The sequence below is a fragment of the Engraulis encrasicolus genome, chromosome 16 (assembly GCF_034702125.1).
Source record: "Engraulis encrasicolus isolate BLACKSEA-1 chromosome 16, IST_EnEncr_1.0, whole genome shotgun sequence".
Lineage (NCBI taxonomy): Eukaryota > Metazoa > Chordata > Actinopteri > Clupeiformes > Engraulidae > Engraulis > Engraulis encrasicolus.
The window spans coordinates 23,953,808-24,025,896 of record NC_085872.1 but is presented as its reverse complement, the minus strand read 5'-3'; the positions used below and the strand labels follow the sequence as shown (position 1 = coordinate 24,025,896).

Genomic DNA, 72,089 nt, shown 5'->3' with positions numbered 1-72,089 from the left:
GTGTGTGTGTGTGCGTGTGTGATCACCTCTATATAATTATGCCAGTGGAAGGTTAAACCACTAATGAAACCACCAGTGCACTGACATTTTCTGTTGTAATAATGAGCCGTAGATAGGGAGGTCACATTGCTCATGTTTTATTTCAGTATAGTTTTGGAATCTTACATCATCTTAAATATTTGCACTATACAGGAGGATTTATCGCAATTTATTAGTTTCAGCCTATTTTTGGTAAGAGGTACTGAAGGGCTGTTATGTGTTTTTAGGGCTTTATGTTGCTGCTAAAACAAGACCATGGGCAGTTATACAATGAACAGTCATTGTCTCAAGTCATGTGTAATCATGACACAAAACAGTTCTTCACATTGGTATACTAGCCCTTTGCCAATGTTTGTGATGTTGTCAGTCATGCTTGACATGGTCACCTCACATGTCGGAGTGCAAACCTGTCAATATGTATCAGTCAGAAGTCTACAGGAAAGGGTATGAAGCACACCAATAACAATGTTGAAAACACTATTTTCGCTGAATAAATGTATAATTGAAAAAAAAAAAAGAAAACGCAATTTTCACTTCATCCCGTTGTTGACTCAAATCATAGAGCTGTGCTGTTTCTCTTGCAGATATACATATACAAACCGGGGAGCTTAAGAGCTTCCAACCTGTCAAAAATCCTGGGACTAGGCTATAATAAACAACAGTGTGTGATGACAGTGGGAGTGATAAAGAATTAATGGGGAGCCAAGGCAAGGTGCCAAAGACTATCACAGACTGGAAACAGCCTGAGTGAAAATGTGTGAAAAGGGAAACAGGGACGACGGCGGTGGTGGTGCTGGTGCTGGTGGTGGGTGGTGTAGGTGGGTGCGTGGGTGGGTGGGTGGATGGTGGGGGGTATAGGGGGTTCAGCAGCAGAGGTATAGGCCAGAAAGCAAACACAATGCAAAAAGCCTCCTCTCCAGAGTCTGTAATGGCAAGCGCTGCGCTAGTTACCGGTGCTAATGGCATCCCATGGTGACAGTAATGAGTCGTGACGGCCCATCGCTGGGAAAGGCAGCAATTACAAGAACTATGAACTGAGTTGCCCGCTAACCCCTTTAAGATAATCTCTGAACTCTTTGCCAGACTTTCTCTCTCTCTCTCTTCTTTTTGGTTCCAAAGTCTCTGCCCCTCTCTCAGCAGGTATCTGTTTGACAACAAAGTGATGTGTGCAAGCTCAATCTTAACCTCGTTCAAAATGCCAGAGAAGAGCACTTCCCGTGTTAAACTGTCCCCTTTGTTTATACTGCATTCCATGTAGCCTACAAGGTGCACCTCTGAATTGCTGCTCCACAATGGTTAAACCTCAAACAGTATAGGGTCCAGGATACATCTCTGAATTACTACACCACAAACGACTGCACTAAAAATAGGGGTACTCCTTTTCAACATGTGGGAGGTCCTAGATGAAAAAAAAAAGTCTGGCCCATGGAAGCATGGCCTGCAAAGAGGAACAGCTCTCTGTAGGTTTTAGCTGTTAAGGCGTATTCATCTGTCTGATGTTCCACAGCCGTGTGAACTGGCCAGTTTTAATTCATTTGACACGCCAGACCCTTTGTAATTTATTGCAAACATGTCACTGAGGGAGAGAACATTTGGCTCCATTCGCAGCCAATGTGTGACTCCAAAGGGAAAATGGTTCGAGCCTTTTCAAATGTTCTTTTTCTCTACTAGTTTTCAGAAATTAAAAAGCTACAATCACACAATGCTACATTTCAAATTGTGTTTTAAAGCGATATTGTAAAATGTGCTTTAAAGGAACATTTTCTGATAAGGGCTGAAATAAATGGGAAGTGATGCATTTTGTCGTCATGTTTTTTTTTCTTCTTTTTTTGCTGCAAGCCATTCGGATGAGGAAGATGGAACAACAGCAGGCTACAAAACATTAGATTAACTTATTTAAATAAATGTGGAATTGTAGGGTTCAACACAAAAGAACCTCCAGCATTAGCCGCATCAAATATCACACTGTGATTTATGTATGTATGCATGGCTGTGGTAAACACAAACTATACAAAAAGTAAACGATAAACAAATAAAACAAATCAGGGGTAATAGTTGATGTTATCATTTGGGATAGATATTTTGTGCTGATGACAGCACGCAAGGTGGGAGACCGCATTATAGAAGGTGCATTAACTCTAGACAGACACTATGTAGTAGGCCTAGCGATGAAAGAAAAGCAATTATAGATGCAACATCGATTAATACATTATTGTTTGCTGAGTATTTGTGTTTGTGGGATGCACTTACAGGCTCTTTTCAAAGACATAGCTTTCACTCATTATTATTGGCCATTAACTACAATATAGCTATAGTTTTAATGTCAAACTTTGCTGTCAAGGTCTCTGTCATGTATTGTTTATTATTTATCTTTTCACTTTTTCCATTGAATTTTATTCCAGAAACTCTCATCTGTTGGTCCTTTAATTATCATTCCCACGATAAATCCACCATCACATTCCAGATGTTTCCTGCTAAGAGGGATGACAATATGAACCCCGACAGATAAGAAAGTGATGAGTCAAGTTTTCCAAAACGTTGCCGCACTACCTTAGATTATTTCGCACACACACTCACAGACACACACACAAACACACACACACACACACACACGCACACGCACGCACACACACGCACGCACGCACGCACGCACGCACGCACGCACGCACGCACGCACGCACGCACGCACGCACGCACAACACACACACACACACACACACACACACACACACACACACACACACACACACACACACACACACACACACACACACACACACACACAGATGAGTGTGCTATGTGTGGATGCGCCCTGTGATAACATTGCCCTGGTTGCAGATGGATGTGTGCCTGTCAGCCAATGTCCCCAGGGAAGGGGAGAGGCTACATAATCCATGATGGGTCTCTGTGTGTTTTCCTTTGAAGTGGAAAAGGTAGAAGTTTGAGCAGAAACTGGACTGATGGGTCCATTACCAGCCTATGACTGGAGCAGCATGTTAGCAATCTGAGATTTTCGTATGGGAGCTTGTCAAATGGGATGGGGGGATGGGGTGGTGGGGGGCGGTGGGCTGTTGGACACTTGAGACACAAGATCTGTTCTTGGATGGAAATGGAATGGCCCCCCTCTGAATACGGTTGGCTTGCTTCAACTGGAACATCCGTATATGAGTGTGTGTTTCGTGACTTTTGTGTGTGTGTGTGTGTGTGTGTGTGTGTGTGTGTGTGTGTGTGTGTGTGTGTGTGTGTGTGTGTGTGTGTGTGTGTGTGTGTGTGTGTGTGTGTGTGTGTGCGTGTGTGCGTGTGTGCTTGCGTGTGTGCGTGCGTGCGTGCGTGTGTGTGTGTGTGCGTGTGTGTGTGTGTGTGTGTGTGTGTGTGTGTGTGTGTGTGTGTGTGTGTGTGTGTGTGTGTGTGTGTGTGTGTCTGTGTGTGTGTGAACAGATCATACTTGAGGTGGGATGGTGAATGACTAGAAGCATCTGTTCTGGAAAAAGGAGAGGCGGCCGTTATTTAGCAAGGCTGGCCACGAGGGAGCTGATTGCTGATTTTTGGTAAGAGGTGTGTGTGTCTGTGTGTCTGCGTGTGTACATGTGTGTACTCATGTGCTCATGTCACACACACACACACACACACACACACACACACACACACACACACACACACACACACACACACACACACACACACACACACACACACACGTGTACACACAGTACGCACACACACACAGGATGCAATTTGTATCCCACTTCTGATAAATATGACCTCCGTTGGGGCACGAGGAACATCCTCCTTCATAGCGATAAATGGAACAGCTGATACCACTGACAATCTAGCCACACGAAAACACATATAGTACCAGAGGAGGCAAGGCTACAATGGACTACACGGTCTACTAGGGAAGCTACACTTTGTGTGCCGTTCCCAGTCAACAGGCAAAGTCGAGGTCCAGGTTTACTGATGTTTTATTATTTGTGCACCAACTCACTCATACGACAAGGCGTTGAAACACCCTTGAAACACCATAGAACTAAAAAGACAAACAAAAATCACAGGACTAAATCATATGCTCTCAAACACAAAAACAATAAGACATAAACAAAATCAAAATGACAAAAGACAAGACAAAAGACAAGTTAATACAGTTACTGTTACTAAATGTCTCCAACTGCACAGCACTGCCCTACAAAGGCAAAGTGCAGTAACTTTTCTGTCAAAATTGAGTTTGGAATAAAAATGGTCTTCATTACGCCTCCTTTATCTTTGTACAAAGCCTTATCATGGTCCAAATGTGTTCCGTTTGAGAGATAATGCTATGTGAAATTTGCTGTAATATAATCTAATACCAAGGTTTTGAAGGCATTTTGTCTCAGCTGCAATGTTGGCGTACAGTAGTTACTCCATTTTGCCTTTGTAGGGCAGAGTATTACTGTAAACATTGTAACATTTCAGTATGGCAACTTAGCTGACACAGACCGATACTGTAGCCTAGATGTAACGGGAATGAGCTCAATAATATACATGCTCGTCGTAGTATATTGTCATATTTTACCAGACCCACATACCAGAGGCGGTTCTTAATTTAAGCACTTGAAGCTCGGTTTACCAATATAAAAGCGACAAACGCGACATCCGAATTTAAACCCTTCATCCTGTTGACGTGATTCAGCTGTCTGTGTTGTCTGCTACTGGCGGTTCTTATAAAACTGGTTAAACAGCGACACCACAGTGGCTATCGAGAAACACTGTTTAACAGCGATGGTGAAACACGTTACTACAGCAAATGAAGCACAAATTCTAAATGACTTGGAGTCAATGGCAGAGAATCTGTTTTTTAATTGGCTTTCCGCCGATGCCCCGCCACGTTTTGAAGCACATTTTGATTGTGCTCATACCAATAGCGCCCCGGAAAATATGATTGACAGATGAGTTGATGAATCATAACTCGATCTGACACCTTACGTTTACATTGGATTCAGGAAGTAGAGCTCAGGCAGACGTGATGTTTACACTTCTATTTACTCTCAATGTGTTTACATGTTTTACTGAAGCCAGTTGCTTTTATGATAATCTCGAAGACTGACAACACATTTGAACTGCAATCAAAGTTTTCAAGAAACGTTTGTGTTTTGGATGTGGACAAATCATGGAGTAGAACATATCAAGAAGAAACGAATGAATAATATGCAGATAGCATGAACCACACACCATCAGTTAGGCTAGTTGAGGAGAATAGCTAAACGGCAGCACAATATGCTTTTCTTGATTAGCTATGATATCACATGGATTACAAACGGGAACGTGGATAATAATTTCGAAAACGTGTGGATTAAGTGAAAGTTTGGGATTTCTGCGGTCAAGACAGCATTTTAAGGTAAGGTTATTTGTCCGCTGTAACATGTTTGGTTGTTGATGAAGCTTGCGGCTCAGGAACGGGTTCACTCGCTCATCCATACATGAGTTCACTTCACAATTGTTCAGAAGGGCTGGTGTCTGTTTTTCCCGTAGCCTGTTTTCAAGTTAACGGCAGGCCTACACAAGTTTTTAGCAGCTCTCGTGTAGGCTACAGTGAGTGTACCCTGGTCGCAACGGCATGCTGGTGGCCACTCTTGACTTCATTTCTATTAGTTCTACATAGTAAGAATAAGAACCCTTTCTGGAATGATGACCGTCAGTGATGTGTTTTTCTGTTCAATGCATTGCTGTAAGATGCAACGCGAACATTTGGATTGTATTTTCAAGTCGTGGAGTGAAGGATGTCAAATGCAACGTGGTAGAATGACTTAGTAGCCTAGGGAGCTGTCTGAAGAGGTCAAAATTCACAATTTAGGAGCGTTTTTATTTTTTTAAAAATCTCATCTGGGGGAGACCCCACTAGCTTGGCTTGGTTACAGAATTTGTGCTTACCAACATCATACCCCCCAAAACCGCCACTGCCACATACATAATAACGAGTCTAACACTTGAAAATGTTGACACAAAAGTGATGATGTTGTGGTGGAGATCAATGTTCATACTGTAGACAGGACCATTTCCAGGCTCACAGTGAAGAGAACTCTCTGATGTAGACCAGCTTATTACAGTGTAACACCTCAACTGAAACACACGTGGTGGGACTGTGTATTGGTACCGTGCGCTTTACCAAATAGGGAGAGGATTCTTGTGAAATTTAGCATATCACTTTTTACTGTAATGTATGACATTATTTTTTTTCCTGGAATATGCTGTTTCACACTCTAGACCAGTCTCGGATGAAATGTTTTCATTTGAGTGTATGTACAGTATGTATGTATGTATGTAGGCCTATTTATGTATGTATGTATGTATGTATGTATGTATGTATGTACAGTATATGTGCATGTATGCATGTATGCATGTATGCATGCATGTATGTATGTATGTATGTATGTATGTATGTATGTATGTATGTATGTATGTATGTATGTATGTATGTATGTATGTATGTATGTATGTATGTATTTATGAAAGTATGTATTTATGTAAGTATGTAGGCAATGTACTGCATGTTTTATAGTATATGCACCATATGTGTATGTATTTATGTGTGTTTGTGTGTATGTGTGTATTTATTTCTGCAGGCTACGTGAGTATGTAGATAATGTACTGCATGTTTTATATATGCACCTGTGTATATGTACCAGAGAAAAAACAACAGAGGAGAGGAGTCAGCGCGGACACCAGGTACAAATTGTGATTGTTGTGCTTGAAGAGTGGTGCCAACCTTTTCCATAATCAGACGTGAAATAACAGAAGCATTTTTATGTGATGAAAACAACATCTGTCTGTCAAAAACCGGAGATACCAAAAAGATGCACAGGCACGAGGCAAGAGAACGACCGTCTGTCTGCACAAGGAGCCATTACCAGAGGGAGCTCCCTCGACTTATTAATGCAAACATCTCAGCTCAATTGGCTTTTTAAATGTCACTGTCAATTTCACGAAGAAATGAGCCCTGGAATTCATTTTCTCCCTCGGCCTGGGTAAAACCGGGCTCTTGTTTGCTTACTGCCTTAGTCTTTATCCTCTCATATAAGGGTACTGTGCCACAGTCCCATCGACAGGAGGGGGACAAACGGGTATGTTGTCCCAGGCCCAGAGAGACAGGGGCCCCCAGAATCGGGTCCCCATTAAATTGTATGTATTAGATAGGGGGCCCTTTCAGATGAATTTGTCCTGGGCCCAGAAAAAGCTGTCAGCGGCCCTGCTGTGCCATACACTCAGGGGGACAGCGTGTGGCGCGCATGCGTGGGCTGTTTAAGTTTAGTTAAGTTGGGTCTGTTTAGTTAGGATCAGACTGAGATCAGAAACAGATTGTCTGGAGGCTCTTTCTCTCTCTTTCACTTATGTGAGTCTGCATTTACACCTGTCACAGCCTAAGCCACAATCTTTTTCAGGGATTTTTGCTCTAAATAAAGCAACGCCACACACCACCACAATTCAGTGTTTACCCTGGGAGCCTGGACGTCTGCTATTTACACTTGTTCCAAGAAAGAGAGAGAGAGAGAGAGAGAGAGAGAGAGAGAGAGAGAGAGAGAGAGAGAGAGGGAGAGAGAGAGAGAAAGAGAAAGAGAGAGTGAGATAGAGAAAGAGAAAGAGAAAGAGAGAGAGAGAGAGAGAGAGAGAGAGAGAGAGAGAGAGAGAGAGAGAGAGAGAGAGAGAGAGGAGGAGGAGGAGGATAGTAACATAAAAATAAGGTCAGAGGTTCATGCGGGCCATTCGTGTCAGTCAGACCTGCAGCGTCGTAGGTGAATCACCACCACATTGATGGACATGAGACGTGGTAAAATGGTGCAGTATGTGATAGGTCATTCTTTCACTCACAATGTCCTTTTGGCTTACCGCTTCTTTCTCTCTTTATTCTCTATTTTTTGTTGCCGCATGAATGAAGTGTTGCAATGGAATGATAAAATTGACTGAAACAAGGGCCTCCTGAGAATGTAAGCGCCAGTGTTATGGCTACTCCTTTTCCTGGTTATTCTTCACTGGAAAAAAGGGAAAACTGTGTTGGGACTTCAAAGGCTTCACTTTAAAGGTACACTGTGTGAGATGTTTAGTTGTTTATTTCCAGAATTCATGCTACCCATTCACTATTGCTACCTTTTTCATGAATGCTTACCAGGGGCGTCATTAGGTTTTGCAAACATCCGGGGCTGTAGCCCAGATATTACAGCAAAAAAATAATTTAAAAAAATGGTGCAGACTTTTTGAAAAGTAAGGTCAAATTGGGCCATTCTAGGGGTACACAAAGGGGAACATTTACTTTCGACACCATAGTCTTAATGGGCCGTTTTCCCATCTTTGCATTTGGCAGTGTAGGCTACTTTCATTATATATATTATATATACATATTTTATTTATGTCAGTCCAGAGAGATTCGGGGCTGATCCCCGGAGATGCGGGGCGGTAAGCCCCAAATGCCCAGGTCTCTCAATGTGCCTGATACCACCACCATTAAATTAAGTATTCATTATGAGTGGAAAAATTGCACTTTTCATACATTAAAAGGGGGATCTTCTCCATGGTCCGACATTTTGAATTTCCAGAAATAGCCATTTTTAGCTGCAAAAATGACTGTACTTGGGCCATACTAGAAAATATTAGTTTATCACTTAATAAACTTTCATGAAAAGATTGCCAAATTTGGCAATAGGCAGCCCAGTTTCAATGAGCAGCAAAGTTGCTGTACCTTTTTTGGCCATTTCCTGCACAGTGTCCCTTTAAGCATTTTGTCTTCACACGTCGTCCAGTGGTTGAATTATGTTACGTATGAGCAAATACCAACTGATACAGATTCACTATACAGAACGTACACTTGCAGGACTGTGTCCACCTATGAAGGACTCTGTGCACCTCGTAGGGAAGCTCAAATGTCGTAGGGAAGCTCAAATTACACTTTGTATAATGACATTAAAAGGCATTGTATTTGTATTTGTATTGTGTAGAGCATATTCTTAGGATGTTTCTCTTTTCAATACAACAGTATGCTCACAGATTGTTGTTCTACTGTTTCCTGATATGCTCACCGACTGCAGTAAAATAAATGTAGTCTGGGAACAAATACACTCTACAAGATGTTATAAATGACTCAAGTGTTGAATAAACGCTTATTGTTTTCACTGTGGTCTTGGACGAATCAAATTGTTTCCCCCGCATAGCTCCAGGAGGATAACACCATATTCACCAGTTATGTATATACACCTATTTCTCAGGCTCATCTTGTTGTGGGGAGGAATAATAGATGAAAGTTATGCTAGACGTGACTGATTAATAATAATTTCAGACTTAAACATAAAGTCATTTTTAAATATCAACATTATATTATGTATGTAAATGTCATTGTGATTTTCATTCCAATGTGGATAATTATTTACATTTATTTAATGACTATTCTGGTGTAAATAGATTTAATACAGATTATTTTATTTATTTAACTGACTAGTATGTCAGTTAATCAACAACAACAATTAATTGACCATTTAATGACAATGTGGATAATATAGGTATCATAAGGCACTTACTTAGATATATGCCTATCAATTACATTCGGCTAGACTGCCTAAAGTTGTTATTGATCCAAGGATGCATAAAGTGGGCATTACAGCTGGTATTAAATTTCAAGTATGGTCCAATAGTCGATACAAAGAGAATTTACCGTTCTCTCAATTTTAATGTGTTTCCCTCTGTCCACACATACAGTGCATGCACTCCCACAGACAGACAGACAGACAGACAGACAGGAAGACAGACACACACACAGACAGACAGACAGAAAGACAGACATGCACACACACACACACACACACACACACACACACACGCACATGCACACTGAGACTTCTCTGTGATGGGAATTATGACCCTCTTAATACGTTGTGGGTGACAACAAGTCAATACAGGGACAGCTCTGTTGGCGGGCCAGGGAATCAAAATGAAATGACGTGAAGATAACTCGAAGTGGTAAGGGGTGGTGTTTATTGTGGTAATGTCAGACATTGTGTTGTGCGGTGGGTTTATCAGGCACAATGCGTTCCCTCTGGAAAGAGGAGCTACACAATCACTGAGTACTGACAGTTCAATTTCACACTTCATTATTGGGTTGCAGAGTCCTTTGAGTCCCTCAAAGAACTGCTATTGTTTTGTTTGGAGACTTCAGATGCTGCTCATTTTTTCCCTTAGATTGGTTCAGGACATAGTATTCTTTTCTGCTCGAGCGAAAAGTATATTCCAAAAATAGCATAGGTGGTGTGTTTTATTATATCTTATCATAACGGGTGAAAAAGAGACGTGGCATCACAAACTCTACACCCACTTAGTGCTTTAACACTTGCCAAACTTGCAGAGGTTCCAGAGACGAGTGCAAATTGATTAGGAAACACAGACAGCTTAAAGATGAAGCTCAGTGCCTTTCGTTGCCTTTTTGACAATGATAATAAACTCTTGAATCTCAGTGCCCTGCGTCTGACCATCACGTTGGTGAGCTGCTATTATAGCCCAAGGCTGACAGATTAGCTGATGTAGCAGTCACAAACTCTCACACACAATGTGCCAGTGCATTCTGATATACTGTATGAGAGTAGGCATACATCTAGCAATTTGCCTGTTAGCAGTGGTGTAGTCTACTTTTTATGGTGGGTATACTGTATATTTGAGCATTTTTTGAAGTGGGTATACTGTATATATTTGTGCTATTCAAAACAATGGATCAATCAATTTTAAGTGGGTATACTGAAATCCCTTAAATTTAGAAGTGGGTATACTCCATATACCCGCGTTCTACGTAGACTACACCACTGCCTGTTAGCAAAATCAGCTAGAGCATACAAAAAACATGGCATTTATTGTCAGTTTATTGATTGTTTACAAAGGCATCAGTATTTCATTTCCAAATGACCTATCTTCCTTAATCCCCCCCCCCCCCCCCAACCCGGGAAAAAAAACAGCAAACAAACAAACATAGATGCACTGTAGGCTTTCACTTTGTGACTAATATAACATATTGATTTTAAAATTAACATCAGTCAGGCTCCTATCCTGACAACCAGTCTCCCTGGAGACATGTGTAATTAAAGAGGACTTTCATCAGCCCTTCCATTTGAAGTCCCATGAAAGTCAGAGGGTCGCTGCTGCTGCTCTTGATGACTGGCCAACTGAAACATTAAGGACTGCTAATCCAGGATGGTGGTGGTGGTGGGTGGAATAAATAACTGTTTTCAAACGGCAACAACAAAAACAACAAGAGACACTATTCACTTAAACTGAATTCTAGATATTGTCTGTCTAGAATTAGAATTGGTTTAGTCATATAAATGCACAAGCAGAGAGAAACTATAGGCTACTTCTGTATTTATGGCCCGTGCCACAAATATCAGCCCTGTTTTTTGTTTTGTCTTTACCCTCCTTTTTGCTCCTCTTCAAACAACCCTGAACAACAATGCCTGTGAAGTAATCTTGAGTTGCATTGGGGCCGTAATCCAGACCTCACTGAGCACCCAGATACTGTTTCAATCAGACACTGTTTATGAGACCCCATTGTCCTGTCATTGGTCCCAGATAAGTGAAACAATCCTAATCACCCCGACAGGACGAACACGCGCAATCGACCCTGTGTAATCAGCTGCTGATACCAGCAGGTATCTTAACAGGCCATGAGGCCTCCTGCCACCCATATCAGGGCACGCAGGCACAGAAGCACCAACTGACTGTTTGTTTGCAACTCCACAATGCTGCGCAATATCTGGATATCTAGGTAGATATATACTATATAGGCCTATATAAAACAATGTTTGAGGTTAACTTTTCACTCAAAGAGACTACTATAGGATGATTCAACAAAAAGTTACTGTTTACTTTTATACCTTGAACACATTTTCATTGCTTGTTCCTTCTTTCCCTCTTGTTTTGTCGTGACCACCTCCTCTTTCACCACTGAGGAAATGTTTTTGTGTCCTTTTGCCACCTCTGTGCTACTTCCAGTTGTTAGCTGTTGCCTCGCGTCGCCGAATTCAAAGCCTATGCCACCACAGGTCAGCCTGGTTTTTAGCGGATGCGAATATCAAACTTTAGCTGCAGCAAAACAATTGCAGCTGCTGGCAGAGACTGCAGGTGGGAAGGTGCCTTGTCCTGCTGTCCAAGTGGAGTGTCGGTGGAAGTGGAGGATAAATGCTGGCAACATTGCCTAGCCATCCCTGTGGACGACTGCCACCGTGCCTTGTACCAGAGCTGCTTGGCGTGTGCGCGTGTGCGCGTGTGTGTGTCTGTGTGTGTGTGTGTGTGTGTGTGTGTGTGTGTGAGAGTGTGTGTGTGTGTGTGTGAGAGTGTGTGTGTGTGTGTGTGTGTGTGTGTGTGTGTGTGTGTGTGTGTGCGAGCGTGCATGTGTGTGAGCGTGCGTGCGTGTGCGGATGGGCGGGCTTGCGGACGGGCGTGTGTGTGTGTGTGTGTGTGTGTGTGTGTGTGTGTGTGTGTGTGTGTGTGTGTGTGTGTGTGTGTGTGTGTGTGTGTGTGTGTGTGTGTGTGTGTGCATGTGAAGAAGCTTACAACTTGCAAACAAGGAGAGCTGGCAATAAGTTAATAGGGTGAACAATGGGGGAAAGGGAGAGACAGAAACAGAATTATGGCTTAAACGTTCTGAAAGATTGTTCTGAAGAGTTAAAATTACCTAAGATTGTACTATGAATGACTAGTTAATTGTTGAAAGTAACAATTTTATGCATAAACAGTGTGACACAAACTGCCTAGAACTACTGTACCTCTCATCAGTCTTGCCTGTATCGTCAGTCAGTGACAATAACCAAATAGGGTGTGATTGTTATTGTCAAGCCACAAAGTGCTTGTCATAACTAATAAATATGCTTATGTGGTTGCATGGATACCGTAATTAGTTACCTAGGCACCTCATAAGTACCATAATTAAAAAGATATGTGAGGGACTAAACATAGTTGTGATCTTTCACAGAACCTTTTTATAGTTGTTTTCCTGGGTGAAGGCTTTGCGCCTTCGTGGACGTGCTTGAAGGTATATAAAGAAGTTTTAATCCCAAAAAAGACAAACCACTAGCACTACCTACATTCCGAAATACTTAGTCCTCACACAGCGTCTGGGGGGAGCAGGGATATTGAAGCTGCCGAGAGTTTCACACTAGGGGGATTGCAGGGTCGAGTGCTCTTGTGACCAAAGGTTGCAGCAAAGTTAATTACTGTGGACTGAATGATTATTGTCTCCCTCTCAGGAGATTTTCCTGGCTTGGAAAATAAGACTGTGACTCATGAATTCTTGCCATTTCCTGCTGCCTCTCGTTCTTAAACACAGTAATCTCTTGTGACTCTTGCTTGCTCCAATTAAAGGCACTATCGATTTTGTAGCTAAATTCCTACCTGTCCATCACTCTAATATCACTATTTACATCTGCGTTACGCACAGAGCAACACAGCTGTCCTGTAGCAGCATAACGTGTTATGGGTGGCGAGCAGGGCCGGCCCAAGACATACGCAAGCTATGTGATGGCTTAGGGCCCCCACGCCACCAGCCCCCCCCCCCCCCCCCCCCCACCCCTCCATGAGCAGCAAAGTTCCAGAAAGAAATTAACTCTCCACCATTTTCCCTAATCATATATGTCCGTCTCATATACCACTTACACAGTGGAAACAGAGGCCATTATATATTGGGGGACACCTGAATGATGGTGGGTACAATGACATTTTTCCACTTTTAATTGTAAAACCCCACCAAAAAAACGCTGAATATACTGTAGTAGTGTTGGTATGGGGGCCCCCGGATGTAATTTAGCTTAGGGCCCCCTGTAGACTTGGGCCGACCCTGGTGGCGAGATGAGGGGATTCTAATGGCACACACCGCTCCACTGCATCTTTGCATGTCTCAAGGTATCAAGGAAGATGCCTTGTGTCCCATCCTTGTGTCAAAACAGCATTGGTTCTCTGCAACATGAATACCAGAAAGCAGTTGCATATCCCCATTACAGGCGGAATTTAGCGCATATTTTTTCCAAACCTATACTATTTAATTTGATGCTGGTTTTAGCTACCCTCGAGATTGAGCAGCCTGTAAAAAAATAAATTCTTGAAGACTTGAAGACCCTGAACCGTGCAAGTGTGAAAAGTGATTTTCGAGAGTGACATGACACAAACACGCTTATTTGCATTTAGGAAAATGTATCATGCAAGTCTTTGAAAAAAGTGTTTGGCAACTGTGAAGTGTGGCCCATGTCGATGTCACAGCACAATTTGGCTTTTAATAGGAGCAGAGGCTTAAGAAAAGCATTACATCTTGCCTTCCTCTTGAAATTGTCACTCCGTAATCCCTTGGCAAAGGGTAATACTGCTAGATTATAGGGCCAAACCCGGACTTTTAAATTGACTTCAGAAGGTTCACAGAACAACCTTTCTGACCTCTCACTATTTATTCCAAAGTGCAAGTCTGTGACTTGCAACTTGCACGCCTGTCCTTTTTTATTTCCCGATGAAACATATACATTATTAAGCAGGGGCCGCCACGTTCAGGCTGGAGACGGCGCGCGAACAGAGGAGCTGAAACTTGTTGATGATTAGAGCAGCAGAACACTCAGGGATTTAATAAGAGAGAACAGGCTGAGTCCATCTGGGCCAACGGAGGGGGGTTGATTAATCCCTGTCTCTCTGCAGAATGAGCCATGTTAAGAATGGACATACTGTATGAAAAAAAGATATCACCGCGGCTTGACAGTTGGCTGAAGAGCTACTGGTTATGTTGTTAAAGCACCCCCCCCCCCCCCCCCCCCACCCCCCCGCCATACACACACACACACACCACCACCACCCCACCTACCTCTACGCTTACACCGTAGACATGTCTTAAGATGACGAAACTTTCGACTGTGTAGTAGAACATCGACACACTAATCACACTCTATATCTGAGTTACTCGCGGCAGATGACTCAGACAAATCATGTCAGCACATTCTTTGAAGCGTTGAATTCCCATTATATGCTTCCACGCGGAGCAGGCCTTATAAATCAAACTACAGGGCATATGCATCATAGCCTGTTTGGTGTTGGGGGGAAGTTGGCGCTCTATGCTGTAAACATCTCTTGAGTGTTTGATGGCTTGAGGGTAAAGGGATGACACAGTTAAAGCCTCCTCCCGCAGATGTATTCTTCAGTCTAAGCCTCATAAAACCATTGAACCATAAACATCTCACCATCCCAAATCCTGAATTTGAGTTAAAAAAAATTGAATATGTTTCTCTTTTTTTGTCACGGTTTAATAGCTTTTTTTTCATTACACCTACTTAACGACTGAACATCCCATGTTAATAACGTTGATATACTAGTATAAAATCTTGGCTGTTAGTGACTGCACTGACACACTAGAGCTAATTTGGACCTTTTTTTTTCGCCTATAGCTCGAGAGACCCCTCCCTCAGCTGTAGGATTGCTGCCAGTGAACTCAGGCCCCTCCTCTGCATCGTCTTTCAGAAGATACGACATGACAAAGTCTGCTTGGATGCATGTCTAATACGTTTTTCCCCCGGTGCAATGATGTGGCTCGGGGCCCTTCGGAAAACAGCTCTCTTGTTAGGAGTGGAGATGTCATTCTGTCTCTGTAGCCAGGTCATTCTCAACAATTCTCCACACTCAGCAAGATCGTCCGGCTCCCTCAACCCTGTTGCACTGACAGGGTGTAGTGTCCTCCAAGAGTGTGTGTGTGTGTTTGTGTGTGTGTGTGTGTGTGTGTGTGTGTGTGTGTGTGTGTGTGTGTGTGTGTGTGTGTGTGTGTGTGTGTGAGAGAGAGAGAGAGAGAGAGAGAGAGAGAGAGAGAGAGAGAGAGAGAGAGAGAGAGAGAGAGAACCAAAGCAAATCACAGAGGATGGAAAGAAAGCACGAGAGAGAAAGACAGTGAAGACTCTTTTACTGCCCTCACTGTCAATAGAAATGGTTGCAGCAGCATGCAAATAAGCCACAGTTAGGCACGCCTACTTTCAATGCAGGACACAATGACGCTATTTAAGGGAAGAAAAACAATGTGTTTACAGCATGTTGACTCTGCACACACACTCATAAATCAACATGATGAGCGTGGCTGTGATTAAACGCAAAGAGCATCCACTGGAGTTCACGCGACGCGCCGCGGCACACACAATCACATCAAGCTGCTCAAACACAGAGCTCCGGCGAGATCCGGACTGCTTATTGTTTCTCCTCGCTGACTGTGCTCCTTGACTTTGTCTTGGGTGGTAGAAAGCATAAGCCTCGGCCAATATGCTGTTACTGATTTAAAGCGGATTATCGTTTGCTGTCCTAAGCTTTTTGGCGAATCCTCTAAAATATTCACATTGGCAGACCTGGATTAGCAGAAGAAAGAAGCCATTTTTTGAACAAAAACACCGAAATGGTTTATCGTCGTATAGCAACTCGAATGTTTCTATTATAAACCTGCTGCTATTATTTCCGTAAGAGCTGCTATACACACAGATGAACGTCAGGGCTATCGTGCTTATTTCATTTGAATGGTTATAGTAGTGGGTGTGCGTTTAGTGGACTTGTATGCCCTTGTGGGTGTTCCACACTGTAGGAGCAAGCATTGCCCTTTTGTAGTTGGATATGTCCATGATGTGAACTGTGCCCCTGCCCCCTTGACATCTCCCTTTTACAATACACCACAACACAACACAACACAACACAACACAACACAACACCACACCACACCACACCACACCACACCACACCACACCACACCACACCACACCACAACACAACACCGCACAACACAACACAACACAACACAACAACACACCACACCACACCACACCACACCACACCACAACACAACACAACACAACACCGCACAACACCGCACAACACAACACCGCACAACACAACACAACACAACACAACACAACACCACACCACAACTCACCACACCACAACACAACACTGCACAACACAACACTGCACCGCACATCAACACAACACAGCACAACACAGCACAACACAACACAACACAACACAACACAACACAACACAACACCAAAACACACCGCAACTCACCACAACACAACACAACACAACACAACACAACACAACACAACACAACACAACACAACACAACACAACACCAAAACACACTGCAACTCACTGCAACCCACACAACACAACACAACACAACACAACACAACACAACACAACACCGAAACACAACACAACACAACACAACACCGAAACACACTGCACCGCAACACAACACAACACAACACACCACAACACCAAAACACAACACAACAAACCACACCACAACACAACACAACACAACACATCCCCAAAACACACCACAACACAACACACCACAACACACCAAAACACACTGCAACACAACACAACACAACACAACACAACACAACACAACACAACACAACACAACACAACACAACACCAAAACACACTGCACCGCAACACAACACAACACAACACAACACAACACAACACAACACAACACAACACAACACAACACAACACAACACAACACAACACAACACAGCACCGCACAACACACCGCAACACAGCACAACACAACGCAACGCAACACAACATAACACAGCACAACACAACACAACACCGCACAACACAACACAACACCGCACAACACAACACCGCACAACACAACACAACACAACACAACACAACACAACACAACACAACACAAAAACACACTGCACCGCAACACAACACAACACAACACAGCACAACACAACACCGCACAACACAACACAACACAACACAACACCGCACAACACAACACCGCACAACACAACACAACACAACACAACACAACACCACACCACACCACACCACACCACACCACACCCCACCCCACAGGATGTTTATTGTTTCCATCACTTTGCTGCTGTAATCCATTTAGAGACAAGGGCTTAGATAAGCTTATAAAAAAACAGAAATAAAATGGAAATAGAAGGGGTATGCAAAAAATATTGTGTTTTTGTCACAATCACGGTTTAATCTTTCTTCCCTTTATTGCTTTCTACATCAGCCTCTGACTTTGACGGCTGACGACTACTGAGCCTAATGGGCATGTGAAACATTTTCCAGCTGGTCAATTATATGTGTCTAAACCGCTGGGAGACTATTTTCCCCCACATCCACATCCACAGCAACATTGTCCGAATCGGTGTGTGTGTGTGTGTGTGTGTGTGTGTGTGTGTGTGTGTGTGTGTGTGTGTGTGTGTGTGTGTGTGTGTGTGTGTGTGTGTGTGTGTGTGTGTTTAGACATTGTCAGAATTGGTGTGTGTGTGTGTGTGTGTGTGTGTGTGTGTGTGCGTGCGAGTGTGTGTGTGTGTGTGTTTAGACATCGTCAGAATTGGTGTGTGTGTGTTTGTGCGTGCGTGCGTGCGTGCGTGCGTGCGTCCGTGCGTGCGTGCGTGCGTGTGTGTGTGTGTGTGTGTGTGTGTGTGTTTTGCACATATTTTTTTTCACTTTTTAGCTTAGATCTTCATGCTGAGCTGGGCGGGTATTTCTGCCATATCAGCAGCCAAGCGAGATGTGCATCACCCATGTCACACAACACAACAGCATTTAGGTCATGTTGGACTTGAACACGACACATTCACTGTGTGTGGCGGTCAACTGTCTTTCTGTCATTCGACACATGCCATCGACAAACACCTTTGTCAACACAGGTGTGTGCCGTCCACTGAGAGCTGTTGTGGAGGAGCGCACTATAGGCTTGGCTGCATTTGAAACGTAGCCTATATACCAGAGATTCTTTAAGTATATAGAGATATGCCAATGTAATAGGTTGCTATGGGCACCTAACATGACCAGGTTCCGGTCTGCCTAAAGGAGCGTGTCATAATGCTCCTAGCATTGAATAGTACAGTTCTTAGGTCTGCCTAAAGGGGGATTCCCCCCCCTCCCCCTTGCAATAATAGAACCTGGAAACAATGGGCCAATGGAATCTCTCTCTCTCTATACTCTCTGTATATATACCGTTGCCGATACATTTACTTTGATCACAAATGTGTGACCACTAGATGCCAACTACCCAAGATTGGCAATGACCAAGATATTCTTGCAACATTTGCAACTGGATCTTGATCGCGTAGAGTTTTTGAGCCTCTGGCGAAGTAGATAATTTAGACTCACTGGCTCATGATGCTGATTTGACCCAATGACTCATTCTGTCAGCCTGCTATTAGTCCCTGCGAAAGTTTTGCCGCACATTCAACAGCACGGCACCCTACTACTAGTCCGTCATTACATGTCAGTTAATGGCCAGCTCATTTGGGGCCCTTACGTACTGCTAAGCGGTTAAAAAAAACTGTCAACAGAGTGGAATGTTAATTTGGTTGATGGAATTTGAGGCAGAGTCGGCAGGGGGTAGGGGGTGATGATGTGCTTTTTTCCCCCAGTCAAAGATTAACAAAATTAGACTGGGAGACCACTCGATGACTTCCCCCAAAATGTCTTTACAGTACAGTAAGGACCACTGATGGGACTGAGAGTCAGTTGATGATGGGGTACCACTGTCATTGTAGATCACATGGGATGACCACAGGTGAACCTTCCATCCATCATCTATGGATAACTACGGGGAGACTCTTGGAGACCTCGAGACGATCCTCCACTCAGCATGACAACTAACAGCTTCATTAAATATGACCTGATTGGGAAATGTTTCAGAAACATGGGTGGAGATTCAATTGGGGGAAAAAATAATTTGAAATGATAAATTACCACTGATTTGAAAGCTAAAAAAATACTGGCTAAAGCAAAGAGCCATGCCTGGCTAACAACAACAAATAGTTTAGTGGCAGCCTCACGGGCAATATATTTTGCCCATGATAAACCAGGGTGATGGTGGCAGAAAATAATTAAACTCTATAACGACCTCCCATCCCTCTAAACGTGACTACATCTTGTTAATTCCCCAAATGACATCCTTTGGTTACAGGGAGAGACGAATGGCAGCCAATCAGAGTCACTGTCCGTGCGACTTCAGAAGCCTTCAATGAAGAGTGATGCCGTGGGAGGGGAGAGGTAGACGGCAACTCGCTCGTAGTCAGTATTTGCGCAACATTCAACGGATACACATCTATGCCGGGACTTTCTGCTGTTATCCCTCACAAGTGTGGTGAGTGTCCATTTGGTAACTTTTGGACAGTGTGTAATATGACTCATTTAGAGATTTTTGGGATTTAGGGATCGTTTTTTTTTATTATTATGGTCGGACACATTTTACTCGTCGCCATGGATTAAAATGATGTAAACTATTGAAATGCTGAACACTTTGTCAATAACTGAATGAAAACGAACAGACAATTGCAATATGTCGTGACTTTTCTGAGAGGAAGTTTATGCCAGGTAAGTTAGCGTCTTCCATTAATTTATGTTCCAAGTTTTGCTGAGTTTGGGTGAGTGATAGAAAATCTATATTTTACATGCCGTTAGCTGTCTTTTAAGTAACCAACCAGACATTTTCAGCATATTATTTGGTCAGGTAAATGAAAATGAACCATGATTATAATCGCTGTCTATATAGGCTATATTGAAGAAATCCATGTTTCGCTGATTTAGGCTATTAGTTTGATTCACGCATGCGTTTGTGAGTGCCTGCCACCACCCCAAAATCTACCTGTCCTTCTCAGAGACAGTTGATGGGTAGTCACGGCTGTAACCGTTTTCTACAAACCTGGGCATTAGCATGTTTGGTCTTTGTTGTAATTTTCAGTAGATGAAAATGAATGGAATATCAGGCAAGGACGCTTAACTTTTGAATCAATGATACTTGCGTTCCATTTTTGTCATCGTTGAAAAAGACAAAAACAGCGCTTTTGTAAGACTATCAATATAGTATTTAAAAGTAGGCATGTATGTTATACTTGTTCATATTATTACATTTGGTCGAAACAAAATATTATGTGCGCTATATGCATCCAACAGTCCCCGCGCGGTGGACTTGTTTTGGAAACGCTGTCATTGTTAAAGTTCCCTTTCTACCTTTGTATTTGGTCGATTCATTAGCACAATGAAGCTCAGAGTGGATGTAGGTGAGGACACTGAGTAGACTATGTTAACGAACTTTGTTTGGTAATTAGTTCAGTGGACTCTAACACCTAAGCAACAATGGTCTGTGGAATGGTATGTTAGCACAGCAAGAGAAGGCATGGAGATTACTGTGATAACTGGATGGACACCGTCAGGTCTTATTTGAGGAATGTTTGGGTGGCCACTGGGGTATTTAGTGCCATTACTAGGGGTATCAGTAGATAGGCAGGCAGGATGCCTATGTCTTAGATAATTCAGCCAATGATTATCTCAAGTAACATACCTAACAACATCAGTAATGATATTCAGATTGACTGGCTTGGAAGGCAGGAGTTGGTGCCAAATAGGGAATCTAAAAGGCAGCCAGGTAATTTCAGTAGAAACTAGCCTAATGAGCGATATAGTGGTAGCATAATGAGTAACATAATGGACCCTGTCTGTGTTTTCTGTTTTGTTAGGTAGGGCTACATTAGGCCTTCATTTTAACATTTGGAAATGAAAAAGGCACTCAGTGGTTTCTCCAATCCAGACGGCCCACTTGGACACATCAGGAATGTTAATGGTGGCCCAGATTTATTCAGTAACCAGCTGACTGGGGTCAGATAAATGTGACTTTCTCTGCTTCTTAATTACGATGACCCTCAACTCCCTTGGTCAATCCATTGTGTAACCTTTGACATGGGCTTCAACTCCTGTTGCGTCTGAGTTATGTCCTCAGCGAGAGGATACGAACCTCATGATTTCAGTCATTTCAAGGGTATTTCCAGGTGTTTTACTCTGTCCAGGCCTTAGACCATAGTCACTTAACAGTACAATATACATGACATAAACATATATGTTGAGCATATTGTGAGGAGTTTATTTCACTCAATTAATTGGAGTGAAAGTCCCAATTTCCAGCAAATCCTTTAAGCAAGAGTTTATCTTATCCTTACAGTAACTTTTGTACAGGTATTATGTGTAGTTAGGCTGCGTAGCTCCAGCTTTCAGTTACTTTTGGCAGTGCTCTGAGCTGAGCTCATGTAATCTTTTTCAGTGGCATATCAGATGTTTATATGCACATTAGGGCTGTAACGAAATCGTAACAAATCGAGAAATCTTGATACTCAGAATCATGATACTGTATCAAGATGTAAGGAGGCAGTATCGTGATATCCCCTTTCAGTTTTGTTACTTTTCAGTTCAGAACCACATGATATGATGTGATAATGCTTCAAATCATCATCGGTATTCTTTTTAAAGTTTTTTATTTATTATTTTTTATTTATTTTTAGTAGTCTCTTGTAACCTATTGTGCCTATAAACTAGTTTTCATAGATTTCAAAAATTGTGTATCTAACCGTAGGTCACAAATCGTGATACGAGCCGAATCATGAGTTGAGTGTATGGTTACAGCCCTACTATATACATGCAGTACACTGTGACTGTACTTTTCTTTATGCGTGTGGCGACTATGGGAATACCATTTCTGCCCTTCAAATGCCTAGAAAGACTATCTGGAGTAACTGCTGATTTATATTTAAAAAAATACAGATCAACTTGTTTTAGTAGGTTTAGTATATGCAGTCATTTTTATAACCCAGGGCAAATTCATGGGTGTATTTTTTATGTTTGCTTTTTCCAATTTCCATAATCACTTTCCTTTTAGCATGTCCATAGTTCATTCATCTTGTGATATTAAAGGCCTGTCAAAGGGGTAGTTGGCAGTCCTTCATGTGTATTACATGGCTGGGTCTGGATAATGAGATGGACTTCAACAGCAGAACTGAAGCACTCCTTGGCATCGTCTTCAGACTGGAGTGCGTTGAACTGGTGTTTCGTCTAATTTAATAAGATCCCTAGGTCAAACTTGGGCCTTCGGGGCTGTTTCTGTGTAGGTGTTTTGTTGAGAGAGAAAAAAAGTCAAATGCCATGACCATAGAGAATTGTTTGCCAAGATGTCTACATGGTTCAACAGAGCACCTTATATCCGTCCTTTTGCAAATGCGGGCTTCACAAGGTGGAATGCAAACTAAGAACAGGATAAGTGGAGGGCTGGTCAGGGGCAGGCCTCTGGGTGGATAGTACTTGCCAGAGGATGGTCACATGTGTGGGATAGACATACTTGGAAAAGAAAGGAAGGAGAGAGAAAGACTGCCGTTCTTCTGTAAGCATCTCTGCCTTGGCCTTGTTGGCCTGTTGACATTGGAGTGTGCCGCGAAATCCAGTCTCTCTTTTTCTTTGCAATGTACTGAATAGAGGACGGGGGTGATTATTTCCATATTTCTCTTGCATTTGTCAGTGTCGATGAATGTCAGGAGCAGGCATTTCCTACTTTGCACATAGCAAAGATTAAATCAGAGGAGCAGTTAACAAAAGGAAATCAAATGTCAGATTGTGTTATGACTGCTATCCAGATGGTGCAGTTTGACCTTTCAAAGTAAAAACATCACTATCTTGATGTAGCGGTGCTCTATTTGGGCTTTAAGAAAACATGTCTAAGGGCATGAAATCTGATGGGTTCTGACACTTTGAGGGTTTCTCAGCTTAAGTAGAAACATTCAAATCCTGACCACGAATCATGGAGCTTAAGTATACGAGAGGCCCATCAGTCCAAGGCATGTCAAGATTACCGAGCTAAGGAGCCCAAATATGCAAGTGGCAATATTTCTGGAGACAACTTAATGGCACTGTCAAACTGTCCAGTTGGTTCCAGACATGTATGAATACGTAAGCTATTAGCAGTGATACGAGGTCAGTTTCTCCCAGGCAGCTTCAGCAACTCTGGGGTGCATTTCTCAAAAGAGAAGTTGTTAGCCTGTTAGCAACTTTGGTAGTTGCCAATGGGAAAATGCATTGACAACAACAAAGTAGCTAATGTAGTAAGCAACTTAGGTTTTGAGAAATGCACCCCTGTTTGGCTTAAAGCCGTGTCGATGTCTCGTTTACATGTTTGCTGAGGTGGTATGGCAAAGCAACAACAAACACAAACACACACAAACGCAAACATACACCTGCGCAAACACACACACACACACACACACACACACACACACACACACACACACACACACACACACACACACACACACACACACACACACACACACTGAGCCAACTAGCCAGACACATGGGCATTTGCATTGCAATAGATGACTGCATTCCAAGAGTGCATTACAATGTAGAGGGGAGGGCAGTGACCTGTAGGCTCCCGCTGTGCTCTTTGCTCAGCCGCCATAAAGCTGCAGTTCTCAGGGCTCCCCCTCCGCCTCCCTATCGCTTCACGAGAGGATGGCACAAACAAACACACCATGACAGCAGACAAAGGGTTAAAGAGGAAGCTGTCTCCCCTCATTCCCTACAAGATGCAAACACACACACACGCGCGCGCACACACACTGACATGCACGTGCACACTCACAGACAACACACACTGACATGCACGTGTGCACACACACACACACACACACAGACACACACGGACACACACACACACACACACACACACACACACACACACACACACACACACACACACACACACAGTCACAGTCATCCTGTGAGCTGGCATATTGTGAGTCCAAGTGTGGTATCCCCTGCAAGCAGTGCTACATAGTAAGGATTGAGAGGATTAGTGTGTCTGTCCATTGATTTAAGTAATGGTTGGCTTCTTGAATGAATGCTCATTTCAGGAGTGATAACAGAATGCATGGGGGTAAAAAAAACATTTGTGGCGTTGTTATTTATCTCAGCCATTGCACTGTCGAGATCGCAACTTCCTAAAGTGGAGCTGCAGTCACAAGAAGACAGTTTCCAAAACCACACACTGGCCTCAGCTATTATATAATTAAGAGGTACCATCTGCCGTGGGCACCAACTTCCTGACATTGTGTCGATTCACAGCACCCCGTCAATTCAGAAATGGCAGGGAGAGAGGGTGCTACATGTGGCGTGAGAGAGGGAGAGAGAGATCGAGAGAGGAAGAGGGAGAGGATGAGGCAAGGCGAGGAAGAGAGAGAGAGAGAGAGAGAGTAGCAAATGAAGAAGTGGAAGACGAGGAAGCCATAACATGTTGCTGAGGAGATTACCGTGGCACTGATGTGGGGGTGGGGTGGGCTGTCGTGCAATACGCTTGGGATTATGCCTCATATGGTGTGACAGTCTCCCACAGAAGCCAAGCCATCATGCTAAACATGTTGAGGAGGAGACCAGGGTTTGCTTTTAAATTGCCTACGTATAGACCAGGGCTTCACACTGACACCTGCCATCCGGCCAAATGCTGGTAAAACTTGGCTGTGGCTGCCTGGTAACAATTTCAGTGTCACTTGCCAATTTGGCAGGTAGCTCATTCTATGATATGACATATCATAATAGCGTATATTCTGCACTTTGCCCCTTGTGTATCAATTGTTTGTATTTAAGTTCAAGAAAAAGCTCAGTTACTCAGTTTCTATTTCCTTGTTTTATTTCCATGTTTAAACACATGCACTCATCTTCTTGCTTTAAGCACCTCATCTTCTGAGGTTAGATGTACAGCATCATGATTAAAAAAATGTGGCTAGTAGAATAGCTGGATGGCTATTGACTAAAAACCACTAGCCAGTGGCCAGCAAGCGAAAAAGTTAATGTCAAGCCCTGGTATAGACCATCCTGCATATGGCATGGTGGTGCTGCGGGCATGAGACTTGAGTGACATTGCAGGTGTGGCAGACAAGAGATGTTTAGCATCCGCAGCAACAATTAGCTCAACAGAAACAGGAACAGAAACAGGAACAGAAATTAGATGAATAAATCCATTCAGATCAGCAGGCAAGCCAAAAAAGGCCTCAAGAAAGTGATACCACAGCTCCATTTTTTTAAAATTGGCCGTCTAGACGGCTACTCCCTTTTCTACAACCCCACCCCCACAGACGGATCGATACCCATTGATCACCCACTAACCCCGCAGGAATGACACTGAGTAGCCGGACTGGCTATCACAATCTCTCGGTGGAAGCAAAAAGGATCCTTGGGTCTCCTGGACTTTACCACCTAAATGTAATTTGCACTCATCTAATCGTCCAGGCCTTTGCCCAACCCTGCACCACCACCACGGGCCTAGCTAAGAGGTCTGTCAGCGGGAATGAAATGTTATCTCCTCTGGGGAGTTTGTGTCGATTGAGTGCTTGTTAGCATCCGAGCTATTTCCAAATGCCTTACGTGAAATGCATGCAGGGCTGATTATGGAAAAATATACAGTTAAAAAAAAAAAAAAAAAAAACACATCATGCACTCAACGTAGGCCGTATCGTTTTTTAAAAACTGTTTTCTCGCAGCAAATGAAGTTGGACTTGAGGCTATGATTGAGATGGGTGGGGGGGGCTGAAACACACAGGGATAATAGTGTTCATGTCAGAGTGCATTTGGTCCAGTCATTTCCACTTAATGGAGGGTTTTCTGACCACCTTCTTCATTAAGCGCCCGAGGGAGACGCGTGGCTGTGACACCGCCTCATATTAGCTTCCCTGCTCGCTTAGGCTTTTCCAGCAGCAGTAGCACGGTGTGTTACCTGTCGCCCTTTCTTTCTCCTCTCCCTTTCTCTTTCTCTCTTTTTCTCACTCTTTTTTTCTCCCCTTCTTTCTCTCTCTCTCTCTCTCTCTCTCTCTCCCTCTTTCTTTCCATGCCGCCTGTGGCTGACATTCTCCTTCCCTCGCTCCTAATTGCTCCCTCGGGATTCATAAGGACTGCCACGGCTGACACACACGCGCACCCACGCACGCGCACACACACACACACAAATGCACACACACACACACACACACACACACACACACACACACACACTGCCAAGGCTGTCTGTGGCGTGTCGAGGGGGCATTGAGCAGGGCCCATGCTGGGTGCACACACACACATACACATGCACGCGCACACACACGCACACACACACGCACGCACACATGCAGGCACACGTACACATGCACACATACACATCCCCCTTTCTCCCCACACCTCCCCATGTCCTCCACAGGTGTCTCCGCTCCACGATCTCTTCTTGCCTGTCAGCTCGCTTTGCCCTTCTCCTCGCCCCCTTCCTGCCTCCTCCTCCTCCTCCTCCTCATCCTCCCTCTCTCCTCCCTCTCTCCTCTTATACCCTCACTCTCCAGTACCTTTGAGTCAAAAAGGGGACTATGTCTTTCATAGGGGAAAAAAACAAGGCATTAAGAAAAGAGAACACGTGTAGTCCCAAGGACAGACAAGATGCTAGGCAGGCTCATCGGAAAATAACAGTGTTTCACTGTGAGACATAGAAGGTAGAGATTACTCGTTAATTTGTCAGTCTCTGTCTTTGCAGGAGCTGTGACAAAATATGGAGGGTTTTTTTTTACTTTGCAAGGCCTCCACTGCCTCTGTCCTCTGTACTGTTGCCTCTGCATCATGTGCTGTTCCTGTCCCCTCCAGTCCTAGAAAACGAGCACTTTTTAAGGTCAGATAAACAAACGTGGCCTCCGTAAAATGTTTTCGGTTTTTCCTGGATGAAAGGCAGTTGTATCATACAGAGCTCCCCCGCAGCAGAATCAAAGCATTTTTCAGTGGGATGACATTTTGTTGCGGAATTATTTTGCCGAATTACTCAGACATCAGAGACACATCGTAGCATGAAATCCCTGTGTCACACTGAGATTTTCTCTTCTTTTTACCAAAAAAATGCGTTTATCACTATTCGTATGGATGGCAGGGACTCTTGCAGCCCTCCCTTGACTTCATTCTCACAGCAGGACAGACTCGTAAAGGAACCAGCAGACATTTCTTTTTGACCCGAGCCCTGCTTATCGTCTCTGACGCACTGTGTCACATAGCCCCCGTTCCCCGACTTGCCCCCGTTCTGCACAACTCTGTCAGACAATCCAACAGATCTCCATGCTGTGTAAGAAACAGATAGAAACACTCAGAGAGCGCAGACCTCCGCCAAGGAAGCTGCTTGATAGAACATTTCACTTTGTGGAGTTGCCGCAATTCAATTTCTGGTCACTAGGCGCGTCTAGATTTATAGGCCAGCAATGGTGAAGAATCTTTAAAAAGGTCCTGGTTCCGGTTCGTGCTCCGAATCACCACCAGAATTTAATCACTTCATTACTAACAACTCCACAGAAGTTTCAGCCAAATCCGTTAACAAGTTTTTGAGTTATCCTGCTGACCGACAGACAGACAGACAGACAAACCAGCGCGACCACAAACATTACCTCCTTGGCGGAGGTAAAAAGAACCCAGTGTGTGGGGACTGGGAGATCTCTGGACTGCAGACTTGTCAATGAACAAGGCACTGACCTCCACAAAGCTGCAAAGAGCACTTAGCACGATTAGCTGTATGCCTCCATGCTCCCTTTGAGCACACTTATAAACCCACGTGCTGCTTTCTTGCTCACTGATGTGACGGCAAATCAATATGGCCCAGTGTCTATTGTTATCATACGCAATTAAGGTCAATTCATAACGCAGAGCCTATTGGATGTGAATGGCAGGCAGGCACCAGCAGGGTCTGGGCTGTGCAGCTGTGTGATCATGATTCGTGTGGATAAATGGATGTGTTGAGGAGTGTGCGCAGTGCGCACCCAGAGGCACATCTTGTCACCAGGCTAGGCAGGCAGCCGCTTGGGGCCCCCAAGCCCCTATATGCTGAATAATTGCTCACACTTAACTACAGTAGGAGCAATTTTGTTTCAGGTGTTTATTCCTTTGAATTTTCGATTGGGGCCCCACCTGACCCTAGAATCGCCTCTGCGCACACCGCTGTTGGTCGTACTGCCTTCGATCTCGTACTCGTTCTCGCCTGGCTCGGCACGGCTGAGCTCCCTCCCTCCCCCCCTCCCTCCCTCCCTCTCAATCGCCCGCCATGCTCTAGTGCTGTCATGCAGCTGGCGTTGACCTGTGGCATTTTTACACTGATGAAAGAATACATGCAAATGTCACCAGCAACATTGTTAATCATGAAAACCGCAGGCACTCCAGTGCGATGCAGAGATGGGGGTGGGGTTGAGGGGGATTGGGGAGGATGAGTGGAGTGGGGAAGGGGGATAAAACATAACCATGCCCTTACCCCCAAAGCCCCTTCAACCCCCACAACCCCTTTTCCCCTTACTTCTGTCAGCAATCACATTTGCAATTTGTTGCTTGGAAAAGAGGGGAAGTGAGCAAGGCCAGGCTGTCATCAGAAGACATATGCAGAGACAGATATGAAGACAGGAGGTGCAGTTGATGTCTGATCATCAAGGGTTAGGGAAAATGTTTTTTTTTTCTGTTTTTTTTTTTTAAGATTTATTTGCGTCTTTTACGACTTTATTTGACAGGACAGTTTGAGAGGTGGACAGGAAGTGAATGGGAAGAGAGATGGGGAGGGGTTGGCAAATGACCCGGGCCGGGAATCAAATCCGGGTCGGCCTCATGGCAGACGAGTGCCCTACCGGTTGGCCATGGCAGGGCCTTTTTCTGTCTTTTTTAAGGATGGAAATACTTCACTAGTTTACAAATTACCAATTCATTAGTTACTGAAGCTACAATCAAGGCAGCCTTAAAATTACTGATGAATTCATCATATGTAATAGGCACATCGTTGTGACAACACAATCTCACGTGAACCCTGGACAATTTGCACCGTCTTGGCAGCTTCCAGGACTGATGTGTGAATAAGGGAATGAAGGTATTTGAAAACAACTATAGAGTTCTGATAATGTGCAACACAAATACATTTTGATTGATTGATTTGATTTGATTTGATTTGATTTTATTTTATTTTATTGATTGATAACAAAAGCAAGAATTATGAGTTTGAAAATCTATCGGGTGGATACATTTTGTGTAGTGTTGTTGGTGTGCCAGTGCTGTGCAAACATACTTTGATTTGATTTGATTCTTTAATGTCCACAGGTGTGGAAACTTGTCTTCAGTTTCACCATTGTAAAAGACATACAGTTACACATTACTTATTGCACTTTAAAGGGAGTAAGCCCTGTTGCTGGTGTAATTATATGGCATTAACCTAAGGGCAGTCTTGTTTTTCAAGGCAGACGTCTGTGTCATGTAGCCTTGAGAGTTATTTTTTGAAATTAACTCAGTGTGACATTTTTCTCAAGTGGTGAAAGAGGCAGCCTCCAAGACTAGCGCTGGTCACAGTCTGCTTTATTGAATTTATTTATAGATGTCTCATGATCCTATCTCGTTATCTTACATGGATTTGAAGTTCATGCTCAAGTGTGTGGTGTGGTAGTGCACTTCCTGTCCATTAATCATATGCCGATTGTAGTTCTGGGATTCATGTTCCTTTCGGAGAAAACACCACACATATTGGAATGCAGTCGTGAGTTACACCCTTGTCGTCACTTTTATGAAGATGAAAGATGCTTTGGAGCCGCGCATGTTTTATGGCTTCATTCCACGCCTTCATTTCATATGTTTGTGTGCCATTTTTGGTGTATTTCCTCCCTGCCTTTCCACCTTTTCTACTCCGACGGCACAGAGGGGGTTGGGGTAAATGAAAGCGCTGTTCCCTCTACCTCCTCCATGTGAGTCTCCATCCCTCTTAAATAGGTCACAAGGTACCCTTGCACTCCCACAGTCTGTGAATTTTGGTGTGCAGTTAATTTTGGAAGTAATGAAAGGGCTGCCTCATTTTCATAAATTCTTTCAGATGCAGATGCCTTTTTGTTACAGTGTGGCTCCATGCAGGCCCTAAGAGAAGGAAATGAGGGCAATTATTGGCGCTATTGCAACAATACACACTACAGACTCATTGCATATCTTATTGCTCTCGTGCAGAGGGCCTGTTGGTTGAAACAATCTTTGGAAAGTTTTCAGAAGTATTAGTCAGCCAATAATGTCTGATACAAATTCATTTTTTTTTCAGCGTGCACTGTGGAGCAGGAAACTCTGTACAAGGCCATTTTCTTTTTTTTTTAATGTTCAAAGATCATGGCTGGATGTGTTCCAAAATGCCCAGACAGCAAGTACAGAATGGGACGATTCACTGGTTTTATCTCCATATTAAACCTACCCGTTGTTGCCTTTTGGTGTGTGTGTGTGTGTGTGTGTGTGTATGTGCGTGTGCGTGCGTGTGTGTGTGTGTCTGTGTGTGTGTGTGTGTGTCTGTGTGTGTGTGTGTGCGTGTGTGTGCGTGTGTGTGTGTGTGTGTCTGTGTGTGTGTGTGTGTGTGTGTGTGTGTGTGTGTGTGTGTGTGTGTGTGTGTGTGTGTGTGTGTGTACTCGCCCCACAGGTACAGCATATCGAACAGCTCATCTGGCGAACTATGAGCCTGCCAAGGAGCTCCAGCCTCCACAGATAGGATCCGCAGGCTGCCGCGCTCGCTCTAACTCTGCTGAAAATGAGGACTTACCTGGCACTCTGGCTCTGGGCCCTGGCGTCTCTGAGCGTGGACGCCACAGTCTTCTTCCACAGCTCCGGCGTGATGACAGGAAGGGAAATGGACCGACACAAATCAAAACACGAAGTGCCTCTCCGGCGATCTAAACGAGGCTGGATGTGGAATCAGTTCTTTCTACAGGAGGAGTACACGGGATCAGAGAGCCTGTATATTGGCAAGGTATGGTGGATTATAGCTTCCATTTTAAGGATGCCGCTATTTTCAGCCTCAGTGTCTTTCATCTTTGATTGACATGTAATGTGTTACTTCTCAGTGTCACGGCAAAGGTGTAGGGTGTGAGTGGCAACATGGAGCGAAATTAACTTTACAATCCTTCAGGGAACCTGACAGGTTGTATCTTCGATGCCTTCGATGCCTTTAAAACCAAGAAGTGAGGATATCGCGCTTAAAGTTTACCAAGGTTAAAATAACAACAGTTTCATTAAACTGATTCTTTGGTGAGGCATAAGTGGTCCCCTTTGTCCTGTGAAACAACTGTTACAAGTTGTTACGGCAATTTATTACCTGCCTCCATAAATGTAATGGCGTAAATGTAGCATTTTACTACCTGCCGGCAGATGAGGGTCCAAGCCTTTAGATCCAGATCAATTATATTAATGCTGTCAGTCTGTGGAGACTGGCCAGGCACATTGGGATGTCTGCCGGATACCTAGCAAGTGCAAATGAATGTACTCTTAAATCTTTACAGAAAAGAGTTGAAGGGCAATAACTACCACTGCGGTTCTGTGAGACAGGAAAGAGGGAAGAAAGAGGAGTCTGCACAAGAGGGAGTACAGAGGAAAGTGATGGAAGGAAGGAAGGCAGGCAGGGAGAGAGAGAGAGGGAGAGAGAGAGAGAGAGAGAGTGGGAGAGAGAGAGAGAGAGAGAGAGAGGCAGGCCGGGAGGGAGGGATGGAGCGAGAGGTGAAAAATCCCAGGTTCCAAGGTCTCTTTCAGTTCAAATCAGCATCAAACACAAATGAAAGAGAAATTCCTAATCAGAACATAGTGATGTGGCTTGGCGCAGGATCACAGCTGCCTGTCTTCATTGTGTTCATTTATTTATGTCAAAAGCTTTTGAGTTGGAGCTTTCGCTGTAACACACTGACAGATGGTTATTGAGAATCTTTCAATGAAATATTTTTAAAACACAGGAAAAAGCTTTCGTTAGATTTGCATCTGAAAAGTAGCACAAAAAAACCGTCATTCAGTTTAAACGCCCACCAGTGAGTATTTACCCTTGGGAAATTGTGGTGTGTGTGAATTTGAGCAAGCAACCACAGATTTTTTTTGCCCACCTCGCTCCATCACAGGCATGCCTGTGATCTTTTGACTCTTAGTTTGACTTTTGACTCTTGGTTAATCACAAGTACTAGTGATGTGAATGCACTTCATTTTAACGTGTCAATGTGGTGAGGAAGTTCATCAACCCATATTTTCTAGAAAGACATTTTTTTTAAAAATACATGCAAATGTGGAAGTGGAAATCCATTCTGTGCGTGTACATGTACATTTGGTACCCATTCTGCAATTAAACATCCTTGAACAGCCTTGAACCCTTTGCCTTTCATTGTAGTGTAAAAATTCAATCAAGCGCACATAACTCTGGAATGGCTTCTTTATTACCTTGCTTCTCATTTCGCACCTGTGAGTGGTTGGCATTTAGCAAAAATTGGCTTCTGCTAAGTGTGACTCAAGCTTCTGAAACACAGGCACACATTTCACGTTTCCTGCTGATTGTCTCTGAAGACATAGGTCACCCATGTGAATGCCACCTCCCTCTAGCTATGCCACCTCCTCGGTAGCTATGATGACGATGATGATGATGATGATGGTGGTGGTGGTGGTAGTGATGGTGATGATGATTATGACTAATGCTAATCTGCTGTGACTCCCTCTTTTTGAATTTTTTTTACTTATTTATTGTTATTTTTTAGCCCCCTCCTCCTTTTATGATGCTGCTAATGCGCTATTACTAATGTGCTTGTTTTTAACAGACATATCTCTATTTTTTATATAACATCTCTATTTTTATCCATCTCGTATACTTTTTAACCTCCTGGTCCCGTGTCTGTATGTATGCCGTGTGCTTTTTAGCACATCTGTATGTACGTTACTGCTGCAACAAATGAATTTCCCCATTGTGGGATAATAAAGGGCATACTGACTTACTTACTCTCTTGCTTCCTGTCAACAGCTCCACTCCGACATGGACAAGGATGACGGCAATGTGAGATACGTGCTCAGCGGGGAAGGCGCAGGTACCATTTTCGTCATCAAAGAGGACTCGGGGGACCTACATGTGACGCGCAGCTTGGACCGGGAGTCCAAGGCCAGCTACATGCTGAAAGCCCAGGCGGTGAACAGGCACACGGGCTACCCGCTGGAGCCGGAGACGGAATTCATCGTGAAAGTCCACGACATCAACGACAACGAGCCAAAGTTCCCCAAGGAGGTCTACACCGCCACCATTCCTGAGAGGTCAAATGCTGGTAAACACTGCTCTGTGCCGACTTTTCATATGTGAGGTCAAAAGCATAGTGGTGTCCTCCTGAACTCTAGCTGATGAAGGAGGAAGTGTGTGTAGGGGTCATGCTGGTCCTTAAATTACCTCTGGCTCATTCGGAAAGCGTGTTTAAATATTTTAGTACAGGTAATAGCCACTCAAAAAACTAGATGGGTTTGGGGCAAACACTCTGGTCAAATGTGAGTCACACTATTCGTTTTTGGCCCTGAGGAGGACGTATAAAAAGCACTGTACAAAATTGGAAAAGCCAAGGAACATGTTCGCCTCTTTTTGATGGAGTCGTTGTTTTTGATCCACCTTTCATAGGCACATCAGTGACCCAGGTTATTGCAGAAGATGCAGACGACGCGATGTTTGGAATGGCGGCAAAGCTTGTATACAGCATCAGCAAAGGTCACCCGTATTTCTCCGTCGATCAAGCCACAGGTCAGAATCATTTCTTTTCTGCCCAAAACTATAACATTCCAGGGTACACAATGTAGTCTAATCTGATGGTTCTAAAGTTTTCATGCCTCTGCCATCCATTGTTACAGAAGTGACCAACATCCCATAGACTGTAATGTAATTGTTTTTAAATATCAACATGTATAGCATGGTTTCTGTGTTATTTTCTGGTCTATCATTATGGGCAAAGAGAGGTTTATTTGAATCCACCAGTTTAATCCCCAGATAATTCACATTTGACATTCACAGAATTAACGGATGAACATTGCCTTCATTTCTGGTCTTTCTGTCAGATTGTCTATGCATTACTATGGGATGTACAGTTGTCTTATGCCTCTTTTCCACTGCCGATTTTCTGGTTGGCCTACAGCTCGACACAGCAAGACTTGGCCGTCACTTTTTGCTTTTCAATTGGGTACGACACAGCTCAATAGAAGAGCAAAAAGTGGCGTCCGAGTCGCACTGTGTCGAGCTGTGGGCCAACCAGACAAACTGCAGTGGAAAAGAGGCATTATTTATTGTCCATTTTACCCGAACTGAACCGTGTTTATAAGCAGTGGGAAAAGCAGTAGGTCGGGTAAGTCACAGTCAGGCCAAAGCTGGTTCTATTGCCCAAGCTCAGTGTTTTCTGCCCTAGTAATAATAATAATAGCATCCAATGTACTGTAATCATTCCTAATGTGCACTCTGAAAAGTCTCCCATTGAGGTCTTTGTTTAAACGAGAGGGATGGAAAACACAAAAGCTCCAGTGCAGATTATCGGGCAGCTTAACACTGATACTGTTTATCCGCGATGTAGCATGGCTGATGATGATGATGCCTGTAGCAAACCCAGACAACATGAAATCCTAAGAGTTGTAGACTGCAAAAAAAATGCACCGCATCCATCAGCAGTAGTAGTAGTGGGTCATCTGGAAACATTTGTGCCATTGACAAAAAAATGAAAAGTTGTTTCCAGTAGCTTTCATCTGTGTAAATATGAAGTCAATCACATGTAGACAGCTACAGCAAGGGACCTCATCTCACTCAGACTTGGTGCATTCACACAGAGGCACATCTTGTCACCAGGCTAGGCCGGCAGCTGCTTGGGGGCCCCCAAGCCCATAGAGGGTTAATAACAGCTAAAATGTTAAACTATATTATTGGCGATATGTTGTGAATTTTTGCTTGGGGCCCCAACTTGCCCTAGAATCGCCTCTGGATTCACAGCGGCAGAGTGCACACAGTACAGCATGTGGGAATGTAATGAATGCTCTGATCCGGATAGTTGTTTTGTTGTTGTTGTTGTTGCCTGCAGGCATCATCAGGACGGTCCTTGGGCCGTCCGACATGGACCGCGAGTCGCGGGAGCACTACCAAGTGGTGATCGAGGCCAAGGACATGGGTGGCGCCAGAGGCGGACTCGTGGGAAGCACCATTGTGAACATCACACTCACTGACGTGAATGACAACCCTCCGCAGTTCATCAGAAGTAAGAATTCCATCATGGTCGTGGACGACGTGTTATGTTGTGTTATGTGGCGTAGGCAGACATTTATGGCCAAACACATCTGCGCCTCTGTTGGCTGTGTACAGTGATGAGGGACAGAAGGATGTCATGTGCAATGTGGTTCAGGGCAGAACTGGCACAATGGGCTTTGCAAAGTGCACAAGGTCGGTGTCGTAATCCCAATTCAGACAGTGAAAATGGACAGAGCACGCCTGCCTCCATCTCCACTCTTTCCTCCATCTCCCACGACTGCTTCTGTTCAGGGGCACTATCAGTACAATAAAGCATGGTGATTCAGTCCCCCAGCTGCAGGCATAATGGACTTTATGCCTTTAAGCCTACTCTGTATCTCCGCATCTGGCGCGTCTGTGCAAAGTTATGGAAACTAGAGAAACCAGCCTGTTTTTGTCGTCCATCTCCCTTAGGCCTCACCAGGAGGGCTAATATGAATACTAATACTCTTCTTCTGTGGTCTTTTCTCCATCTCCACCAGGTACCTACTCATTTAGTACCCCAGAGTCCACCAAAATTGGCACTCCTATTGGAAGGATAAAGGCTGTGGATGCTGACATTGGCGTGAATGCCGAAATGAACTACAGCATCATCGGAGGGGATGGACAGGATGCGTTTGACATCACAACTGACAGGTTCACACAGGAAGGGCTGCTCACTGTGAAAAAGGTGAGGTTTCCTCTGGGTTTCCAGAATTTAATTTAGTTGAAATGAGTCGATAGCATGTGTTACGCCCCAACACATGAAATGGCCCTATGGGGCTAACAAAGAACCAACCTTAACCTTAAAATAGATATGCAACCCCCTTTTAATCATGGAGCCCAACCAGTGGGATTTTAATTGTACTTAAATAAACAAGGACATTTAACAAACATACAGTCCAAATACACAGACAAACACAATCCCACGGCTGGAGAGGCAACAGAGAGCCTCTCCAGATCATAAGTAGAGTTTTCCAGCTTTTAAAGGTAGCTTGATTGCAGAGACAACTAATACAACTAATGATACATTTGCACATTTTGTATTTACAAGTTCACAAGAAAAGGAAAAAAAATGTAAGTTGTACAGACAAGTTCACAACCGCTTATGGTTTGTTTTCTATCTTTATCGTTTTGTAGCCCCTGGATTATGAGAGGAAGAAATCCTATGACCTGAAGATCCAGGTGCAAAACCCCCGTCCTATGGTGGACCTACACATGCTGGCTGTCAGCACAGCCATGGTACACGTCACTGTGGAGGACGTAGACGAACCGCCGGTGTTTGGGCGCTTCACCTACGTCTTTGAGATGAAGGAGAACGCTGCCGTGGGGTCTGCCGCAGGCTCCGTCAGCGCCACGGACCCTGACATCCAACGCAGCCCTGTCAGGTAAGCCTCACATCTTCATCCTTCCTCATCCATGCCGTCACACATACAGTACATTGGTACTGTACATATTGTGTAAGAGGCAGCCCTGTCAGGTAAGCCTCACATCTTCATCGTTCTTCAAGCATTCCTTCACATACGGCACAGTGGTACTGTACATATTGTATCAGTTTCCAGTTGGCTGGAAGTTCATGTTAGTAAGCCAGCTCTGCCTGATGAAGGTCTAAGAACCAAAAGCTTGCAAGTCAAGTAAAGGTTCTTTGCACACAAAAATAGACCTGAAGTGTGCGGATTGTCTTCTTTTTATACAGACATTTGTACTGAATCTTGCACCTTCTAAGCAGATGAGCGGTGGCCTATCACAACTTAAGTAAGCCAGCTCGCAAAAGCTGAGGGGGATATACTGTATGTTCAACATAGTTGATAGCCTGGATCCGAAAAGAAATGCCCACCTCCCTGTATGTTGATGCTTTCGTCACATGCACACTGGTGATCATGTGACTCCTGAGACTCTTGATGAATCAGAAATACAAATAAGTGGTCTGAGAGCAATGTATTAAAGGGACAGTTTGGTCAATTTCAAAGTGCTGTTGTATAGCTCACGCTACCCTGGACTTGTCAGTACCTTTTGATGCCACATTTTTCGGCTCAGCCCTTTCCGAGATATGAGCAATTGTAATGGGGGCAGCGTTTGTTTACATTTTTTTAAAAACATAGACCAACTCTAAATATTTTCCCAAAAGGTACTGCTGTTTGTTAGTTGTCTGCTGATGTTTTATAACCTTTTGGATGTTTTTGGGAATAAATAAAAATGTTTTTTTGAAATGTAAACAAAGAGCTGCCCCCATTACAATGACCAGGATCTCGGAAACGGCTGAAGAAGCAGAAAAAAAAAATCTCAGGCACTGCCAAGTCCAGGGTAGTGTGAGCATTACAACTGCATGTTGAAATTGACCAAACTGTCCCTTTAAATAGGGGGCTCAAGGTTTTTCTCAATCTCTTTTTCAGTGTACCTTGAAAATGAACCAAAAAAGCCAAAATTCTGTGCATAACAGAGAGAACATTTTGACAGTGCCCGGTTCCTAATGCAATACAGTAGTAGGCAGAACTGAAAAGGATGCCGCTTACCAGAGCTGGAAAGTAACTAATTACTTTACTCGCATTACTGTAATTGAGTAGCTTTTTGTGTACTTGTACTTTTTAAATTACTTTTTAAAATTTGTAATTTTACTTTTACTTGAGTACATTTTCTTTCCAGTAATGTACTTCAGTACATTTTACAGCACAAGCTTTACTGAGTAAAAAAAACTAAAAAAAAAACCCTCTAGAATTCTAACCTAGTTTATAAAGAGTTGGCGCGTGCGACCTCTCACTCAAATGCTGATGGCTGACATCGAGGCTGACGATGGAGATTCACTTAACTCAGAGGAGATCAACACAGCTGTTCTTCCTCTAACCCAGTGCACCCCTTGCACATCTAGAGGCAGAAGACGCTGATTGTTAAAAAGTAACTTTTTACTTTTACTCAAATACATTTTAAATTATTTACTTTTTACTTGAGTAGATTTTTTGACTGGTAATTTTACTCGTACTTGAGTTCATTTTCAACAGAGTAACAGTACTTGTACTTGAGTACAATATTTTAGTACTCTTTCCACCTCTGCTGCTTACAAGGAAGTCCACAAGACTGTGACAACAGTGCTGTGGTTCTCCCAGGAGGCATGGGCCAAGTCTCCTGCAGAGCGTTGGGAAAGCTACCTCAAACATTTATTTCAAACTACACCAGTTAAAAAGAAGCACAGCTGAACATTAAGTGTTTGTAAACTCTTTGATCCTGGGATGGATGTGTGTGCTGAAAAACAGACACGCTCACAAGCCCGCCCATACACACACACACACACACACACACACACACACACACACACACACACACACACACACACACACACACACACACACACACACACACACACACACACACACACACACACAAGCACACATACACACAGATAAACACACACAACCACTTACACACTCATTCGCAAGTCTCAAGACATCACGGTAATGAAGCAGCAGCAGACATCATCTCCTAGTCGTTATGAACTAAACCTGTTGACAAATACAAATGAGGGAAGCCGGAGCAGTTCACTCCTGTAATACCCTCGTCCTTCCTCCTCCTCCTCCTCCTCCTCCTCCTCCTCCTCCTCTTCCTTCCAAAGGCGGCCCTCGTGCGCGCAGGTAATTGTAATAGATACGCATTATTAAAGCAAATGAGCACATTATCAGAGTCCCGTTCCCGGCTGAAGATCAAGCTGATTTGCGCAGCTCTCCATCTCATCCCGGTACCGTAGCTCGCCTCTCCTCTCCTCTCCTCTCCTCTCCTCTCCTCTCCTCTCCTCTCCTCCCGCAGGAGTGGCGGAGTAAATAGAGACGAGATAAGGAGTGCAATTAGAGGTCCCTCTTCTGACTGGGAACAGGACCTTGGGGCATGTAATTATCAGAGTCATCGGAGGCAGAACAACTAACGCCGCCGCTCCGAACACCAGGAGGCCAATTAGGAAATTGAACAATCCCTTCGAATGATTGTGTATGTGTGTGTGTCTGTGTGAAGGAGAAGAGAAAGGAGAAACGAGATGTGGGAGAAAGACAGAGAGAGAGAGAGAGCGGAGAGAGGGAGAGGAAGGGAGGGAGGGAGGGGGGAGGAAGAGATAGAGATGGAGAGAGAGAGAGAGTACTTCGATACAGCTGGATTGACAGCCAGCTGTCAGGGACAGAAAGGGGGCTTTCAGCAGTCACCCTGTTCTGCCAAATCCAATGTATTTTTCTTAGTACTCTTCTACAGAGAATGCACTTGTGTATTTGTATCCAACAGGCTTTTTTTGCGAATGGCCAATAACTAATTGTGCGTAACGTGTATTATTTTCTTTTCAGGTATTCCATTAATCGGCACACTGATCCAGACCAGATTTTTAACGTGCACCCAGGAAATGGGTCCATTTACCTCCAAAAGTCCCTCGACCGGGAGGAGTCGGCCTGGCACAACATCTCTGTTGTGGCCACTGAATTCAGTAAGTCTATTTTTAAAATTCCAAACATAATTTGGTTTGAAAATTGTGTTTCAGGACAGTCAAAGTTTATTTGGATTAGCAAGCAAAGACAGAATCTATCTATCTATCTATCTATCTATCTATCTATCTATCTATCTATCTATCTATCTATCTATCTATCTATCTATCTATCTATCTATCTATCTATCTATCTATCTATCTATCTATCTATCTATCTCATTCTCAGCTCTCTTTCTCTTTATTTCTTTCTATTTTCAAACTACTCTGGCCCTTTTGAGATTTACAAGCATTAGCGCTGGTGGAATCATGCAATTTTGAAGTGCAGTGCTCCACTATTGTTTTCCCCTGCCACTCCTACAGCACCCTGTGGGCTGTCAATGGCTCGCCCAGAGCAAATGAGTAACCAGCAGCACATCATGTTGTGAGTGCTTTAGTGTTGCACCAAGGAGGCATTTGTGTCACATTTTTTTCTTTGTTAGTTCCTATTATAGAGCCTAAGGTAATCAGTGAGTCTCCTCAGAGCTGTAACTGTATTGACATTCAGCTAATTGTGGGGCGGGCTTTGTTAGACATCACAATGAGAATTTAATCAAGATTTACTGGAACTCTGACAAAATCAACTGGCTGTGCGGTTATCATTTCGACAACTACTGTAATAAAAATGTAACATAGTCGTGTAACATACACACACATGCACACGGGAATACAAATGTGCGCGCGCACGCACACACACACACACACACACGCACACACACCTATACAATCACAGCCTATTTAATCTCACAGCATTGCTCTTCTCTCTCTCTCTCTCTCTCTCTCTCTCTCTCTCTCTCTCTCTCTCTCTCTCTCTCTCTCTCTCTCTCTCTCTCTCTCTGTCTCTCTCTCTCTCTCTCGCTACAGAAAATCGGGAACAGGAGCAGAAAAGTCATGTTCCAGTGTTCATCCGTGTCTTGGATGTCAACGACAACGCCCCCACCTTGGCCACATTCTACGAGACATTTGTCTGTGAAAATGCAAAGTCTGGCCAGGTACATTTCACTTGCTCACCCCCCCCTATAACACTACATCTCAACCCAGCGCACCCCAGTGCAGCCCAGCACAGCACTCTGACAGCACTTAGCCGCCCGCGTCAGTCTGAAGGGGGAAATTAAACCGTATCTGTTGATGGATCAGGAGGGACCAGACGTGTCCATTAAAAATCACTAATGCACTCCCAGGCAGGTCTCGCACACTCCCGCACAAGCTGCTAAAAGTAACCCACGCAGAGCAGAGATGCACAGGTAGAGATAGGCAACCCGGCGATGAAGACCGTGCCCGCCCGCCCTCACGATTTGGCCTTGCAGGCCCTCGCTTGTCAGGACAGTCTGTCAGGGGATATGACAGTGGCTGTCAGCCTTCCAGACCCACTTTCTGATAACACTTCTGCTGCCGTGGCCTTCATCCCCGGCCTATTGTCCATCACCGCACATCTCATCCCAGCCGCCCACTTGCACTTTCCACTGCCAGCCAACCTTTTTTTCCATTTTTTTTTTTAACGCAATGTCCTTCTGCCCAAAGCACTGCTGTTCCTGCTCTTGCTTGCTGGAGTTAAACACCAAACATGTATGTAGGTTTTTTTTTCGCAATTTATGTTGGGAAACGACAAGCATTTGTTTTCCTCATCGACAGTAAACTCAGGGTTGTTTTTTTGGCTGGCTATTTTTTTTTCATTCAGGCATACCGTAAGCCGAATACCGAATTATTTTGCATGAGGCTACTGTGCACTGTTGTCATTCAAGCCCACCCCCCCCCCTTCTCCCTGGCTTTGTTTACTACAGGCTGCTCCCAAAAAAAGAAGCAATTAATAACCTAATTATGGTTCTCCTAATAAGCAGTCCTAAATATTGATGTGGGGTTGTGCAAGTAATTCATGAAACAGCCTGGCTCAGTATTTGTTATGCTGCTCATTTGACACAGATAAATTGGCTTTGGAACAATTAGCCCTCATTCCAGAACTTTTTAAGGTGGTAAAGGGAAGGTGACCCCTCTCTTGTCTTGTACAAGAGGAGGGTTTTTTAGTTAATTGTCCTGGAGTCTCTCTCAGTGTTCCCGTGGATAGGAAATTCTCATCTTGGGCGAAGCTCATTCACCACTGCTAGTACGCTGCTGAGGGGAAAGGTTAAAGTTATTAGCCAGCTTTAATAAGTGTAGCATATCAGCGCAGGGACATGTCTGTAGAATTCCTCATGCGTGAAATGCGCATGAATTGCGGCACTTTGAAATTCAAGAGCAAATGACTTTTTTTTTTTCTCCACACAGCAGATATAAACGGATTTCACCTATTTCGGGCAGTCATTTACCATACCAACCTTGTACTTTTCTCACTATCATTCAAATACATATAAAGTGGACTGGATTGCCTTTGAATTTGCTGGCCAGGTTTGTGTATTAGCGCGGCTAAAATTGATCGTCTCATTGGCTTCCTCTGTTACAGAAAATTCAGACCATCACGGCGGTGGATGCGGATGAGCCCGGCGGCGGTCACCGCTTCTTCTTCACCCTGGCTCCGGAGAGTTTGGTGAGAGCCAACTTCACCCTGAAAGACAACCAAGGTACAGTCAATGCCTCGCTCGGTCGATCTAAATCCAATCTCTCCTAAAAGGTGTTTTTAAGGGGGCTGGGTCCTCACAATTGCAGTGTGTGCAGTTCAGCCCTAATCTACAGTACCAACCACCACCTCATACCCATTCCCATTCCCCAAATCCACTTCAGAGTAAATTGTGTGTGGTTTTGGAGAGCTGCTGGAGTAAACAGAAAAAGAATGTTTACTTTTCAGTTGTTTTTTTTTTGCTTTGATTTCAATTTTTAAAAAATATTAAACCGATTTGATTGCAGATAAGCCAAGCAAACACATGCAATACAAAAAATAGCTTAGAATGCTAAAAAATAAAACTTTTGCCATTTTTTTATGTAGATAACACCGCTTCGATCTTCACCCGGCGCACCGGCTACCGGCGGTTGCAGCAGAGCTCGTTCCAGCTCGCCGTGATCATCTCGGACGGCGACTACCCCATGCAGAGCAGCACGGGCACGCTGACGGTGCGGGTGTGCGCGTGTGACCGCGAGGGCAAGATGGAGATGTGCTACGCGGAGGCCCTGTCTGGCACCACGGGGCTCAGCACCGGCGCCCTGGTGGCCATCCTGCTGTGTGTCATCATCCTGCTCTGTAAGTATGCCCAGCCTCAGCCTCAGCATGCACGTACACACACACACACACACGCATGCACGCACACACACACCAAGCATGCACGTACACACACACACACACACGCATGCACGTACGCACGTACGCACATACACACGCACGCACACACGCACACACGCAGGCACGCACATACGCATGCACGCACACACACACACACACACACACACACGCACATCTCCATCTCCATCCCTTGCTCCCTGCTCCCCCTCCACCTTCTCCATCTCCATCCCCTCTACCCGCTCCCCGCTCCCCCTCCTGCTCCCCGCTCCCCGCTCCCCGCTCCACCGTCTCCCCGGCCTCCGCTGCTCATTTCCCTGCTGCTGGGGCTCCTGTCCATCTGTCTGGCCCCCGCTGCCAGAACTAGCCTGCAGCGAGCTAAAGGGTGGGTGCACTAAAGGTCAAAGCAGCTGCTGTTTACCTGTATCCGTTTCATCACACACCTGCTTTGCTGAGAGTGCTCCCGGAGCCAGCACATTTGTGTTGTTCAGTGGGTTTTCTAGTAACAACAGGGCTCTCCCTCTCTCTCTCTCTCTCTCTCTCTCTCTCTCTCTCTCTCTCTCTCTCTGTCTCTCTCTCTCTCCCCCTCTCTCTCTCTCTCTCTCTCTCTCTCTCTCTCTCTCTCTCTCTCTCTCTCTCTCTCTCTCTCTTTATGAGCATTTTACTGACTGTACAAACGGCGCCGTTGCTAGTCAGACGGTGTGCGCTAGCATTTACAGATAGCCGGCAATACATTCTCTGAAAAGGTTTAAAGTCGTTCCGTTCGACGCAATGGTTTTTCGAGTAATGAATATTTAATTGTGACAGGTAGATGTGACTCATTACGGTGAAGAATGATGCAATTAGCGTGGTGTATTACTGGCCCGGCATCAGGCACCGCGTGTCAAGACCATGAAAGTTAATGCGTGTGTTCACATTGTGCTAATGCATGTGTTCCTGGAGGTAATTGATGTGTAACGAGTGCAGGCCCCTCTTCTCTCTGGTATGGGGAAAGGCCAGTTGCAGCCAGCCAGTGCAGTCGGGCACATTAGTGTCGTTACCGCAGGACGACTCTGGGCGCGGTGTGCGGTGTGCGGCGTGCGGCGCTCCACTGCAGGTGGGGGAGCTCGCAGCATACATAAAGGGCCACCAGAGGACACATCAAACGGCCTGCCATGCATGCCATGCCATACCAGGAACCAACTGTCCTCGTGCACAGAGCTACTTTCCAGAGCTCGCTCTCTCTCTCCCCCTTGTTCTTTTGCCAGACTACTGTCTAGTGAGAGACACGTGGGGGGTACCGTACCTACTGTATGCTGTAAATAGCTTTGGATGAAAGACTCTCTGAAATGAATTATGTACAGATGGATATGAATGATGAATCTATCTATCTATTTGTCTGTCTGTCTGTCTGTCTATCTGTCTGTCTTTCTATCTATCTCCATAATTATTGGCACCCCTGGTTGAGATGTGTTAAAAGCCTTAAAATAAATTCAGTGTTTATTGCAGAAGAATACTGTCACACTGAAAATTGTAGGAAAATGTAGCCTTCAACTCAAATGAATTGTAAGAAAATAAAAAAATCCCTGACTGAAAAATAATTATTTTTCATTAAATCACCTGTTCCACAATTATTGGCACCCTTAACAATTCCCAGGAAATAAATATAATTGAAGCATTTCTGTCATTTCTACAGTAGTTTACAAAGTTTACCAGAGTATGTAGGAACATTTAATTAGTAATTCATCACTTCCTGTTTCCCTGGGGTATAAATATGACGTGACACCGAGGCCATTTCTCTTATCCACTCTTAAACATGGGAAAGACAAAGGAACACAGCATACAAGTGAGGCAGATGTGCGTCAACCTTCACAGGTCAGGCAGAGGCTACAAGAAGATTGCCACTCAACTGCAGCTGCCCATATCCACTGTGAGAGGAATAATTAAGAAGTTCAAAACAACTGGAACAGTGGTAAACAAGCCTGGACGAGGACCCAAGTTTATTTTGCCACCACGCACAGTGAGGAGGATGGTAAGAGAAATCAAAAGATCTCCAAAGCTCACTGTTACAGAATTACAACAAATGGTAGCATCCTGGGTCACAAAGTCTCCAAATCAACCATCAGGCGCTGTCTACACGCCAACAAGCTGTTTGGGAGGCATGCACGGAGAAAACCTTTCCTCACTCACAATCATAAACGCAAGCGTCTGGAGTTCGCCAAGCGGTATTGGGGCTTCAACTGGGACCGTGTGCTTTGGTCGGATGAGACCAAGATTGAGCTTTTTGGCAACAAACACTCTAAGTGGGTCTGGCGTACCACGAAAGATGCGCATGCTGAAAAGCACCTCATACCCACTGTGAAGTATGGGGGTGGGTCAGTGATGCTGTGGGGCTGTTTCGCTTCCAAAGGCCCTGGGAACCTTGTTAGGGTGCATGGCATCATGAATGCTTTGAAATACCAGGACATTTTAAATCAAAATCTGTTGCCCTCTGCCCGAAAGCTGAAGCTGGGTCGTCACTGGGTCTTTCAGCAAGACAATGACCCTAAACATATGGCCAAATCTACACAGAAATGGTTCACCAGACACAAAATCAAGCTCCTCCCATGGCCATCTCAGTCCCCTGACCTCAACCCCATTGAGAACCTGTGGGGTGAGCTGAATCTGGATGATTTAGAGAGATTCTGCAAAGAGGAATGGCTGAAGATCCCTCTTTCTGTCTTTTCCCATCTTGTGAAACATTATAGGAGAAGATTAGGTGCTGTTTTGTTGGCAAAAGGGGGTTGTACAAAATATTAACACCAGGGGTGCTAATAATTGTGACACACATTATTTGATGTCAAATAATTATTTCTTTATGTGGGATTTTTTCCCCACTGAATAAATGCACTTGTATTGAAGGTTGGATTTTTCTCTTTTTTTCCATATTCCATATTTTCCATATTATTTAGAAAAAAATAATAATAATTGGAAGCTAAAAAACACATCTCAACCAGGGGTGCCAATAATTATGGAGGGCACTGTATCTATGGTAGTGTTTCTCAACGTGGGTGTTACAGCCCCCCAGGGGGGCGTTTGGGAGCCCCAGGGGGGGTGGGGGGTGGGGTGGAGGAGGATACAACTGAGTGGGGGTGGGGCTTAGTATTCCATTCAGGGGTATTAGTCTATTTTATTTTTCAATACTAAGGTGGGTGTTGGCAAGTTTATGATGAGGTCAAGTAAAGGGGCGTTTGTTGGTTGAGAATCACGGTATCTACTTATCTACGATATCTATCTATCTATCTATCTATCTATCTATCTATCTATCTATCTATCTATCTATCTATCTATCTATCTATCTATCTATCTATCTATCTATCTATCTATCTATCTATCTATCTGTCTGTCCGTCTGCCTGGCTGTTGTCTATCTATCTATCTATCTATCTATCTATCTATCTATCTATCTATCTATCTAGCTAGCTATCTAGCTATCTAGCTATCTAGCTATCTATCTGGCTTACTGTCAGCCTGTCCGCTTTCATCCTATTCCCCCTGTCTCCATATTTCATCTCGATTGTCTTTTTCCCATGGTCTCATTGTCACCTCTGATCTAATATCTGCCCTTCTCCCATCATCCTCCTCCAGTGATCGTGGTCCTCTTCGCTGCCCTGAAGCGACAGAAGAAGAAGGAGCCTCTGATCATCTCCAAAGAGGACGTGCGCGACAACGTGGTGAGCTACAACGACGAGGGCGGCGGCGAGGAGGACACTCAGGCCTTCGACATCGGCGCCCTTCGCCACCCGGAGGTCATGGAGGTCATGGAGGAGAGCGCCAAGCAGCGGCGGGACATCATGCCCTCGGAGACCCTCTATCCGCCGCCGCCGCTGCTCAGGCGGACCATGGCAGGGGCGACGGCGGCGGCGGGCGGCGGCGTGCCGACGTCGCGGGACAACACGGACGTGCGGGACTTCATCAACCAGCGGGTACTGGACAACGACCTGAACCCCACGGCGCCGCCGTACGACTCGCTGGCCACCTACGCCTACGAGGGCAACAGCTCGGTGGCCGAGTCGCTCAGCTCGCTGGGCTCGGCGTCCTCCGACGGGGGCTGCGAGCAGGACTACAACTACCTCAGCGAGTGGGGGCCGCGCTTCCGCAAGCTCGCCGACATGTACGGCGGGGAGGACAGCGACAGGGACTCCTGAGGAGCCCCCCCCACCCTAGGGCCACGCCACACGCAGCAGCAGTTCCTGAGATGGAAAGAAGGAGGAAATGGATGAAGGAATGAAAAACAAACAAAAATCAGAGGAACGCAAACAAAAAAAGTGTTTTTTTTTTGTGAAGAAAGTGGAATATGCAGCCCGAGGTTTATTTGTTGTCGTTGTTGTTTTTTTTTTCTTTAAAACAGAAGTGCCCTTTCTAATCTCCCTCTTTATATGTGACTCATGCCGGTGTGCTCTCTCTCTCTCTCTCTCTCTCTCTCTCTCTCTCTCTCTCTCTCTCTCTCTCTCTCTCTCTCTCTCTCTCTCAGACTCTCTCTCTCTCTCGCTCTTTCTCTGTGTCCTTATGTATTTTCTGTCTTTCTCACTCTCTCTCTCTGTCTGACTTTCACCCTCACTCTCTCTGTGGAAGAGAGAATGGCAACCCGCACCATAGTTTGTTTCTTATTGTTGTGCGAGGCAAACACTGAAGAGGAAGTGGACCTCCCTTATGAAGGGACTCAAAGGAAAACAAAAACTTTCCTTATAAAAACACTCTTGTGCTCCTCACTTGTATCATGCAGTCTCTCTTCACCATGAGGAAAACAGTGGTTATTTGGTGGAATACTGCGCAGTGAGATAAATTCAGGACATTCCAGTTCTGTAATATCTTTTTTTTATGTCAAATACAGTGTTATCTTTACGTAAAACACCTTCTTGAAAAACCAAAATGTTGGGGAATGTCTAGAACTGGCTGCAGACGTCTTACGCCATCATCATCTTTTTGCAGACAGAGCAGCAGTCTCTTCTTTTTCTTCAGAACGTGTTTCATCCTCAGTCACTGGAAAGTGCTACATCAGCGTTTTGTTCTCCATTGGGGTAGTAGCAGATGGACCAAACTTTACTCAGTGAATGTTTCTCAACTTTGATGACGTCAGACACTTTTGTGACAGCTCTAATGCACTGGTCACACGCCAGAACTGTGCACCCAATGATGTGGATCTTCTGTTCACTGTCTGTCTCAGAACTTCTTTTTTTGTTTTTGTATCAGCGAGGTCAGGTGGACATTTTTTTTGTGTGTGTGCTTGTCTTTATTTCAGTTAACCTACACACAGCACTAGAAGCACTACTAGGCCTACGCAATGCCACCTGTTACAAAAATCAGTTTGTGAGTTTGTGTCAAATGTTTTTGGTGGACATATTCACACTTTCATTTTCTATTCTTCAGTGGATTTATACACCCTCAGTGGTTTCGTTTTGGTGCCAGAAGAAGTTTAAACTTGACATTGCGTCTGTTTGTATTTTGTGAAACTACCAACAAACGTTTAGTTTCATCCTGTGGAGAAAATCTCAACTGGCTAAAAGCTGCTTTTAGCACCATAAATGAGCAACAGTATGCTTCAGTTGTGTCAGCTTGCGTGTGTTGTACGACACTTCAAGTGCAGGATTTGGGGCTTCCTCATGTAACAGTGACGAGAGTTTGTGGTAGATCATGGTCGCTAGGTGGTTCAGTTATCCAGTGCTTTGTCGCAGTGACTTTGGGAAACTAGACAACTCTATGTACTACTACTTTGCTTTGTACCTTGTAAAATTTTGTACCAAATATTTATATAACAAAAAAAAATGACACAAACAATGACAGTAAAAAAAATATCCTGGAAACATGATGTCCATTATTAATGTTTTTTGATGTATTTTGGAGATGTAAAACTTAAATGTGAGCAGTTTACAGTTCTTATGAGGATGTGTTGATTTTATGAAAATAAACCGTTTCTTTTCCATAAAGCCAGACTCTATTTTTTCCCCCCTTAATCACCATCGCTGATTTGCAAAGGTTGCATTCATAACAGACTTGTGCAGCAGCTTCTGCTAGCTACAGTGTTGGTAATTGGGTGCATCTGTGGCACATACTGGCTGACAGAGAATCCCTGGTAATTAGGCCAATCTATAACTGAGAGCTCTGGGTTAACCACTGCATTTGGATGGGGGGGACGTGAGGGGGGGGGGGTGCTGGGGATTGCTTTTAAAATTGATTGGGGTGATGTGTGTTTCTACGACAGATGGTGACATTTCCGATAATGCCCGTGTTATAGCAGAGCTGTGACGGCGGCGCCCGACATAGAAGATGGCAGCTGCCTCATCTCATGATTGCGCCCATGTCGTTGTCTCTGTGTGGACCAGTCACCGGCTTGAGACATATTCAAGCAAGCAGAGCCCTGCCTGCCGTGGCGAACTACATGAAATGGAATAGCTAATGAACATTCCGACACACAACAAAGCTTCACCATTACTCGAGACTCCTCTTGACTCTTCACAGGTACAAGAAAGAAGAAAGACGAAAAAAAAAAAAACAGGTTTCATCATGGTCATTTCGAATGCTGCTTTGACCTTTGTTTGTCATTGGACTTCCATCACGGCACACAGTTCAGCACTGGGCATGGCTATGGCCATGGGGGCCGCTAGGGGGGATAGGGGCGCTGCCAGAAATGCTGTGCCCCATGAAAGATTCGAATTTTGGGTCCCCTTAAGGGCTCCTTATCAGTGCTTGGGCCCTTAGAATCTGTACCACTTCCCCCCCCCTAGCGGCCCCCATGAGGGGGGAGAAGTGGTACAGATTCTAAGGCCCCAAGCACTGATAGGGGCCCTTAAGGGGTCCCAAGAACTGAGAGGGGCCCTTAAGGGGGCCCAAAATTCGAATATTTCATGGGGCCCAGCATTTCTGGCAGCGCCCCTGGCTATGGCAGCATGTGACAAGGTGAGTGTCACCGGGCTGAGGCTCTTCCTGCTTTTAGGCGAGGACCGCTCAGCCCCTCTGAGTGCTGCTGGCCCCACACATCTCTGGGAATCGGACGGCCTCCGGTGTGTTCCGCAGCAATTCCCAAAGCAATGTCTGTTTCCATTAGCCTTCCTCCTCCCTCTGCCGGACATTTTTTTTTTCTTTCCTTTTAAATCAGAAATGTGAATCTTTAATGGCGGCGTCATGTGAGGATAAATGCTTAACATTCGTCCGTCCTCTTCCACCCCGCGTCCCTGCTGAGAGTACCTGCATGTGTTAAAGCTGCCCATAGGAGGCCTTGTGATGCCTATGGAGCAGGCCCAAGTGTGTGTAACCCCTACTCTGATAAATAATGGACATTCATGGAGGACGATCTGCTGCATATATATACGCTGCCTGTGTCCCTGTACATCTGGCACATGTACTTTGTAAAGTTTGCTCCTTTTTTCCCCCTTCAGAACGTCACTCTTGAGGGTAATATGCTACTATGTGTCATTTGATGGATTGACTTAATTAGTAAATCCTACACCTCTCTACTTTGCTGCTGAACTGTTTAGTAACTCTCCGTTCTTTAAATCTTTCAGTGTAAATGGGCAGTTAAGATAGGCAGGCTATATATATATATATATATATATATATATATATATATTAGGGATGGTACAAACCGCACCGAAAACCGAAATCGTACAATTCACACACCATACCGAACCGTGAAATGCAGTCCGTGGCAAACCGCAATTCATGTACTGCCCAGAAAAATATGTAAAGTAGAGATTCTAGGAGTATCTTACCCAGTCTCTCTGATTAATACATTAGTATATAAGACCAATCAGAGGATGACACAATTAAAATCACACCATTTTCACATTATAAGCCTATACAAACCATATGTAGGATATTTAGTGATAGGTCTGATTCTATTAGCCACTTGAAAGAGGGCATTTATATATATATATATATATATATATATATATATATATATATATATGTTATATATAATCCAACATTACATTATGCATGAAATATAAGCCACATACTGAGAATTAATAAAATGTTAGAAGAGAAATGGAGAGAGAATCAGAGATGGATGTGGTGTCGGAGGACAGTCCAAGGTCAATCAGGGAGGGAGCAGAGAGGTGGGGATTTAGTTAAATTATGGCGGCTCGGCACCAACCTGAAATGAGTCTGAATGAGACCATTTCATTCTTTTGCTAAATATAGCAAATCTGGCCTCTATCTTTTCTTGTGTAACAGTATCTGAGTCACCCCCTCCTGGCAGCCGGTACTTTCTCTGCCCTGCCTGCACACACACACACACACATAGTGATGGACGTCTCTCCATCTAGGAAAACATATGAGGAGAGAGAGGACTGACATGGTTGAGCAGTCAGCCAGGGAAATAATATGAACAGAGGAGTGTGGCGGAGTGAAGAGAGCGGAGAGGCTCCAGAGGCTTGGTGGAAAGAGCGCTGAACAACCATCGTCCTGCATCTCTGCTTGTCATACATGGGGGGAAAGTGTAGCAAAGAGATTGCGAGTGCATGTACTGTATACTCACAAAATGTGTGTGTGTGTGTGTGTGTGTCTGTGTCTGTGTCTGTGTGTGTGTGTCTGTGTCTGTGAGTGTGTGTGTCTGAGTGTTCACATGAAGCATTTTTTGTGTGTAGATGCACATGTATATGTATGTGTACCAAAGAGATAGCGAGTGCATATACTCACAAAATGTGTGTGTGTGTGTGTGTGTGTGTGTGTGTGTGTGTGTGTGTGTGTGTGTGTGTGTGTGTGTGTGTGTGTGTGTGTGTGTGTGTGTGTGTGTGTGTGTGTGTGTGTGTGTGTGTGTGTGTGTGTCTGAGTGCACACATAAAGCATTTTTTGTGTGTAGGTGCGCATGTATGTGTATGAGTGTGTGTGTGTGTGTGTGTGTGTGTGTGTGTGTGCGTGCACGTGCACGTGCGCGTGCGTGCGCCTGCATGTGTGTGTGTGTGTGTGTGCGTGCGCGTGCATGTGTGTGTGTATGTGTGTGTGTGTGTGTGTGTGTGTATGCGTGCACGTGCATGTGTGTGTGTGTGTGTGTGTGTGTGTGTGTGTGTGTGTGTGTGTGTGTGTGTGTGTGTGTGTGTGTGTGTGTGTGCGTGTGTGTGTTTGCACGCGCGCACGCCTAAAGTATTTTTGATATTTACAGCATTATCGGTGGAACCACATCCTCCGAGTAAAAATGGGAGGCTTCATTTTTTTTATTCATTTTGTTTTATTTATATACAAAACAAATACCGGAAAGTTTCATTCCTCTGTTGCAATCCTTGTTATTTGATTCTATCACAGATACACCACAGACGGATACCACAACAAACAAATGTATCAGATACTTAGCCAGCTGTTTTCTTCATTTTCTTTCACTAATACCTTTTTTTTTTTAACTGTGTGTGAATGACGACGACTGGCACTGGCAGGTCCTCTGTGGTCATGGAATGTAAACTAAAAGGCAGCTATCATGTCACGTGTCATCTTCAACTATCCTCAACACATTTGTTTAACTGACAATCTCAAAGCCCTTCACATTCCTATCTCTTGGCTCCATTAAAGCAAGAGAGGAGAGCAAAACTGCTACAGTCAGAGTGGAGTGCTTCCAGAAAAAGAAAACATATTTGAGTGGTTTGTTTTTCCAGATGCAACTGCCTGAAAGCTTTTTTTTTCCTTACGTAAGATTCATGAGGGCCGAAGAGATCACTGAGAGGTATCCAACAGTGGCATCCAACCTTGCCTTGGGCATTTCTGTAATGGGGTGTGGTCACATAAAATCAGCCTGGTGGTTCAGCCAGTGGAAGAGCACTCCGGTGGTCTTGTGCGCTGGTATTCCAAAGTCAGTCCAGTGAGGCATTTTCAATACAGGTTGAAATCCCTGATGTGATTAGAATCAAATTCTCAGATCATTGATTGAATCCAAACTTTGTACATGAATCATAAATGATTTACTCACAATAGTATGATTAAATGACTAAAAAGTAATTTTTCCCACGTACATTGTACTACCGTTGATACCCAAAAGAACCTGAATATTTTTCTGCCATTTTTCCGGTTACCCAATCGAAGTAGAAGACTGGGCTCACTTTAAAAAAAAAAAAAACCAGGGTAAACCTTTTGACTGTCTTGGTCCTTGAGGGAAATGTGCCACAGCACTCACTCACATGGACCATGCGCATATGTATAATTTAATGGACAAGAATAAAAAAACAGAATGATAAGCCGAGATCACAGGCTACTTAGAAGAGACATGCGTCTCCCTTGTGTACAGAAAGGGGAACTCTGGGTTCCAGTGAGGTGTCTAAAAGCAGTCCATTAGTAAGGACTTCTTCCATTTCTGTTCCTTTTTTTCTGCCTTAAATCCTAGCTGACTGAATTTTTGTTTTTCATATCCCCTGGTTTGGAAAAAAAAACAGATGCACTGAAAGCTCCAAGGGTCCATTCATAATTCAGTATAAAATATTCACATTATGGTATATAACTTCAGAGTGAACATGAGATCATATCACTGTAGCCTATACTCTACGTAGCACTACATAACAAATATTAACAAGAACACACATTTCTATCGTTGAAATAAATTGCAACTCCTCTTTTATGTCAAGAACCATGTTCTTTCTTTCGATGCATACAACTGACCTGTCAGACCCAGGAGAACAGGATTATGTGTTGTTTCTGTGCTTTTGGGGTGGTTGGAGAGAATAAGAGGAGGGTGGGGGGGGGGGGGGTAGGGTCTGTCAAGACAACCCCCACCCCCAAGGAGTGGCAATTAGGCCCCCTTACTGATCTTTACCTTCGAGTGCTTCAGTGGGCCCGGTGAAGTGGCACTCCAGCTCCTGCCAGCATCCTGTAATGAAGGTGTGACAGTTGGGGAGAAGTGTTGATGGGTGCAGTGGGCTTGAGGTCATGCGGCCACAGCAGACAGGACAAAAATGGACAAATTGGCAAGTCTGACGTCCCTATAACAAAAGCACAAAGCACACGGCTTTTGGAGTGTGGGTCTGGGTTTGTCTGGTTTTGTGCTTCATCTCGTCGTCCAAACGCACTTTTTCCTAAACAAAGTCAGCCCCACCGCTTCATCAAAGACCCTTTTTTCATGCAGAGTGGCCTCTGTGTAATTTTGCACTCGAAACCCATTTGTATTGGGCTTCCCTTCAACAATAAAGGCTCAGGTTCATTCGAGGGGACTGGTTAAAATTGTTGCGTTGAGTGCCCTAAAATCCTAATGAGCATCAAGTCTTTCCTTTATTCCACATAGTAGGCTGCATATTTCTCTGGAGCACCCACTTCACGTGAGGCCACCACTATTCAGCATTCTCTGCGTAGCTTAACTGTGTGCGCGAGTCATTGTGGAGAAGACCCCCATAGAAGGCCAGGATGTTTCACATGCAATGCGTAACTCCGCGTTCCAACAGCATTTTACACACCACAGCAGCATTAAACACCCTACCACCTTTTAAAAAACACAGACATAAAAATAGCAGGGGGATAAATTATAAACAAAAGGGTACTATGTGGATTTTTGGCTTGCAAGTTGTCATGGTTGACCATGGAGGAGGAAGGTGGGTTGTTCCTTCACACTGGCACGTGTTGGCCCTACCGTGGCTGATATGGTAGGGCACACGTGTACCACTCGGCCGACCCGGGTTCGATTCCCGGCCTGGGTCCTTTGCCAGTCCTTTCCCATCTCTCTCTTCCAGCTCACTTCCTGTCTCTTCTCCACTATCCTGTCTCACAGAAACCAATAAAGGCTGAAAAAATAAATTTTAAAAAAATATATTTTTTTAAAACACTGGCACGTGTTATGGGTTACCATATGTAAGTCTTTCAGCTGCATTCCTTCAGACTATTGGGTAGGGGCAACTAAAGGATAAAGATAGCCGTTTTCACTTGTATTCTCTCCTTCATTTTCACTCTCTCCTTTCTGCCTGCAAGCTTGGCAGCATGGGAATGACTCTGATCTGTCTTTCCGCCCCTACTCTGTGCATGTCACTCATTTAATTTTAGAAGGGAGCGTATGGCATGGCACTTTCACATGCGGCATGGGCTCAGGTGTTTTGTCAGACCCCAAAGGCACGAGGACTGTTGCTCCTGCGAGGAAGAGCTATCTACAGCGATCAGCGTCATAAAAGCAGCCGCTAACGTGTTTGTGTGTGCCAAAGCGGAGGGCATGGACGTGCGGCACGCACGCCATCATCTTCCTCTATTTTAAAAATGTCTCGACGCCCTGGTTATTGTCACAAACAAAGGATTGAGATGGAATTCCAAAAGGTACCCATTTGAACAGGAGATGTGTGGATGCAAAAAGTACAGGATGAGACAGGATTGAAATGAGTTTCCCCCCAGCGCTGTGAGGGTTGCTGAAAACCATCTCCTTTGGAAAGAGCAATGGTGTGTGAGGATCCATCTCTCATCCGCCTCAAAAGGCATCATAAAGTGGTTCCCATAGTGAGCGACAGGAAAAGACTTGGCCGCGCAGGGAGGGGCGTAAGAGCAGGAGAAGAGCACCTATCCATCCATCTCAGCCAGCTGTCCTCTTGCAGTGTTTTATATGGCTCAGGAGAGCATTCTTCTTCTGCACACTCTCTGCTCCCTCTATTATGTTGCTAACTCTCTCTTCTTTCTCTCTTTCTCTTTCTCTCTCTCTCTCTCTTTCTCTCTCTCTCTCTCTCTCTCTCTCTCTCTCTCTCTCTCTCTTTCTTTCTCTCTCTCTCTCTTTCTCTCTCTCTCTCTCTCTCTCTATCGGCTTTCTTCATTCCATCCCTCCTTTCTTTCTTTCTTTCTTTCTTTCTTTCTTTCTTTCTTTCTTTCTTTCTTTCTTTCTTTCACTGTCTCTCTATCTGACACCCAGAAGGGGTGCTGTCATCTGCCATTGGCAATGTCCTTAACAAGGAGGGTGTACATCACTGTGCTGAAATGAAATCTCACAAGGGTAGGGATCAAAGTTAGCCTCCCGTCCCATCTAGCAAGAACCAGATTGATGAAGACTTTCAAGGAAAGGTGCTCATTTATTTTAAAGAAATACGGCATGCGTCTCCCTCCCTAAAGGTGGAAAGAAACGAATATGCAGCATCTCCAACTCGGAAAAGGTTGCGATTATGGGCCTGATACGTTGTGGTGCTGCAATGGTATTGAAAATCTCTACTGCACTGCACAAATGGCAACAGAGAGGAAAACAGATGCCAAGTCCAAGACCAAACCAACGCAACAAATCATTTTCTTTTATTAAAGACCTCTCTTTTGTGACAGCATGCTTTGTCCCCTAGTACCATTCGGAAGCCCACAGCCAAAGACTTTCCGCTCAGTTTAGAGTGATGAAGGGGGTGCTTTCATGTTGAACTGCAGCCTCTGCGCGTTCTGTGGATATTTCTTGGTGGGAGTATACTGGAGGAAGGTGTTGGTGTTGAATGGGTGAGGTGGAGCGCAGTGGGAGTAGTGCACTTGCCACGGTGCAGCCTTATGTGGCACATGGCTTCCGCTCGCTGGAGATGATTCTTTCACAAGGTGAGATGAGAAACATCAATTATCAAACTCTAATGAATTTAATTACAATGTCGCCCAACCATGAAATACATGCGCAATTTCAACAATTGAAAATATTATTGCCATGGGCAGACACAGATGTCGACCCTGATTATTTCATTTTGAACCATCATAGCTCTTGCATTTCCAGGCAATTCCTGTACTATAGTTGAACATTTTCTACGAAAAAAAGGCGTTAATGCGTCACCTCAGAGGAGGCTTCTCAATCCCAAGCGCTCATTACAAACAAGATGTGCATGTTGTTATGGCAACAATACAGCAGTAGCCCAGATTTACCGCAAACCGTATTAACACTAAATAGCTATACAAGGGCCCTGTTTTCCAAAAACAATACACTAACAATATACATTTATTTTTGCTTTGTTTAAAATTAATATGTAGGCTGGAGACGAACGACTCTTTCCTAACTGTTCACTTATTCACACAAAGAGCTGCCATGTCTGGTGCATTGTGTTTGGTGTGAGTGTTTTTCTGTGTGATAAATATGACTGATAGTGGCCGCAAATACTGGCAGTGACAAGCTATCGCATGATTACAATGCTGTGGTCTCCTAGTGCTTTTATAATAAATGGCCACATCAGTCAAAGCTTGTTTGGGCGCAAGCCAAACTACAATGACAGCACAGCACACCCACAATCACATTCAAACCATCAGCCATAGATACACACGTGCGCACGCACGCGCACACGCACACACGCACACACACACACACACGCACACACACACACACACGCAATTGTATTGAACAGGACCAACAATTTAATAGCGCTCACACAATAAGGAATCATCATCTCCATGGTTACATCTGCCCTATTTTGGGACGCAACAAATATTTAAATAAATAAACGGGCTAATACGTAAACAAACAAACAAACAGACAACATAAAATTAACACCCCACGCGTGTATCTCCCCACTTATCACTCAGTGACAAAAAATAGACTTGAAATGTCTTTTTATGTAAATTCAGACCTGGTCTATTTGACCTTAGCAGCGGAGGTAGGGAAGCGGAAAGACAGGGCTATGGAGCTGGCTTCTGTGTCTTGGGGGAGAGAGGGAGTCTGGGTAGGGGGTGGGGGTGGGGGTGGGCACTGGCAGTACACAAACAATCACATGCCAGTCAAACCGCCAGCCATTTGAGGTGAGAAAAGTCCAGCCTTTGAGACTGACTCGTGCAGACCCTTGGGTGAGACACATATCCACATCCACACAATACACACACACACATACAAATGCATACACACACAGACACACACACACACAGACACACACACACACACACACACACACACACACACACACACACACACACACACACACACACACACACACAGATACACACGCACAAACAGACAGACAGACAGACAGACAGACAGACACACACACACACACACACACACACACAACACACACACACACACACACACACACACACACACACACACACACACACACACACACACACACACACACACACACACATAGAGATGCACACATACAAACAGACAGACAGACAGACACACACACACACACACACACACACACACACACACACACACACACACACACACACACACACACAGAGAGAGAGAGAGAGAGAGAGAGAGAGAGAGAGAGAGAGAGAGAGAGAGAGAGAGAGAGAGAGAGAGAGAGAGACACACAGACACACACTCCACAACAACAACAACATCAACACGCTCATGCTATCACATGTGCATGAGCCCAATATTCTCCTATCAGCCATTGTTTGAACCTGGTGGGGCGCACACCTCACCCTCTCAATCAGTGCCCCAGCCCACGTCCGGAGACTCTGTGTCATCCATCATGCCGTGAGCACGGCCGCCTCTCCCCCACCACACCTCCAGCACTCCCTGTCTCTGAGGAGACAGACTGGCACTTGGATACAAGCCTCCCCAACCAACCCCAAACCACTCCTCCCCACGCCACACCACGCCACGCACACCGCCATCACCATCACCAGCGCCTTCCTCACATCTATCATCATCTCAAAGCAAGCAAACCGCTGCACCTTGCGTCAGTCGAAGGGGGAAGGTGTTATAAAAAAGAAAAAAAGAAGAAGAGGAAGAAGAAGAAGAAGGGGCGAAGGGTACGTCTAGCCTAGAGATGGGTGGATGGTAAGGGTGGGCGGGCGGGTGAACGGGTGGATGGGTGATGAGGGGAAAGCGCTTCCTGAATATGAAGGATGTTTCCGAGCAACATCCTTTGAGAAGCTGGGAGGTCATTCGCCACGGCAACGCAGGGGCCGTCGTTTTACAAGCTGCAGCGGCTCTCCTCTCGAGAGCATGGCGGAGGGAAAAAGCGCCTCAATATTAATGTACTCGTGTACCACGCATGACAGACGGCTACAGGCATGCGGTCAAGCGCTGGGAAGGAAGCACTCCTTAAATAAAGATGAGACAGACCGAGGGGCCAGGCCGAGAGGCTGCTGAGGCCAAAGCTTCAACTCTCTCTCTCTCTCTCTCTCTCTCTCTCTCTCTCTCTCTCTCTCTCTCTCTCTTCTCTCTCTCTCTCTCTCTCTCTCTCTCTCTCTCTCTCTCTCTCTCTCTCTCTCTCTCTCTCTCTCTCTCTGTGTAGCATTGGCAGACTTTTAGTTTTTTTTTTGTTGTTGCCCTGTGCAGCCATGTGCTCCTGGATGCAACCATGGAGGACCTCGAGCTGAAGCAGGGCGTCAGATGCATCTCATATGATCTACAGTACGTACAAGCAGTGGAAGATCAGCCCTGCCACTGCCAATGGCCTCGGATGCCCAGTGCAAAGGCTAAACAGCTGCTAGAGAGGGCACGGCCCCGGTTAATCTTACCCAAGGCAGGGCAGAACAATGCTCCACAGTTCATCGCCATGTGTGAGACCATTAATGTGAGGGAGGAAGCTTAGCGCACAGTGTAATATCCTCACTGTAATGCATTCCCTCCCGAAAGTAAAAGGCTGTACGCAGTGAAAGGGTTGCTCGCTATAGCTGGTTCACCAGTTATAGTACTCTCTGTGCACAATAACATCGTTAGAGGATTTAATATTTTATGGCGTTTTTGGATCATGTGCACTGATGAGAGTACACTGTGTAAACCCCTAGTAGTGATGATATACATTATGTGTTTGGCAATGTGATTTGGTTGGTCTGAGGAGCCATACCGGTAATTTACTGTAAGACTAATCTTGGCAGGTGTTGGAATGTGGCCACACGGCCCTTGGCCCCTGCCTTTCATGAAGTTTCTGGTTGTTATATGCACTCCGCTTGGTCCTTGTTGATGAGCTCCAAGGAAGAAACGTGCTCCAGAACTTTGTACTGTCATAAAAGAGCGCAATGAGATACACAAAGGTAGCCTTCCATCTTTCACAGCAAAAAAACAGATGAATACAACTCACAGCATGAGAGCTCCTCTCTGAAAAACATAATATTCATCAACTCAAAGATAATCCCTTTTCTCGTCTCTTTAATAGGAAGAAGCTTAGAATGGCACATAAAAACGGCACCATCTGCTCTCCAATGGCTGCTAGTAGACCATAATCCACAGATCATGGAAATTAGGGACATAAAACAGAGGCAGAATTGACTTTTCTCCCCCTCTTCCCATGTTTTGCTAGAAATGAAAATGAGAGGCTTATCATGGGGTGGCGTCAGAGATTCGGAGATTGAACTGAGAGCATGACACACTGGGGAACAAAAGGCTCACAAGGGGTACGTACGTACAGCGGTGAAATTTACATGGCGGTCGGTCTGCAACGGGAGTACATTCTGACTGAGGCGGGAGGAATCGGAGCCTCCACCGTCAAGATGTTTCCACCAAGCAATGACTGATTGATAATAAATACAAGGCTTTCCATTTGCATAGGGCTCTTTGCACCACCACCCCTGCTGTGAGATGCTCCTGAAAGGCACAAGTTGCGGATTTCTACATTTACACTGCTTCACACTTTGAGTCATTTTCTTTGAGGGTTCTTTCTTTCTTTCTTTCTTTCTTTCTTTCTTTCTTCCTTTCTGTCCTTCTTTCTCTCTTTCTTTGAGGCCATTCCAAATGAGGCTGAAATACTGAACACCGTTTACACATGACAAATCACGTTTTCGAATCATGACAGCTCTCAATATAACAACATAACTAATTTAACACAATGGCACTAACTAGAGGAAGAGACAACATAACTCCCCAGTAACCATAGAAACTCGTTCCACATCTCCTGAACTGACTCACACGACACTGGTGGATTTGTAGTGAGTGACAGCTTTTTGATTTTCTGCATTCAAAGTAGACCTATGTTCCTTGGCATGGTTTATTTTTGGTTCAATCATTTGAATCTTCCCTTAATCTTTTTACCTTTGCAGACCAGGTAGTTGCAACTTCTTTGGCATTCACTCACCAGGTGGTGGCACTTTATTGTTCATCCTTTTGACTTTTCACCAGGTTCTTCCTCTACGGAAGATCTTTGCTCGCAAACCTGTCTAGTCTAATACATTCCGTTATGTCTGCTGCTGCATCCCAGTTACAAGACTATGTTTACTTATGTTGAATAATGTATTCTTCCTACAGAAGAAGTCTATGTGTTCAAATGTCATTGCCTATAGTGTAATAGTGTTAGAGTGGAATACTGTATATATAAGTAGTAGGCCTATATTTCAGCATCTCCATACTATTGAGGGGCAGCAATGACTGTACTATAGGCTATGTCAAAGAAATGAAATGCAAGGTGTAGTGTATATTATTGCATGCCCTTCGAAGCTGTGTTGTTAGACTCTCTTGTGTGTATAATCCTTGCTAACACTGCTGTTCCAGCTAGTATATGAATTCTGTGATGGAGACGTCTGTGCACCACCTCTAATCTATATTCAAGGTTGCGAGGTTGCTATAGGCTTACCAAGGGACAGTATATTAAACTTACTCATGGCCATGAGCTAATGCAGGAACAGGATTTGTGCTCTTCTCATCACACTGAAACTTAAAGGGACAGTTTGGTCAATTTCAACATGCAGTTGTAATGCTCACACTACCCTGGACTTGGCAGTGCCTGAGATTTTTTTTTCTTCTTCTTCAGCCGTTTCCGAGATCCTGGTCATTGTAATGGGGGCAGCTCTTTGTTTACATTTCAAAAAAACATTTTTATTTATTCCCAAAAACATCCAAAAGGTTATAAAACATCAGCAGACAACTAGCAAACAGCAGTACCTTTTGGGAAAATAATTGGAGTTGGCCTATGTTTCATTTTTTTAAAATGTAAACAAACGCTGCCCCCATTAGAATTGCTCATATCTCGGAAAGGGCTGAGCCGAAAAATGTGGCATCACCAGGTACTGACAAGTCAAGGGTAGCGTGAGCAATACAAAAGCATGTTGAAATTCAAACCAAACTGTCCCTTTAAGGTTCTTCAAACAAGGAGAACTGGTATCTATGTTTGAATCAGTATATTATTATTTCCTTGGTATCTGGGTTGCTTTAATGAACCATATTGAATTAAACAGCATATTTCCTTATTATTAACGCAAAACAAAACTCCCGAGAACATAGAACAGTTGCCTGATTATCAGAAACTTGTGTCATAACTGTATTATGTCATGTCCGTGATAATGCACCTGGGGCCGTGTGACATATTTCTCATGGTTGTTTGCCTAAGCAAGGCAAACACTTGCATGCCATGTTGCTTGTGGGGTAAAAGGGTGCAGACAACAGGAAAACACCTCGTGCTGCTGTGATGCCCACCTAGCACTGGTTCATGCAGCCAGTGCCCCAAAATAACTCTTCTTCATCACACATGTCCTGCGCTGTTAATTTTGTTGGCATCTGCTTCTGGCTGCGGGACGTACTTTGTGATAATTGTATACAAATAATTTTGTCGGTGGGGATGTTGTTTATGGTGTGATTCAGTGAGACTGATTCATCCCTTAGAAGACAAATGTACACTGCAGACAGTTGTTCACATTTTTGATGAAACAGAAACTAAACCCAAGCCTTCAACATACATTGGTTTATGTTTGGAATAAAGGGCTATTAACAACTAAGGCTGCATTTTTATGATGTTTTTTTTCTATATTGTTTTCTGGATTGAATATACATGACTGTTGTAGCATGGGTTAGTAATGCACACCTAGCTCTTCCAGCGCATAAACCATGAAACCATGAAACCCATGAATAACCATGATCCAATGGGGTTAAACAAGGGTTAAAAAAAAGTTGTCATAGTAAAACGATGGTTAAACCATAGTCTGGAACCACAGGTTTCATGGTTACCCAAAAACCATGGATACACCATATTACATGTAATACTATGGTTAGTTCATAGTACTGAGAGTAACCATGACATACCATGGTATACCATGCTTACTATAAAAACCATGGTAGATTTTCGTGAGGGTAGCCTAACCTACCCCAACAATTTCAACAGGGGAGAAGCCTCATGTTGTGATGTGAAATTTGCTGCCTTTTTGTGTCTGACCCCCAATGTTACAGTACAATAAGACCCAGGCCCAAGGAAAAAAATGTTTTCTGCAGCTAGGAGGGTTTGTGTAGGTGAAAAAATATTGAGGATTCAGAAATGTGTACTACTTTGTAGACATCTTGAAAGTGGACAATTTAAAGTATTACTGTAATGCATTGCAGTGATGCCCCTCCCCATTCTCATTGTGTTCCGGGAATGCAGACCACCAGCGGACTAGATTTGGAGGCCATGCTTTCAAGATGGCTGACTTTTTGTTTGCCCGATAACTTTGAAATGGGTGCAAGGATTTACACAGACTCTTGCAGTATGTGATAATGCTCTGTAGCCTATAGCCTACATGAACTGATGAATTGCATTTTTGAGGCTTGAAAAGGTCAAGGTGGCTGTAGCTTTATGTCCTAATCAGAGGTTTTGGGTTTCTTACAGATTCTAAGGGCCCAAGCACTGACAACACTGACAGGGGACCTTAAGAGCTGGCCAAAGCCGACTGTTGACTCCGTCAAACAGTCTGGCGAAAGCCAAGAGGAATCCGTCTCCATTGAGGATGGAAGATGGTCTGATCTCACTCTGCCATTTAAATTCATTGGAGTTCTTCTGAATTCAAATTAAAACCCATATTGTGCTTTATTAGCATGACTGTTACAATATAGTGTCGCAAAAGCATTCAAATAGCAAAACAAAAGTGTGAACAGTGTTACTTAACCAATCAGTAAAGCCAGGCTCAAACTACACGACTAGCGATTGTGTGTCCGATTTTGGCGTCGGGGTGCACCGCACACTAGAAGAGAATCGAAACTGTCAATCTTATCGCTGCTTGAAGCCACCGAGACAATGCCCGACGTTCTATTTCCAGTCGCAAATATCAAACAGTGTTTGATTTCTTCGACTTGCGATCGACGACTCTTTGAGCTGCTAAAGTTCTATCTTAGAACGTCGCACATGACGAGGAAATCTTCCCCGACAATCGCTTTCGATGGTCCTGGGGGGTAACTTTCCAGCGATTGTCGTAAGGGGGATTTTCAGCTGAGAATCGGGCCGATAGTCACGTAGTTTGAGCCAGGCTTAACAGACTTCGCGGATGAATTCTCCGTCACCACTCTAAACTGTTTGCTGATTGGCTAAACAGTGAGCGAACTGAGCTAGGAGGGTTTCGCCAGACTATGTGCGGAGCCAAAATCTTTGAGTGGGGTAAATAGGATGCCAGGCCCAAATCTTACATGGGGCCCAAAATTTCTGGCGGTGCCCTTGATCAGTCAAGGTGACTGCATAGGTCTAGTTGTTGAATAGTCTTATGTCCGCTATAATTCAAACCAGACAGACTGTCAATTGATTTACCTGACAAAGCAAACACAAAAAGAGAAATAATTACTATTAATATTAATATTAATAATTAATATTTCACTTAATAATGCTATTGTGGTTAATGACACTTGCTGTCTTGACTCTTATCACATCAAAATGTTCCAATGAAATCTAATGTCATTGTTGACATCATTTGTAATCATGGTTCATGCAAATATTTAAGCATCCAATATGAACCCTTTTCCCAACACCAAATAGAAAATAGCAAGAGGTAGTTCAGAAATATGAGGAAATAGATGATTATACTATCAAATGTTATTCTTGTGCATCAGTGTCCTGTCCAAAAATAGCTTTAAACATTTAAATGCCCGCACCTGTGTCTCAGTGGTGTGTTCTGAACACCGTCACTCTCAATGCCATGATGCTGAAGGTCAAAAGGGTCATCCATAATAGAACATTGCAATGGGGAAGGAGAGCTGACATAGAGTGATGACATATTGACAATGGACTGCGAATACCAACCTCATTGTGTTTTTGGTCGATGAAACATGATGAAAAATAATCTCAAAAGGAAGCTGACGGAGGTATTGTACACGTGGTGTCTCTGCTGGATCCCTGTCTCATCACAATACAATTCTGTAGGTCAAAACCGATGATACATCTATTCCTCAAAAAAAAAAGTGTTCAGTCTTTCAGGAGACTTTTAAAACTCTTTTCCCCCCCCCTATCAGGCTTTGAAACGAATTAGACATACAAAACCCAGCATGGCTATAGAGACCTAAGGATGGCACCGAACAAACCAAGATGATGGATGCGACTCTTGTGTGAAGTTGTTACCTTTAAGGGCAGTTTTGACAGCTAATTCATGGGATGGAATTTATACCAAAGGAGTTTATTTTTTTGCCGTGCACTTACATTTGATGGCTTTGTATGTCTTGGGAAAAGATGTGGACTGCGGGGAGTCTGAATAAAGGTTCCCCAGTTCCTTGCTCTGTTTTCTGTCTTGTTGGGCTTTGAATAGCTCCCATGGCAGCGAGCATGTCTACAGAGCCACTCTGTTGTTGCTCGACACGGGCAGAGGCATGACATGCCCAGTGTGTCTATTATCTTGAGGTTCTTAAACGGCTGCTGCATTCCCATGTTGTATTAATACAGTTTTAAGGTTGTGTGTGTTAGGGAGAGAGAGCGAGAGAGAGAGAGAGAGAGAGAGAGAGAGAGAGAGAGAGAGAGAGAGAGAGAGAGAGAGAGAGAGTGAGTGGGGGAGAGCGAGAGAGAGAGAGAAAGAGAGAGAGAGAGAGAAAGAGCGAGAGAGAGAGAGAGAGAGAGTGAGAATGCGAGCGCGAGAGAGAAGAGAGAGAGAGAGAGAGAGAGAGAGTAAGAGAGAGAGAGAAGGCCCCATGTTGATACTGTCACGCTGTTTAGTCTACCGCTGCTGTTGTCAGCCCTCGCTGGATGGGCCTGATAGATGTCCTCCTGCGGAGAAGGAAGCACGGAGGGGAGAAGAGCCTTATCTCCCCAGATAAGAGCAGACTACCCTGGCGTGCCTGCAGTCTAAAGGTCATGTCACCTCACCCCCCCCCCCCCCCAAAAAAAAAACCCTGTTGTCTGTTAGGCATGTAAGTGTCTTATTGAATGCTCCATGGAATTGCATTCTTATTATTGAGTCGGTGGTTGTCCACGATTCACTCTTTTTTTCTCTACTACGTCAAGTTTCCCATGTTTGGTGGCGGGCTGGGGGGTGTTGGTGTTTAAGTGTATGTAGGTGGGTGGGTAGTGCGTTGCTGTGCAGTATCAAACTCAGGGAACAGCAAGATGGAGAGGCAAGGGGTGTGGACTCGACCAAAAGCTCACAATTATTTGGAGAATGGGGGCAAGCTGTGATGCTAGGCGATGGGGTGCTCAGGTATCAGCCCAGTCCATCGTGCCCATGCTCATGCATATGGAGGTGTCCGTATGAGCCACCTTGCTATCAAGGGGGACACCCGCAGCTTCCTGTAAAGGATTTGAGGAGCGATGGCTGTGGCCGGAGAAAAAGATTAAAGGGTGCATCATCGCCACTCCAAGCTTCCCATTCAACTCGCCTGGCTTCCGAGGGCAAGCATGGAGCCGGCGTTGAAAATGGTTTAGCCATCATGAAAGCCAAGCAGAAGCAGGATGCGGGATCATTTTCTTGTGGTTAAGCGAGAGAGGGTCTCATGGAGATTTCATTTGACTGGACCATTCTCAGTCAGGGTTGCTGCACTTGGGACTGTGCAAAATGAATGAAAAAAAAAGAAATTTCAACACATGATTCAAGTTCTTTTTACGTTCTTCAGGAAAACACATTGTGTACCATGTATGTTCTTTTTTTGCTGCTCTGACTTCCAAACAGGATTTAACAGGAAAACATTTTTGTCAATTACCTAATGTTTTAGACTAAACGAATCATGATCTAAACGGTATCATCTGACACATAACAGTTACTGTGTGTTGACACTTATTGACACTAACACAAAACACTACAAGTTTGCGACAAGTGACCAGCGCCTTCTGAACCAAACAGATGTTTCCATATCTGCTCTCAGTGTCTCATTCATTCAATCCTGTTCTGGGAATTACTGAGGGATGCGCTCTCAAGGCATAAGCAGCAGACCGAGACGGCTCAGAATGGAAGTGGTGACGAAACACAATGTGAAGTCTCTGATGAAACGCGGGGCATGCATGCACAATCTGACCTGATTTATGGGGTTAATCGGAGTAAGCCATACGTCTGGACAATTGAACAGGCCTGCCTGTCTGAGGAGTAGGAAAATATTATAATTATCTAAATTAAACCAGTATGGTGTGCTTTCTCCCCCCCAACAGTAGGCCTACTTTTGCTCCCCATGAGGTGTTTGCTGTATGTGGGGGGGAGATGATCAAGCTCGAGCTTTATCATGTTACACAGTGCCCCCTGGAGGTGTCTTTTAAAATGAGAGCATTTTTCAAACACAAGGAGAAAATTAAAGATAATTCTCAGCCAAAATGATACCACTATCGTTCCCTCACTCTCTTTCAGCTTTGTCTCAGTAACAGAGCGTTGTTTTATTCTTCCATGCGCAGCATGCTGTACTTTCTGCAATGTACAATTGTGCCTGGCCCGCCCTCACCCAGTTATAACCTTGGGCTACTAAGTGTTTATAGCTCTTGGAGACTTAATACATATGAATAATAGAAGTATGGAGAATGAAGAAGGGTCGCTAGCTATTCAGAAAGGCTGGAACTGCTTATCTTCATGGTCAAGATGAAGCCATTGAAAAAAAAAACTGCCCAGGGTCAATGCTGAATAATCGAGGCCTTCAAAGTTGTCTTTACGCAGTTTCTAAGTTTAGTTAAGTCGTGGCACTATTTCATTATGATGGTATCATTTATAGCAATACCTGCAGAGGTTGTTTCACCAAAGTGGGCCTACTTTAGTTACCAGCAAGGCTAGTTGAGTCAGTCAGGCAACAATAGAGCACGCAAAGAGCACGCAAAATAACAGAGAGATACAGAAGTGTGTGTGTGTGTGTGTGTGTGTGTGTGTGTGTGTGTGTGTGTGTGTGTGTGTGTGTGTGTGTGTGTGTGTGTGTGTGTGTGTGTGTGTGTGTGTGTGTGTGTGTGTGTGTGTGTGCGTGCGTGTGTGCGTGCGTGTGTGTGCTTGCTGTTTACCCAATGATGCTTTCTCTACCTTTCTGAGTTTGCTGCTCCTCCTAGCAAAACTGTTTTTTGTACTGGGTAGCAACTGAGGTATTTCACTGCAACAAAGCAGATTCCTTTATATATTCATGATTTCACTCAAATAAATAACAAATACAATATGCACGTTATACATGTGTGTCAAGATTACTCATCTCAGACCTGATTATAACTATAAGTGAACTGTCCGCTCTGCTGTTTACTTTACAAGTTAGAAATGTCAGCTGCTGAGCTACCCAGCAAATTAACCTTGTAAAACCTTAAGGATAGTTGGCAATGTGCAGTGGATGCACATTCTGGGATTAAGAGGAGCAGAAATCTAGAGCAGAAAACACATTAGTGATTACTGGGGAGAAAAAAGGGGAGAAAGCCAAAGGGAGTACATGAAGAGCTCTTTTCCAAAACGCTATATACACCATTTTTGACTTTTTGCATTGTAATATTGGAATTGACTGTTTAGAAGTCCTATCATCTATGTGTGAATTCTTGCCATTGAAATACTGTGAGAACATACTTTTAAACCTCTTCAAAAATGAATTTTGCAATGCAATTCAATGGAATTCCCAATACAATGTTCCCAACATTCTAATGGATATATCTCATTTTGGAAAAGAGCTCTTCACATGCTTGACAACAGATCTCCCCTCTGGTTGTCATCCTTTCACTGTCTTCTTCTCACTCGGTGGAATATTTTAGTCATCGGCTTTGGGGAACTGGAAATGGTTTCTCTCTCCGGAGTCTCCTGCTCCCTCCAGTCAAACAAGCCAAGCCAAGCTGAGCCAAGCCAAGCCAAGCCGCCCACTTTCCCAGCAGCCACCCACTCACCTGCACCGGACTGTGCTCTTTGATGCTGTGCCCAATCAGAACGCCCCGTGGGGCTTGTGTCCCCCACTGCTAGTGAATGTGACAAGGGTGTTCAAGCAGCACATGGGTGCAGAGAAGGGGGGGGGGGAGTAGTCACAGAAAGCGCTTGGGGGGCGGGGGTGGGCATGACCACACAGACATCCACTGTGCATAGAGCAAAGAAGTAGCGTCAGATCAGTAAGTGCTCTATTTCACATTTGGCACAGGATGTTTTTTTTCTATCGTATACATTGATGTAAACAAACATGTTGAGGGGTTGATTCAAGTGAAAGTAAATATGTGGGTACTCCATATGAACCCTACATTCCATTGTGATTACCTTTCGAAATGATACAGAATGTAATACAGCAGGAAATCATTGTGAACGGGGAAAAAACTTTGAATGCTCTTTTTGTTCATACAGCCTTAGGAGAGGTTTCAAAAGAGCACTGTGTGGCCTTCGAAAAGAAGGGAAAAAAACACACAGACAGGGAGACTCGGAAAGAGCAATATATGGGAAAGTACATATGGAAGTGGAAGAGAGGTGAGCCGTGGGTGAGAGATAGAAGGGGGGCGGGGGCAGAATGGAACATGGAAAGCCATCAGTCTTCCATTATTTATTCAGCAGAGTCTGTCTGTGAGACAGAACTAATAATCCATCTGAAATGGGCCCAAATCCGAGTCCTGCAGAACATAGATCATGCCTGATCAGATCTGAGCATTGCCTGTGAACTGCCTGTCGTAAAAGTTCTCCGCTCCATCTCTCTTTCTCTCACATATCTTCCTCACAAAGAACTTTTTTTTCTGTTTGAATGGACTCTTCGGTGAGCGGACAGGACACACACCATAAGAATAATTCAACATAAGAGCATAGGCTACCTCAGACACAGAGAGAAAGACGGTGGGAGATATCAACACACACACACACACACACACACACACACACACACACACACACACACACACACACACACACACACACACACACACACACACACACACACACACACACACACACACACACACACACACACACACACACAGGGCCGCTGACAGCTTTGGCTGGGCCAGGGACAAAGACATCTGAAAGGGTCCCAAGCCCAATCAATACAATTTAATGCGGATCCAATTCTGGGCCCCCTCTCTCCCTGGGCCCGGGACAAGTGACACCTTTGTCCCCCTCTGCCCGCTACCCTGCACACAAACACACACACACACACACACACACACACACACACACACACACACACACACACACACACACACACACACACATACACAGAGAGAGAGAGAGATAGATAGAGAGAGAGAGAGAGAGAGAGAGAGAGAGAGAGAGAGAGAGGAGAGAGAGAGAGAGAGAGAGAGAGAGAGAGAGAGAGAGAGAGAGAGAAAGAGAAAGAGAGAGAGAGAGACTCTTCCTGAAGCAAGCAGGCAGACACTGACATGAACTCTGCCACTGTGTCAGTATGCTCTCCAGGAGGATAGAGGACAGGATCACCAGGGGCTACGGCATGAAAGAAAACAGACTAAGGAGGTCAAAGGCAGATGGCATTAAACATGAAAAGGCACGACAGCACTGAGCTAGTGGAACGTTCCACTGACATGCTTTGATTTTCAGCCTGAACGTTCAGAATAAGGATGAGGCAGTGACATAGCCTAGTGGGCTGGATGCCTGCACCGATTATTGGAAATGTGGGAGAATGGCAATGGACTGAAATATGTTTCTTTTTTTTTTTTAAGTATTTTTAAAATCTTGTAAACCTACACAAATATTAGACAGAAAATACAGTAATTGTGAACTGACATTTACTTTAATATCTTTGAATGCACACAGATAAAATGCTGCCCACGCATTATACAAAGCAATTAATTTTCTTGGTTAACCACACTCTCAGAAAAGGAAGTGTATCTAAGCTTGTTGCTATAGGCTACCTTTCTGAGAAACGTGGACTACCTACTTCACCTTCCAGTAGGCCTACCATGTGGTGATCTGTGGGGTACGAAATTACACAGCCAAGTGGGTACTAAAAAGGTCCCTTATAATAGGCCTACCATACCTATTATAGGCTATGTTAGATGGTACATAATAATTACATGACATAAAGGTGCCAGTGCAACAAGCTTTGGCCTATGTAAGCAGCAGTAGGCTTCAATTTAACTGTGAATGGGTTACAGAATACATCGCGCTCTGCTTAGCAAACATTTCCATCAAAATGTGTAGACCTAATTATGATGTAGGCCTAGGTATGAATGTGTGCCTAGGTCAGTCCAGTGAGGAAATCATCTTGTGAATTTTTAATAGAGGCCAATTTTTAAACAGACTAAAAGCCTACGCCCTATTGAAAATAGGCTACATAATTAAAGGCCAATGGAAAATATGTAGTTTCTTCCAACCATTATTTCTAAATCATGAATGCACCAAAGTATAGCCCTACTCCAAAGCTCAGTAGCCTATTTTTGAGTTTGTTTTGCTTGCTTGCATGTTTATTGTTCTCTCTTCTCTATTTTTGATTTTAGGCTACATTAGTAGTTGTAATATTCCTTTTACATGTTGATAAGTCAATTTTCTTTAACCTTCGTGTACTAAAAAAAAAAAAAACAATAGGCTATTTAAGTGCCGGGTGCCTGTCAGTGTCTATCTCGTGATGAAACATGTCGGGCACAATTTGGCACCCCAATGTTTCCG

General features: G+C 44.3%; 1 protein-coding gene across 1 annotated transcript; it reads left to right on the top strand.

Moving 5' to 3' along the window:
• Positions 1-20,099: 20,099 nt before the first annotated feature.
• On the top strand, positions 20,100-49,564 carry cdh6 (cadherin 6). Its single transcript, XM_063219052.1, has 12 exons — positions 20,100-20,194; positions 31,331-31,657; positions 33,674-33,968; positions 34,310-34,429; positions 35,745-35,918; positions 36,430-36,617; positions 37,067-37,314; positions 40,243-40,379; positions 41,280-41,407; positions 42,853-42,970; positions 43,333-43,584; positions 47,226-49,564. Exons 2-12 carry the CDS (start codon positions 31,439-31,441, stop codon positions 47,783-47,785), a joined length of 2,439 nt encoding a protein of 812 aa, XP_063075122.1. The 5' UTR covers positions 20,100-20,194; positions 31,331-31,438; the 3' UTR covers positions 47,786-49,564.
• Positions 49,565-72,089: the final 22,525 nt, after the last annotated feature.

Coding starts and splice junctions, on each gene's coding strand:
- cdh6 (XM_063219052.1), top strand. CDS start 31,439: ATGAGGACTTACCTGGCACTCTGGCTCTGGGCCCTGGCGTCTCTGAGC. Junction 34,430..35,744: donor CTCCGTCGATCAAGCCACAG/GTCAGAATCATT, acceptor TGTTGCCTGCAG/GCATCATCAGGACGGTCCTT. Junction 37,315..40,242: donor ATCCAACGCAGCCCTGTCAG/GTAAGCCTCACA, acceptor TTTTCTTTTCAG/GTATTCCATTAATCGGCACA.